The following is a 71,384-nucleotide window of genomic DNA, read 5'->3' as shown; positions in this document are numbered from 1 at the left end:
AAGATTTTACTTCTTTCAAATATAATTTATTGTCAAATTGGCTAACATACAGCGTGTAAAGTGTGCTCTTGGTCTCCGGGGTAGATTCCCGTGGTTCATCACTTACATACAACACCCAGTGCTCATCCCAACAAGTGCCCTCCTCAATGCCCATCACCCACTTCCCCCTCTTCCCCACCCCCACCCCCATCAACCCTCAGAATGTTCTTTGCATTTAGGGTCCCTTTTGGTTTGCCTGCCTCCCTTTCTGTTTGTAACTATTTTTCCCCCTTTCCTTCCCCCATGGTTTTCTGTTAAGTTTCTCAAGATCGACATATGAGTGAAAACATGATATCTGTCCTTCTCTGACTGACTTATTTCACTCAACATAATACCTTCCAGTTTCATCCATGTTGCTGCAAATGACATGACTTCATTCTTTCTCATTGTCAAGTAGTATTCCATCATATATATATATATATATACACCACATTTTCTTTATCCATTCATCAGCTGATGGACATTTAGGCTTTTCTCATAATTTGGCTTTTTTTAAAAAATTTTTTTTTAACGTTTATTTATTTTTGGGACAGAGAGAGACAGAGCATGAACGGGGGAGGGGCAGAGAGAGAGGGAGACACAGATCGGAAACAGGCTCCAGGCTCCGAGCCATCAGCCCAGAGCCTGACGCGGGGCTCGAACTCACGGACCGCGAGATTATGACCTGGCTGAAGTCGGACGCTTAACCGACTGCGCCACCCAGGCGCCCCTAATTTGGCTTTTTAAGTAATATCTACACCTCCAATTTATAAACCGGAAATCAAGAATTGCACGCTCTACAGACTAAGCCAGCCAGGCGCCCCTTTCATTTTTTAAAAAGTGAGGTCCATGCCCAACGTGGGGCTTGAGCTCACAACCCTGAGATCAAGAGTTGCAGTTCTACTGACTGAGCCATCCAGGTACCCCAGGTGACCTCTAGTTCCTTGACCACAATTACACATTTGTCATTTAGATACTCCCGTTTTGACATATACTCTGAATGGAATGAATGAGTAAATAAATTTTACTATCTGTTCCTCAATATCATTTACAATGATGTGGATTTTGATTTTAGAACAAACATTCGAGAAGTTCTCTTTGATAAGTATGTAACATATAAAGCAAAATGCAAATTTAATAACACGGAAAGGTAAATATGTTTTGTAAATTTTAATGCAATTTAAAGAACATTTCACTGTATATAATCTCTGAATTCTATAAATACGATAGATGCAAGAAGGAATACATATAAATAAATAAATAAATAAATAACTTTTTTAAAAAAGGGAAACCAAGCATCAGAGAAGTCATCTCTTAGAGGCTAACAATCCTGAAGCTGAATTTTTTTTAAACATCTTCTTCATACTATTCACAAAGTATTTGTTGAGTTAAATTCAATGAATTCTTTACTAAAGCAGGAATGAGTCTCTTGAAGTGAGCAGTCATAGTGCAGGGTGATGTGGCACGTGAATCATTGAGAATCACTTCAAGGTGACCCCAGGTCTCCATCCTTGATGGCCAAGCTGTCTTGCAAGGTCGCCGAGGAGGACAAGGCTCTCATGATTTCCAGCCTGACAATTTCCCAGGCGCAGTCACTGTATCCCTCGTCCTCCAGGTAGACGCGGATGTCCTGGAAGTACCTCTTGATGGCCAGGACAGGGCCGTGCATCCCCGGGGCGCGCTCTCCCTCGCCCGCGGCCTGCACCAAGCAGGCGTCCAGGGCTTCCAGCTGCCGGTGGAGGCCAGAGCGGAGTCCGTGCAGCGGCGCGGGGCTCCAGGCCGCCGAGGAGCGCTCCGTGTGCAACAGGTTGAAGGTCTGCTGGAGCAGCTCCCGCAGGACGGCGGCGGCGGCCTGGGCCTCCCGGAGCTGGCCGCCCTCCAGCATCTCCCGGGGGAAGCGGAAGTCTTTTCTGGCCCGCAGGCACAAGAAAGGGGACAGTCTCCGCATCTGGCCCAGGAGCACCAAGTTGTCCCTGCTAACCTGCGCGTGGCTCCCAGGCAGGGCACAGCCCAGAGAGCCTCCAGGGCGGCAGGTGAGCAGCGCCAGGGCGGTCAGCAGAGGGCGCAGGAGAGCCATGGGGAAGCCGAGGGGACTGCTGGCCGGGCTGAGTTGGGCGGCTGGGGGACCTCGGGGCCGAGGTTCTCTGAGGACCAACTCGAAGCATGGCTCTTAAATAGGGAACGCGGACAATTTCATTTTCTGAACATCCTCTCCACTTCTACTTCCTTTTTTTTGTTTTCATTTATGCATTCTCCTTATTGTGTAGGAAGATGTCATCAATCTAAAATACTACGTTGGCAATGGAAGCTTTATTTCCCAATAAGCTTCCGATATGTCCATCCCAATGGACACTTATCAACCAAACGAGAAACGTCTTTGTCCTAAAGACTGGAGTGATGTAGGCATGTAGGCACTCATACACACACCTGCTCACATATATGTTTTCATATATGAACATTGCTCTTTGTGTTAGAAAGAAACTGGCCTTGATCGTGGACTAGGTTTTTACCCTCTTTACTTCATACAGAGACAGGATCCTTCAATCCTATGGGTTTTTGTATCTTGCTAGGTTCTGACCAGACCACGTATGGTAAATAAGCTCTTTAGAACCAGGACTGGGTTTTAATTACTGTTGTATTCACATTAGAGGCTTGTGGTGGTAAGTGAATGAGTTTCTTGCATGTTTCTCTTCATTCTAGAAATAATTGATGCAGGTCCATGCAGTTATGCTTCACTGGAGCCTCAGGGTCAAGACTAATAATACAGACACTATCCTCCTGCCATTTTGTAACCCGTCTTCAGTGCTTCTCAGGCTGTGCCAGTGTCCCCAGAAGGAAGCCCGGTTCTGGTCTGGGACATGTAGCTGTGAAGATTCTAATCCCAGATCATTTTATTTTCTCAGCAACCCCTCACGCGCAAGGTTGTTATCACCTCTACTAACATGTTCCTCTGGAGTGACTGAGTGTCCTCAACCCAGCCTCTCCTGGACTCACTCCCTGAGGGCAGGCTCACCTTGTCCTGAGGACATTAGAATTCCCCTGCTGTGGAGGCACTGGTTTCTTTGTTAGCAAAAGAGTTAATGCCCCTCATTCCTTCCCTCCACCCCTGGACTGTTTTTGTGAGGGACCCTAGCTCTCAGTGCTGACCTCCTCCTCTCCTGAGCAGGTGTCAAAGTGTCAACAGCTCTCAGATGTCAAGGGCAAAAGTTTGTTTCCTCTAAGGAGGGGAGTGACCCAACTGTAATCATTTCACCTTTGGTAAGCAAATACTTTTATTTTGCCACCATAGCTTTTATTGTTCAATCTTTTACTTCAATCATTGAACACTAGTTACACTCAAAACTTCTGAGCCGGGCTCAGGGGACTCACTGATGATGTCTCTCAGTGGAATCTTTCAGCACAGAAACTAGCGATTCTCAGGTGTTCATTCAGTCTAGGTATTTCTGTTTAGTTTCTTAGTCTGTTCCTCCCTCTCATGCTCAGAATGAAGGGGGTGAGGCCGAGGCTGTTATGTCAGAGAGAAATGTCTTTTTTCCTTTATTTATTCGTGATCTTTCATTTTAAATTAAATGAAGATAACAACAAAAAGAATTCTAATAACTTAGTTTCTACACAGTGGTGACATAGTCTGTCTTCCTCCTGCGTCGTGTTCTACATCATCCTGAGGTTAATACAAAGGGAAGTTAAAGAAAGGCCAAGGGGCTGCCCCATTTTTCTCTATCATTTTCAAAACATCAGTTGTGTTGTTTCCCATTTCAACTTTCCTAGAAAGCAAAACATGACAGTTCTGCATGGGCAAAAACAAACAAACAAACAAACAAACAAAAACCTCACAAAGGTTAAGTCCAAATGTCACGAAAGTGAAAGAAGTGACCTTTCTGCTGACAAAATGTAAGTGAGCACGATTCGGTGCAGCAGAACCGGGGACTGGGAGCTCTGGCAGAGAGAACGAAGGCCACCCTGAGTTCCCCCAAGTCAGCAAAAGAGCTGTGTCAGCCAGAGGCTCAGAGAAGACCAACTCCTGGATCCATGGACGGCCCTCAGCTCTGCAAGACCAGCACCTGATTTTGCTTTCACTTAATCCACATATGATCAGCTCTGAGGAGAGACGACAGGGGTCGCATCAACCAGCTCACAAGAGACTGGCAAGCAGACCCCACCTGCTAACCCCGTGTGGAAGGATCAGGATCGCAGATATTTGCCTCGCCCGAGCACGCTACCCCGTTAAGAAAGCCACTCACTCAATGGTAGTATTGCCCCGAGAAAGGGAATTGGATGGTCCTAAAAGATTCTGCTCTTCATCTGCATAATAATAAGGATGATGATGTTTTATGATGATAACACCGGCGTCGATTGGATGCTAACTATTCTAAGATCTTTGAAATTATGAATTCAGTCTCCTCAATGGACCCATTGGGATCGCAGTCATTTATACAACGGTTTAGAGAGAATATAAATCTGGAGGAATAAATTATCCTGATGGGACGAAAGATCCAAGGTCAAAACCGTAAGGAGAATTGAGATAATGACTTGTCTGGAAGCACCTCTTAAGGGAATGAAGGATAGAAATGGACATTGGAATTCAGAACCAGGAAAGGCTAGGGCATGAAATCAGTATGGCAGGGAGGGTGAGGTGATCAAGGATTCCAAATTCCACTTCAGATGCCAAAGGGTTGTCATCTATGTTTTGGACGGCAACAGGGGCTGTGGTATGAGTCACCTAAATGGACTGACTTGACATTCTAAGGACAAGTTGACAAAATCCCTTTTAAATAGTCATAAGGCAGTAGATTTTTCTGCCAGTTGAGACAGAAGTTTGCATCTGGCACTGGAGTAGCCCCCGATCCCTTCCAATACCCTGCAGGCTGCTGTGATGTCATCGCCACCCCTGCTGGGGACACTGCTATTGGCCACGTCCACACAGGAGAAGTCTGTGCTCCCAATGTCCACTTGAATCTTCTCAGGGTCCGGAACTGAAGGATCTGGAGAGCCTGGACTCAATGCTGCCCTTTGGTGTTGTTCCACCCCCTGAGGACATGTCACCGATCCCACGGACCCTTTTACATTTCTCTTCTCCTTCCATGTTCCCCAGTGGCTGCGGACTTTCGACACCTTTACGTTTTCAGATGTGCAGCTGTGGTTTTTTGAAGAAACGAGCCTCTTGCACCTGTAATCAGAACGTAGTCATGCCCAAACACAGGCCCAGATGAGCACCTGGGTGTAGATGTGTGGGCAGGGTTCCCCGAGTTTTGTGTTTCTGTGCTGGACTGGGCATCTGGGGGCCTTGACCTCCGCAGCCCAGCAATCAGCCGGCAGAGGGTGGAGCTATGGCCCGATGCACACTCTGACTGCTGAAGCTGGAGAACGTTGGCTGCTTCCGCTGCTGCTGCAAGTGATCTTGCCAAGCCCATCAGTGGGCACCTGGCAACAGGCCCTGCCTCCTCCGTGTCCCCTGTCAGGTTGGCCAGAAGTGCCTGGGGATGGAAAGTTGGCAGGTGGGGACTCAATCCCCTGGCCAGCGCCTCTGGCCCTGCAGCTAAGTTCTCCAAAACTTTTGAATATTTAATATTTTGAATATTTGAGTCCTTTAAGTCCTTTAAGTCGTAGCTTAAAGGGACAATTTCAGGAAGAAGTCCAATTTCTGCATGCATCCCAAACCCTTCCCCCAGTTTTGGTCGCTGCCCCAGTAGCACATGGCCACCAGGGGGCGGCCTTCCCTGAAAGGAGCTTCATTCACCCACCCTTCAACGGGATCCCGCTTTCTGTTTCCTTTTAGCCTTAGTTGCTATTACATCACATTCAATGGAAATGAAAAGAAAGTCTCTCTTGCAGGTGTTTCTGCAAAACCTAGACGTTTCATTTGGTTTTTGCTTTCTACTTGTGATGTGCTGCTCTTAAGGGAAACTTTAAGCTGGGACCGCAACGGAACAGAAACAGGCTGGCAGGTCAAGGGAGTGAGCGACCACGGTGTGTGGGAACTTCCGTCTGGGACAGGGAGGAAACCCATAGGGCAGGGGAAAGTGTCCTGGAATGCTGGGGGAGGGGCAGGTGCCAGAATATTAAAGAAACATCATGTTCTTCTGAACTTCCAGCTAGATGTTTATTCTCGACGCTCAGATATTAACACAAGCCACCGTTTCATCACTGAATATAAATACGACACTTTTTCGAAATGAGGAATGAATCAGTCAGCCATCTCTAGAATTCACGATAGAATTCTGGTTTTTTAGGCTGCCTCCTTTGAAGGTCAGTTAGTGCAAGGTAGGACAGGAAAGCTTGCTAAGAATTGTGTAGAAAGAGACAAACACTATTCTCATATATAGCTGTCTGAAGAAAACTAGGAAAATACAGGCCATGTTTTTAGTCATTACTCTCAGGAAGATGCAATGCTCGGTGCCTTTCATGTGCATGACTTCATGCATAATATTCTACTATCATAAGGGTTTTTTTAATGTTTATTTATTTTTGAGAGAGAAAGAGAGACAGAGTGTGAACAGGGGAGGGGAAGAGAGAGAGAGGGAGACACAGAATCCGAAGCAGGTTCCAGGCTCTGATCTGTCAGCACAGAGCCCAACGTGAGGCTCGAACTCACACACCGCGAGATCATGACCTGAGCTGAAGTCAGACTCTTAACCAACTGAGCCACCCAGGCGCCCCCATAATATTCCACTATAATTACTCCTGAATTATATACGACGCTCTTGTGCTCTATGGATTTTCCTTCTTCGTGTTGTATTTTCAGCTGATTTTAACTAAATTTTTCTTTGCCTTAAGTATTAACAAAGAGAATGCCTGACCCAGCTTCCCACTTTCATTTTAAGAAAATCTGTCTGTCTTTATGTCCAAAATAATTTTGCTATTTTGGGATCCACCAATGATTGTAGTAGTTACAAAATTAGGGAAAATTACCGGTGAGTAACATAAGAGAATTCTTATCATATCAAACTCTCCTAGAAAATGAAACATGGGGGCGCCTGGGTGGCGCAGTCGGTTGAGCGTCCGACTTCAGCCAGGTCACGATCTCGCGGTCCGTGAGTTCGAGCCCCGCGTCAGGCTCTGGGCTGATGGCTCGGAGCCTGGAGCCTGTTTCCGATTCTGTGTCTCCCTCTCTCTCTGCCCCTCCCCCGTTCATGCTCTGTCTCTCTCTGTCCCAAAAATAAATAAATGTTGAAAAAAAAAGAAAATGAAACATGGCAGAAAACTGCTGCAGTAAACCAATGTCACAGTGATCAAAGTTAAGTAACTGAATTCATAAAGCCAATAATTCCAGGAAACATTATTGTGTCAGTGGTAACAGATGTTTTGATGAAGGGTTGAATTAGTTATCTATTCCTGCCTAGTGAATTCTTAAAGATGAATAGCTTGCTGATATACAAGGTAGTAATAACTAAGGATAAACCATTGAAAGTAATTAAGTAAATCATGAATCAAAATAAATGCAATATTAAACACATTAACATGCCAGTGCATCCATTTCATGAAATCACCCAGAGGAAACCATATGGCATAAAAGGCAGAACGACGCACAGAAAAACTACCTCACAACATTTTCCAGATCCCACGCTGTCTTCTCCACTTCAGAGGCACTAACTTCTCTTATTAAGGCTTTCATCCACTCCGGTGTGGTTTCTGCTTATTAATTCCACCAAACCAGCTCTCATGAAGGTCACCGATGGTATCTATTTTTCTGACATAGCAGGCAATTAAATCCACATCGTCCATGAATCCACTGACACTCTTCTAAGCACAATGAATTTCCTCAAATACGCTCCTCACCATTCTCTCTTGTTATCCTTCTACTGAATGGTCAGTATACTTGTGTATCCTTTGTGTCTCTTCTCTCTCCTCCCTTGAATGGTTGAGGATCCTTAGAATCCCGTTTATGTCTTTTTCTCACACTACACTGTCTCCCCCCATGTCCACCTCTGTTTCTGGCTTCCCATTGTCACATATGGACCACTAGGCATGGCGTTACTTGTAAAATGCAAGCTCACTTGTCCTCTAACAATGGTAATTTGCACTCCGATGTCTCCCAGTCAACTGTAGAGATGGACAGCTTTTATTTTTTATTTCTTGACATACTTCGTTCTAGCACCAGGTGAGAGAATTCACTTATTTGCCTTCTTCATTATAACATTAAGTATGATTATTGTTTTTATTATTTTTAATGTTTGTTTATTTATTTTGAGAGAGAGAGAAAGCATGAGCAGGGGAGGGGCACAGAGAGAGGGAGACAAAGGATCCCAAGCAGGCTCCATGCTTCCAGAGCCCGACACGGGGTTTCATCTCACAAACCGTGAGATCATGACCTGAGCCCAAATCGAGAGTCAGATGTTTAACTGACTGAGCGACCCAGGTGCTCCTGGTTATTGTTTTTAGATCTATCCCTAGAAAAATGAAAGATAAAGACATTAGAAACTGTATCTGTGGGACGCCTTGGTGGCTCAGTCCGTTAAGCGTCCGACTTTGGCTCAGGTCATGATCTCACAGTTTGCAAATTTGAGACCCACGTCGGGCTCTGTGCTGACAGCTCGGAGCCTGGAGCCTGCTTCGGATTCCGTATCTCCTCTCTCTGCCCCTCCCAGACTTGTGCTCTGTCTCTGTCTCTCCAAAATAAATAAATGTTAAAAAAATTAAAACAAACAAAAAAAAGAAACTGTATTTGTTAGGTCCTATATCCTCGGGGCAACGTACAACTTGTCTTACAGGAAGTCAGTTGTTACTTCGGATGTTAACGTAATATAATAAGTAAATGCATTTTGCCATCCATTTTTTTTAATGTTTATTTATTTTTTTTTTGAAGGAGAGAGAGACAGAGTGTGAGTGGAGGAGGGGAGAGAGAGAGAGAGACACAGATTCTGAAGCAGGCTCCAGGCTCCCAGCTATCAGCACAGAGCCCGACACGGGACTCAAACTCACAAACCGCGAGATCATGACCTGAGCCAAAGTTGGACGCTCAACTGACTGAGCCACCCAGGCACCCTTTGCCATCCATTTTTAAATCAAGTTACAAAATTAGGCCTGGATTTCTTTTTAAACACACTTCTTATAGTAAAATTGAATAAACAAAAAACAAACACTAAATTGACAAAATATAAACAATACATTTTATTATATTATCACAATGTAAATGTGCACATATTATATGAAAAAATTTGGTCTTACAAATAGTTAAATAAATATATAAATAGACAAATAGACATCAGCATGGTCATTGATAAGTGGCTAGTGCTTGTAGAGTTGACATGATGTCATTTAATACTCCTGAAAACATTGAACAAATTGATTCCATTCATGTCGCAGCAGAATGGAGAAATGAGAGTCTTTGACATGGCAGGACAGGTGGAAAGTGTGGTGTGATGAGTCATTGAGAATCATTTCCATGTTGAACAGGTCTCATTTCTCGCTCCTTAATCTTTTCTGCAAGGCTATTGATGAATAATACAAGGATCTCATGATTTCTGTTCTGACGATCTCCCAGGCACAAGGGCTGTATTTCTTCTCTTGCAGGTAGAGGGAGAGTCTTTGGAAGTAGTTCCTCAGGATGGAGTCCTCGTTCGTGAGGGGAGCCTCTCCCTCCCCCACCTCCTGCACGACACAGGCTTCCAGGCGGGTCAGCTGCCGATCAAGTCCCGTGCAGAATTCCTCCAGGAGGGTGGTGTTCCAAGCAGCAGACAAGGACGCCTCTGTGCAGAAGAAGTGGAAGATCTTCTGGTTCGTCGCATGCACCACAGAGAGGGCTTGGGCCTTGTGGGACTGGTCTCCACCAAACACGTCCTGGGGGAAGGCGAAGTCATTTCTGTCCTTCTGGCAGGAGCTGGCAGGGAGTCTCCTCATTTGTCCCAGGAGCGTCAAGGCCCTCCTGTTCAGCAGGCCGTGGGTCTGAGGCAGGTCACAGCCCAGAGAGCAGACGGAGTTGCAGCCCAGCGCCACCAGGGCCACCAAGAAGGAAGAGGGCAGCGCCATTGGGGATCTTGCAGATGCTGTTGGCCTGGCTGGGGTGGGCAACTCTGTGACCCGTGGCTCTAGGTTCTCTGAACATCTTCCCTTGTGCGTGTGGCTTAAGTAGGGAACATAGCAGTTTTCACTTTCTGAACGTTGTCCTTACTTTCTACTTCTGTTTTTGCTTTCCTTTATGCACCTTCTACTTGGGTTTAGAGCATGGGTTCCACAACCTTTTTTTTTTCATCATTACCTCTTGCCTCCAGAGTTTTTGTACATATTTATCTAACTGAACCTTCTAAGAAAATTTAATAACACAGATACACATTATGTGTAATTATGTACTGTATATTTAACTGTACTTTATACATAAAAAATCATAAAAAAGGAAATATAAAGTTTGCTCTATTTATCCAATGCAGGGTTAAGAATTACTAAAAATTTTTAAAAGTTAAAATTTAAAGCCATTGATGCTTAAGTATGGACCTAAATTTGATTTTTTTAATGTTTGCTTATTTATCTATTTACATTTTTAATATGAAATTTATTGTCAAATTGGTTTCCATACAACACCCAGTGCTCATCTCAATTGGTGCCCTCCTCGATACCCATCACCCACCCTTCCCTCCCTCCCACCCCCCATCAACCCACAGTTTATTCTCAGTTTTTAAGAGTCTCTTATGGTTTGCCTCCCTCCCTCTCTAACTTTTTTTTTCCCCTTCCCCTCCCCCATGGTCTTCTGTTAAGTTTCTCATGATCCACATAAGAGTGAAAACACATGATATCTGTCTTTCTCTGTATGACTTATTTCACTTAGCATAACACTCTCCAGTTCCATCCACGTTGCTACAAATGACCAGATTTCATTCTTTCTCATTGCCAAGTAGTATTCCATTGTGTATTTAAACCAAAATTTATCCATTCATCAGTTGATGGACATTTAGGCTCTTTCCATAATCTGGCTATTGTTGAAAGTGCTGCTATAAACATTGGGGTACAAGTGCCCCTATGCATCAGTACTCCTGTATCCCTTGGGTAAATTCCTGGCAGTGCTATTGCTGGGTCATAGGGTAGATCTATTTTTAATTTTTTGAGGAACCTCCACACTGTTTTCCAGAGTGGCTGCACCAGTTTGCATTCCCACCAACAGTGTAAGAGGGTTCCCGTTTCTCCACATCCTCGCCAGCATCTATAGGCTCCTGGTTTGTTCATTTTAGCCACTCTGCTGGCGTGAGGTGATATCTCAGTGTGGTTTTGATTTGTATTTCCCTGATGAGGAGCGACGCTGAGCATCTTTTCATGTGCCTGTTGGCCATCAGGATGTCTTCCTTAGAGAAGTGTCTATTCATGTTTCTGCCCATTTCTTCACTGGATTATTTGTTTTTTGGGTGTGGAGTTTGGTGAGTTCGTTATAGATTTTGGATACTAGCCCTTTGTCCAATATGTCATTTGCAAAAATCTTTTCCCATTCCGTTGGTTGCCTTTTAGTTTTGTTGATTGTTTCCTTTGCAGTGCTGAAGCTTTTTCTCTTCATGAGGTCCCAATAGTTCATTTTTGCTCTTAATTCCCTTTCCTCTGGGGATGTGTCAAGTAAGAAGTTGCTGTGGCTGAGGTCAGAGAGGTTTTTTCCCTACTTTCTCCTCTAGGGTTTTGATAGTTTCCTGTCTCACATTCAGGTCTTTCATCCATTTTGAGCTTATTTTTGTGAATGGTGTAAGAAAGTGGTCTAGTTTCAACCTTCTGCATGTTGCTGTCCAGTTCTCCCAGCACCATTTGTTAAAGAGACTGTCTTTTTTCCATTGGATATTCTTTCTTGCTTTGTCAAAGATTAGCTGGCCATACATTTGTGGGTCCAATTCTGGAGTCTCTATTCTATTCCAGACCTAAATTTAATTTGTGACTTATAACTTATTTACTTATATAGATTTTATATAAAGTACATAAGTAAATTAAAATTTCTATAAAGACATACCTATTTCAATGTACTTAAATATTTAAAATCATTCCAAATTGCTAAAAGCAACAAAAAATTTTAATTATTCACTTAAATTATTCCCTGACTTATTTTCAGTGTACTGAATTTTAATGTTGCCTCATGACAAAATAATTTTTTTCAGTTTATTTATTTATTTGGGAGAGCACAAGCAGAAGAGGGGCAGAGAGATGGAGAGACAGAATCCAAAGCAGGCTCCACGCCATCAGCACAGAGCCCGACATGGGACTCAAACTCATAAACCGTGAGATCATGACCTAAGCCGAGATGAAGAGTCAGACGCTTCACCGACTGAGCCACCCAGGTGCCCTAACAAAATAATTTTTAACTTAACCTGCTGCTACATACTCTTGAAGATATTGTCACAATATTTTTCTGTTTCCCACTAGATAATTGCTGATGTGTTGAATGAGTTTTGTAGAATTAAATCATAAAATATAATATATTTGTATTTAATTCCCAAAGCCCACATCACATCGAGGCTCAGACAAAAGCAACATGCACAAGACAGCCAATAGCAGCTCACAAGTGAGCAAAGGCCACCTCTCCCAGAATGACTTTGAGATCCAAGAAACAATGGAGAGAAACTCTTCCAATCACAGAGACGGGTTAGCCCCAGGCTGTCACACTGATCTTGCAGATGTTTTGTGTATATTCCACAAATCGAATGTCCGTGCTTCTCGTATGGTACCCAAAAAAATCCAATGAGAGAAAATAAATATTAAGGAATAATGTTTTGTTAGACTGGTCCAATGTTGAGCTTTGGAGTGCCACAGACCACTGCAATATTTCAGGCTGGTTCACAACCCTAGGAAATTACTGTTATACCCTTGGAAGCAATTGTAACAACTATTCCACCTGGTGTGGCAATGCTGATAATGGGGGAGACTATTCATATACAGAACCGGGGAGTATGTGAAGTCTCGATATCTTGCACTCAATTTTGCTGTGAAGCTAACGGCTCTTGGGGGCTCAGTTGGTTCAGCTCAGGTCATGATCTCACGATTCATGAGTTCAAGCCCCACATCAGACTCTCTGCTGTCAGCACAGAGCCTGCTTCAGATCCTCTGTCCCCAGTCTCTCTCTGCCCCTCCCCTATGTGCTCACTCTCTCTCTCTCAAAAAAAAAAAAAAAAAAAAAAAAAAACACTTGTGTTTTTTCAAAACTATATCCAAGGTAAGGAAATTGGCTTATTATGTTATTGGAGTCAGTTCTTTCCAGGAAAGAGCCATTTTTCTCTGTAGAAAAGACTCCTGCCTGGGAACAGACTTCTGTAGACCACAAGCCAGGCCTCCAGACTTGGTCATTGTGTTTGTCCATCTTGGCCAGTAGGTGGCACTCTTCCTTTGTAAATATTTTAACAGACCCCTGACTAAAATGATCCTGCTTTCTCTTTCCTTTTTCCCTACAGCTAGTTACATCATTGTAGGAGGAACATTCCCTCATGGCCAAAAATAGTCATGAGAAGAAAAAGAAGAGAACAAGAACTCTCCTATGAGAGTTTCCAAAAACCTAGAACTTTCACACAACTCTTGATTTCAGTTAGTGACTTTTGCACTTGGCCGGAAACCACAGCCGAAAAGGAAGCAGCTGTGTGAATGGGCAGGGCAGGTTCAGGAGGAGAGACTGAGGAGAGCAGAGCTCGCTGGGGGTTTCTACACTGGGGCAGAAGGAAACACTGTGAGATGCACGTGAAGAATGAGATCTGGGGAAGCGGGAGGAAAGGGGAACGTGCTAGTGTCAGAATACATAGTGCACGTGTATATACATAGTATCTATGTGTACATAGTATATTAGTATGTATATAATTACATTGATGAGCCACTTGTTCCCAATTCTGTTTTTTTAGACTCTCAGCATTTTGCAGTCAGTTACAGAGAGAGGGCTAGGAGAAGTTACTTATGCTCTTATAGACTCTATGAATAAATAAGAACATGATGGTAAGCCTTTATTCAGTGGAAAATACTCCGCTAAGTGCTTCTAAATGTTCTAACGTGACCACCCTGCTAAGGGACACAGGAAAGTTAGAGGGGCTTGCAGTTGTGTCTTTCCTGTCCCCCGAGTGGAAGAGGAGAGAGGGCTGGACTTCCCTTCCCCCGGTGGGGGCGGGGGGAGGCTCTAGGAAAATCATTTCCCTGGAGAGCAGGCCTTTGTTGAGGGGAACAGAAGACCGAGAGGATTCCCAGCCAGTGATTTCTCTTTCCTTTCCTCTGCTGGAAGCACCAGGAGTTTGTTTTCTCATCTTCACAGTGAGAACCTGGTGAAGGTTTCTCCCGAAGGTAACACTCACAAAAGCGTGTGGCCCCCAAAGACAGGATATCTTGCAGTTTTTCGATCTCAAGCTCATCCATATGGACCTGCCAGTAATTCTTCCATTTCAGCTTCAGTGTTTCTACCAATACGAGCTTCAGCTGTGCTTTAAACTCTTGCATTTCTGCTCCCAGTCATCCAGGGTCTCTGTCTGGATCTAGGAAGAGTTGTTGCTTTTCAGTTTGTTTGGCACTTGTGTTGTAGTTGATGGAAGGTCAAGGCTGACGACCAGCCCAGCTGATTACATGTTGGATGGGAACCAGAACGTCCGCCAATACATGAATACGTATGTCACATCGTTAGAGGTAAGTGTCTCCCAAGGAAAGAGGCCCCGAGAGATAATCACTGAAGAAGAACATTGGAGCACACTTTTGAACAATTTAACTCGATACATTCTAAGACAAAAGCAGAAATAAAGTCAGTGAAATGACTAAATACCTGGGAATGTGACTTCATGTATTAAAGAGAATCATTTTGGGGTCTCCTTCCTTCCTCCTTACTAATTGTTACGAATTTGAATATGCAGACAACGGTCACGTGATTTGCACTCAGGCATCTTTCTAGAGGCACAATCACTCCATTGCTTCTCTTGAGACTGAGATGAAGTCCCCGGATGGAACTTTTGTCCTCTAGTGAAAGGTTCTTGCTGGAGTGTCCGGGTGTGTGCGTTTAAGGCAGGTGTCCCGGGTTCCGGCTGTCCCTGGAGCCCCGTGCAGTTTGTCCAGCAGGATCGGGTTCCAGGCAGCAGATGGCAATTTGTGAGGAACTTTGAAGGTCTGCCGGAGCAGCTCCTGGGGACAGAGGTGGCCTGGGCCTCCTGCAACCGGCAGCCACCCACCCTCTCCCCAGGGGGGATGCCCCTCAGTCAGGAGAACTGGGACGTCCTCCTGATCTGTGTCAGAAGCAGTAGGTCTTCCTGTGAAGCCGCCCTTGGCCGGGAGGCAGGTCAGAGCCCAGAAAGGAGATGCGGCCACAGGGATCCAGCAGGAGGCCCTCAGAGGGTGTGCGCGCTGGGCACCTGAGGGGTCTGGTGGCCTGGGTGACGAGCAAGGGGGGCGTCTTGGGCCCTAGTTCCTCTCAAGTTCTTTCTCACATGTCTTTTAATACAAAACCGTTTTCATTTTCTGAATGTTCCTGTATACGTTTTATTCTTCTTAAGCTTTTTTTCCTTTCTTTATGTAAGCCTTAGATTAGAGTAGATTAGATTGGAAAACATTAACCCTATGAATTATTCATTTCACTATTTCATTGAAATTTAAGTTGCCCCAGTACTTCAAATGTTTCAGCGTAAAGGGATCCAAAGCTTTCAAATGACGGAAATCTTTTGTGTTACGATCAAAAGTAGGTAGGTGTTGTTCTTCTTGCTCAGGACATACTTTTACCTCCGAGCCTGAGCTCTGTTGTTGTGATTTTTATTTTTTGCGCATCAGTCAAGATGCCTGGTCCCTTTGGGTCAGCGTGCCCATAGCCCTGTGTGTGACACCTGGCTCCCCTTGCTCACTCTCTCTTTCTCTGTTAACTGGCCGCCAGGAGTCAGCTCATCATACTTCCAGCTTTGAGCAAAATTTTATTGGAGGGTGGCTGCTTTTGTCCCCCAGATAATCAACTGTCCGTGACCCAAGCTTGTTTCTGTGACCAATTCCTTCTCTTTCTGTCAGGTGCTCAAGAGTCAGATTTTTCCATAGCTTCCAGAGGACACAAACGTTATGCACTTCATGTGTGTAGGGGGCACTGATGTGGGTAAACTATCCTTTTTTTTTTTTTTTTTTTGTAACCTTAAATAGCAACAGGAATTGTATTTTGCTAAATATTGATTTCTATGTGGAGTTCAGTCTATTAACCTGTGGAGTCCTTCTCATGCTCTCAGTTTCTGAGGCCGCAAGGGACTCAGTGTTGATTTTCCTGCTGCTGGAGGCTTGCACTGAAGTAACTAATAAGGCTTCCTGGGTTAGTGAGTCCGTTCTTTTCTCCTGAGCTATTTGGTTCATCGTGATCCATCTCACAGAGAAGATGTGGGGCAGGGAGGCCACATACTAGAGAAACTAACCCCTTTCTTTACTAGCTTGGAGTTTTTTAAATTGTATATGTTCTTTTTAATTTAGTAATTTTATAGGCACGGGTGGACTTCTCTTCTGAATTCCTTTCTACTTCATCTTGAGGTCAGTACCAAAAGAGGGAAGCAAGAATGAAAACGGGAAGGGCCCCTACCATTATTTCCCATCAGTTTTGATACAGCATCTTTTTCTTTCTCCACTCAGCTTTCCTAGAAAGCTGTCACGGCGTTGGGATGCACCGAGGCACCAGGAAATCAAAGGCAAATCTGACCGTGACGGCCGTGGAAACACTAGGGTGGCTCCCAGGTGAGGGGAAGCCAGCGGGAGCCCTTGGCTTCTGCTACCACCTTCCACCTGCTCACTGTGGTGCCTGCTTGCGAATTCCACCCAGCCCTCGCTAAGGTCAGTTCCATCTGCTTCCCCACATACTGGATGGTTTCCGTCCACAGAACAGCTTCCTGACTTTCTGCATAGTACGCATCAAAATGATAATAGATTATCATGGTAAGGAATGAAAGGTGCCATGCTTTAAAATAAACACAACATTAAGCATATGAACATGATTTGCCAATACATCCAATCCATGTATCTATCCAGAGACACACATAGCGCAAAATGGAGAACTCTGCAGGAAAAAAAAACAAAACAAAACAAAACAAAACTTCACGTAATTCTCAATTCCCATTCTATTCTCCTGTTGCATTTCAGCAGGCACATCTCTCACAACTATTTGCTCCTTATACCTGAACTTCTCTTCTCTTATTCACTCATTCCCTCCCACCCTCCAATATGGTTTCTGTGAGTTCTTCCAAACCAGCTCTCAGCAAAGCTTCAATGCCCCCTTCATCCCAGTGCGGTGGGCATTTTACATCCACATTTTACAATGATGCAATTCTTTGAAGCCATTTCAGTCCTTGAAATAGACTTTTACTGATATTCTCTCTTACCCTATTACCTCATGGCCATTCCGTCTCTGTTTCTGTTGTGGCTCTTTTCTCCCTTTACCATCTGAAGTTTCGAGGAATCGATCTGAAGTTCTTTGCTCATGCTCTCCTCTTCCCGTGTGACCGCTTCTGTTTTAAGGCTTTCAGTTAATGGCGTTGCTTGTAAATTGCAGACTCAATATCCATTTTCCAAAGAATATTCATACTTGGAAGTCCACCAGTCAATTATAGGAGATATCTATGGCTTTTGTTTCTGTTTCCTGGCATGCTTTCCTGCAGATTCTGCTGAGAGAACTCCATTTTCCCCCTTATCCTCATTATACCGTTTAATATAACTGATATAAATTCAGTGTGATTATTGTCTTTAGGTTGCTTTCTCCACAAAACTCACTGGTGCAAAAGCAGAACTGGATTTGTTATGTCCACCCCTATCCTGACAGCCGCATACAGACTGGCTTAGAGAAAGTCTATTTTTAATGTATAACGTGAATAATGTAATGAGTAAGTGAATTGCACAATCCATTCTTTCATCAGAGTTGTTTCTTTTTTAAATGATAAACAAAGACAAGAATTTTTCTATAGAAAATATTTAATAAAGAAAATAAGTTGAATAAATATAAAGAATATATTTTTTCTCTTAACCACAAAGTGAAAGTACATCATTATTATTCAAATATGATTTAAATCTTATAAATAGTTAAGTAAATAAATAAATTGTGAAATAGATCAGCAAGGTCATCGGAAAGTGACTAGTGCTTGTAGAGTTGACATGATGTACTTAATACTCCTGAAAATATTGACAGATTGATGCCATTCATGTCACAGCAGAATGGAGAAATGAGAGTCTTTGACATGGCAGAACACGTGGATAGTGTGATATGATTAGTCAGCGAGAATCATTTCCATGTTGAACAGGTCTCATTTCTCGCTCCTTAATCTTTTCTGCAAGGCTATTGATGAATAATACAAGGATCTCATGATTTCTGCTCTGACGATCTCCCAGGCACAAGGGCTGTATTTCTTCTCTTGCAGGTAGAGGGAGAGTCTTTGGAAGTAGTTCCTCAGGATGGAGTCCTCGTTCGTGAGGGGAGCCTCTCCCTCCCCCACCTCCTGCACGACACAGGCTTCCAGGCGGGTCAGCTGCCGATCAAGTCCCGTGCAGAATTCCTCCAGGAGGGTGGTGTTCCAAGCAGCAGACAAGGATGCCTCTGTGCAGAAGAAGTGGAAGATCTTCTGGTTCGTCGCATGCACCACAGAGAGGGCTTGGGCCTTGTGGGACTGGTCTCCACCAAACACGTCCTGGGGGAAGGCGAAGTCATTTCTGTCCTTCTGGCAGGAGCTGGCAGGGAGTCTCCTCATTTGTCCCAGGAGCGTCAAGGCCCTCCTGTTCAGCAGGCCGTGGGTCTGAGGCAGGTCACAGCCCAGAGAGCAGACGGAGTTGCAGCCCAGCGCCACCAGGGCCACCAAGAAGGAAGAGGGCAGCGCCATTGGGGATCTTGCAGATGCTGTTGGCCTGGCTGGGGTGGGCGACTCTGTGACCCGTGGCTCTAGGTTCTCTGAATATCTTCCCTTGTGCGCACCTCCTAAATGGGAACACATGAGTACCATTTTCTGAATCTCCTCTTACTTCCTACTTTTGTTTTCTGGTTTTCATTTTACATTCTCCAAATGGGTTTAGAGCAGTGCTTCTCAACCGTTTTATTTAATTATTGCCCCCTTTCCCCTGACCCCTGAGCCCTTTTAGATTTTTTTTGCTAATTGAACCCCTCATGAAATTTTAATGACACAGTTATACTCTATATCTATTTATGTACTCTCTCTCTATCCTTTATACATAGAAAAAGAGAGTGCCAAACTTCTTTTTTTATCCAAGGCAGGGTTAAAATTGATAAAAATTTTAAGCTAAAAGTAAATTTAAAGTTATTAACATTTTATTTATGTCTATAGCTAAGTTTGCAGAGCAAATTTTAACATATTTACGTGTATAAGTAGTAATGTATTAAGTTACATATTCAAATTAAAAATTATACAAAGACATAATAATAATATACATGTAATGATATACTTAAAACGATTTTAAGAACTTCAAAAACAATTGAAAAATTACAGTATTGTCTTAACATGTATTTTTAGGTCTTAACTTTTAATTTTGCTTCATATCAAAAAACAATTTTTAATTTCACTAGCAGCTAGATATTCATCAAGATATTCTCCACATCGATTTCTTTTCAGCAATTGACATAATTATAAATGAGTTGAATAACTTTAGTAGAATTAAATGATCAAATAGAAACTACTCGCATTTAGTTTTAGAGCCCAGTTCACGCTAAGGCTCCAACGTAAGCACCGTGGCGTCTTCTAACTAAGGGAAGCCCACCTCTCACAACACAGCTTTGAAATCTAGCAAATGATGGAGGGAGAGTCCTCTGGTGATCCATCTACTGGACGTAAGTTTTATTGCTCTTAACATGCATACATTTTGTATAACGTCCATGAACTCAACATCAATACTTCACATAAGATACCCAAGAAACACCGAGAAGATACAAGGTGATGAGATTATAAATCCTAAGGAATAAGATTTGGTTGAATAGGGTTGATTTGAAGAGCAACGAACCATTGTAATACGTAAGATTTGTTCACTCCCCAAGAGCTAATTTTTGCACCGTTGGTAATGATATGGCCTACGAAAATAGGCAAGTAAGAAAAGGTATTCGCAGGCGCCTGGGTGGCTCAGTTGGTTAAGCGTCTGACTCTTGGTTTCAGCGCAGGTCATGATCTCACATTTTGTGAGTTTGAGCCCCTCGTCGGGCTCTGCGCTGACAGTGCAGAGCCTGCTTGGGACTCTCTCTTTCTCCCTGTCTCTCTATTCCTCCCTACTTGTGCTCCCTCTCTCTCTCAAAAGAGATAATCTTAAAAAACATATATATTCAATTTGAATTTTCTTTTATATTTGCATTTAATTTCAAATTTCCCGGAGGACTTTCAGAAGTCCCAAACCAGATCTATTCTAAAAAAAAAAAGAAAAGAAAAGAAAGTTGTTTGTCCTAAATTCAGAAGTGTGTAAATATTGATTATTATCATGTGAAGAACTTTCTCTGAGCTCCCATCCTTAACTCTTTGGATTTTGCATAGGAAGTTACCCGGCCTAAGCCCTCCATAGACCAACTCTTTAAATGGAAGCTGTGTACCCATCTTGGACACACCAGCTCTTAGTCACGGACTCTGTTACATTCACTCTGTTGTCCTCAGCACCGGGCCCTGAATACTGGCTCAGTAAGTCACTTTTACTGCAGGCGTCTCACTGATTTTCTCCCCCTACCAGAAGGCATTCGTGAATGACCATGCTAGTTTGCTTCATCAGGGCCATAGGTGCTGAGCAAGATTGTAGAGACAATGGCTGAAATTTCTGCTCTAGTCTCCTGCTACCCACGTGGCCTACTGAGACTATTGCTGAAGCCACTGGGATTTTATTTGCTTTCCTGCACACAGGGCTCTGGGACTCAGGCTGCTAAAACAGCACTATTTGCAGCCTTTGCCCAGCACGAGGAAGAACCCCCAGGTGTGGCCTCATCTCAAATCGCCCCTCAACGTGGTCATCACAGAAAACTAACCAGCCTGGCGTCCCGCACAGCACAACACATCGAAACTCCAACTCTCCCGGACCCCAGAGCTCACAGTCACCTGACCGTTGATCCCCGGACTTGGTGGTCCGAAGCGCCAACGATCAAGCCTTCACCCTGAGCTTCTCTGGAGACAACTCGGAAAGAACGTGAACCATTAGCTGCATGCTCCTATCTCCGTCTATTTCTGTGGGAGAGTAGGCTCCGTTTCAGTTTGATATGTAGAATTCGGGGAGGGCAGGGTGGGTAATAATCAGAGCTTCCCTTCCCGTCAGAAAGCAAGGCTTTGGCTTCCTAATTCTAGGCGCCCTGTCCTTGCCTGCCAACCTGCCTCCTCACTCTTGTCACTCGGCACGGCTGTGTTCTATCTTCTAAATGGCGGGCATGGAGCCTTTAAGGAGCCGCTATGGTCAGACTGTTTGGATGTTATCTGTTGAAGTGCTAACTCCAAAGCGATGGTATTAGGTGGTGGGGCCTTTGGAAGGTAGTGCGAGAACAAGAGTATAGCCCTCATGATGGAATTGGGGCCTTTATAAGAGACACCCCACTCTTGGATTTCCAGGCTGTAGAACTGTGACCAATAAATTACTGCTTTTTTAAAAATTTTTTTTAATATTTGTATTTTGAGAGAGAAAGAGACACAGACAGGGGTGAGTGGGAGAGAGACTGAGAGAGAGGGAGACACAGAATCTGAAGCAGGCTCCAGGCTCTGAGCTGTCAGCGCAGAGCCCGACGCGGGGCTCAAACTCACAAACCACGAGATCACGACCTGAGCCAAAGTCGGACGCCCAAGTGGCTCAGCCACCCAAGCGCCCCAATAAATTACTGCTTTTTACAAGCTACCCAGGGTATGCTATTTTTTTAAGGCAGCCCAAACAGATTGAGCCCTGACCTGCTCTGTTTTCTCCTTAGAATACCTCCCTCCAGGGGTCTGTAAAATACTTAAGGGGAGAGACATCATCTTAGCCGGCTGTTTTTCTAGGCACCCAGTCTGGCCCACATCATTTCCAGAGCACAATCAATATTCATGAGGAAAACAAGCATGGTAATTACAGGAGAAAGAATACTACCAACAGAGGCTACAGAGATATGAATCATGTGATTTGCAAGGACAATAGATCTGAAGATCCTATATGAATTCCTCACGGTCCTACAGGGAACTTATAATGGAATAGCCTGTGAGGCATTTAAAAACAAAACAATACAAGAAGAAGAAGAAGAAGAAGAAGAAGAAGAGAAGAATGAAAGAAATGAAAGAAAGAAAGAAAGAAAGAAAGAAAGAAAGAAAGAAAGAAAGAGAAATAAACATTATTTCTGTGTGTGGAAATTTCCTTCAGGTTTGTATTTTCAGTATTTAGAATATTAAGACGAGAATCACGGGCCTGGTCATCAATGGAAGACTCACTCTCCTCTTTTATTTCAGGGAGCCTCAAGTACCTGCAAGGAGCTACCTCATCATACCTTGCTCACCTCCCTCACATAATGATAACTGAATTTTACAAAGTGTTCCAAGACCTCATCTCCACCCTTATGGCCACTTTCCAACATCGGCCTCTGGCAATCGATTGCAATGCTTCTTTCAGTGGATCAATGACGCTGTCAAGTCTAAAGAGTGACATCCATTGGACTGAATCTCCCCCCGGTTTAAACTGTGGAGTCAGACTTTGGGTCAGTCGTTTTGAGCTTTTCAAGAAAAAGTGTGCTGCCAACATACTGGCTATTGTTCCCCTTGAGAAAAGCATCAGTACTGGGGCGCCTTAGTGGCTCAGTCGGTTAAGCGGCTGACTTCGGCTCAGGGCATGATCTCACAGTCCGTGAGTTCGAGCCCCGCATCAGGCTCTGTGCTGACAGCTCGGAGCCTGGAGCCTGTTTTAGATTCTGTGTCTCCTTGTCTCTGATCCTCCCCCATTCATGCTCTGTCTCTCTCTGTCTCAAAAATAAGTAAACGTAAAGAAAAAAAAGCATCAGTACAAATAATGTAACAGTGAAAACTCACTTTCACTGAACTCCTCTCTTCCACAGTCACCAGAGTAGAGTCTGTTTCTCAGTGGACGCACTTGATATTGACACTTAGGCAGCCCATGAGAATACATTTGGACCAGACAAATGGTGGTGGAAGTGATACTGTCCTGTGGGGTCTAGCCTTGACCCTTGAAAACCTCCCATGTGATCTTCCATATTGTTTCCCTTTACAACTAACTGGAATAGACTCAAGCATCTCACACCCATTTGGAGTCCTGTGCTGAGTATGGTCAAGTCACAGAATGGAAGGGCCTCGTGTCCTTGAGTCACTGTTTGAAGATGAGCCAACCAGAAGAGACATCTGAGCAGGAACTCCTGCACGGTTCTCTTCTAGTTTTCTATAGATCTGGTACAACAGCTGGCACTCACTTACTGACAAATGTCTTTCAGAAAATACTATCCCCAAACACCTCTCCACTTAAAATTTGGACTTTACATTTTGGAAATCGCAAATACGCCCCGAACCTTGATCAGATTTTAAAATTACATCACAAGATCATTTACTTACGGAAATAGATCATGTTCTTCTCCTAAACATGTCTTCTATACTTTTTTTTTTTTTTAAGTTCATGATTTTGGAGACCCTAGGTGGCTCAGTGGATGAAGCCTCCCACTCTTGGTCTCAGCTCAGGTCATGGTATCAGACTTGACTTCCAGGTCCCCCTCTGGCTCCGTGTGGGCAGGGCAGAGCTTACCTGAGATTCTCTCTCTCTCCTATTCTCTCTGCCCCTCCCCTGCTCCCGCTGTCTCTGTCTCTCTCAAAATAAATAAATAAACTTAATTTTTTTTTAAGTTCACGGTTTTGGTTTCAGATATTTCTCACCTGCTACCCAGGTAGAGCGACTGTGTGTCTTTTCCTTCATATACTGATGGATGCTTTAGAAGTACTTCTAGGCCACAATTCCCAAACACGGGCCGGGTTGTCTTCTTCCGGGGGCTCCAGGTGTTCCAGGCTGCGATCCAGGCTAGACAGGAGGGTAAGGAGGTGGGCGTCGCCCCTAGCAGCGTGGCTGTGGTCTGTGCTGAAGAGGCTGAGATCTGCTGGAGCATCTGATGGTGGAAACAGGTGGTTTGTGCCTTCTGCACTTGGGCGATACAGCCTCTTTCCCAAGGAAGTCTGAAACAGGAGGTTCTGTCATTCAGGCATGTGTGAGAGGGGCTCCTTTTCAACTGTCTCAAAAGTAGGAGGATGTCCCTGTTTCCTGGGCTCTGGAGCCAAGGCAGGTCTCCAGCAAGGGAGCAGGCAGGGATGCTGCAGAGCGCGGCTAACCACAGATCTGGGCCATTGACGATTTCGGTGGTTCTCCAGGCGGCCGGCAGGTGGCGCTCGGCCGTCCTTTTCGGAAGTGGCTTTAGGGCAAAGAAGCTGTGACTTTGAAACAGAAAGGGGAGCGTCGGGGCAGCTTCTGGGCAGCTTCGGGGGACTCCAGGCTGAGCCCTTCCAAGAGCGCCAGGGCAAAGCGAGGGCTGAGGCGCTCTGGGCGCCAACTGTGTGCTGCTTTTATAGTCCCCGCAAAGCCCTGCTTCTCCCCGCCCTTAGCGCCTGGCGGGCACCTCCTCCGTGCTTCCTCCGCCAGGAACATCCTCCACGGGGAGGGAGGCGTGGACCTTGAGTTTTCTGGGCTCCCTGTGTCCCGAACTCTCCTTTTGCGCCGAGAGTGCAGCCGGGCCATTTTTTCCAACAATCGTTTCCTAAACGACCTGGAGGCTCCGAACCCACGTGAGCGCGTTGAATCGCCCTGTCAGCCTAGGGTAGCGTGTGAGCCTGAGGCCGCGGCCGAGACCGGCTGGGACAGGATTGGGGGGTAAGAGGGAACGGAGGACAGGGCCCGAAGGCAGGAAGATGGGAGGGTGGGAGGAGGGGGCAATGGAGCGATGGGATGAGCGGACGGTGGGACGTTAGCGCGATGGGACGACGGGGTGATCAGGCGTCGGAATCAAGGGACGACGGGACTGTGGGACGATGGGACGATGGGACGATGGGACGATGGGACGATGGGGCGATGGGACGATGGGCGTTGGGACGATGGGACGATGGGCGATGGACCGAAGGAACGATGGGCGATGGGGCGATGGGGCGATGGGACGATGGGACGATGGGCGATGGCGATGGGGCTTTGGGACGATGGGGCGATGGGACGATGGGACGATGGCGATGGGGCTTTGGGACGATGGGGCGATGGGACGATGGGGCGATGGGACGATGGGACGATGGGCAATGGGCGATGGGGCTTTGGGACGATGGGGCGATGGGCGATGGACCGAAGGAACGATGGGCGATGGGGCGATGGGACGATGGGACGATGGGCGATGGCGATGGGGCTTTGGGACGATGGGGCAATGGGACGATGGGACGATGGGGCGATGGGGCGATGGGGCGATGGGACGATGGGGCGATGGGACGATGGGACGATGGGGCAATGGAAACTTGGGACGATGGGCAATGGGCGATGGGGCTTTGGGACGATGGGACGATGGGAGGATGGGACGATGGGAAGATGGATCGAAGGGATGATGGGGCGATGGGGCGATGGAGCGATGGGACGGTGGAGCGATGGGACTGTGCGGCGGTGGGACGATGGGAACATGGGACGATGGGGCGATGGGACGATCGGACAATCGGACGATGGGCGATGGCGATGGGGCTTTGGGACGATGGGGCGATGGGACGATGGAAAGTTGGGACGATGGGACGATGGGCAATGGGCGATGGGGCTTTGGGACGATGGGAAGATGGGACGAAGGGACGATGGGGCGATGGGGCGATGGAGCGATCGGACGATGGGACGGTGGAGCGATGGGGCGATGGGACGGTGCGGCGGTGGGGCGATGGGAACATGGGACGATGGGACGATGGGGCGATGGGACGGTGGGGCGATGGGGCGGTGGGGCGATGGGACGGTGGGACGATGGGACGATGGGCGATGGGATGGTGCGGCGGTGGGGCGATGGGACGATGGGACGGTGGAGCGATGGGGCGATGGGACGGTGCGGCGGTGGGGCGATGGGAACATGGGACGATGGGACGGTGGGACGTTGCGGCGGTGGGGCGACGGGAACATGGGACGATGGGGCGATGGGGCTTTGGGACGATGGGACGAAGGGACGATGGGACGATGGGGCGATGGAGCGATGGGACGATGGGACGGTGGAGCGATGGGACGGTGGGACGGTGAGGCGATGGGACGGTGCGGCGGTGGGGCGATGGGAACATGGGACGATGGGGCGGTGGGGCGATGGGAACATGGGACGATGGGACGGTGGGGTGGTGGGGCGATGGGACGGTGGGGCGATGGGACGATGGGCGATGGGACGGTGCAGCGGTGGGGCGATGGGAACATGGGACGATGGGGCGATGGAACGATGTGACGATGGGGCGATGGGACGATGGGTCGATGGAGAGTTGGGACGATGGGCAATGGGCGATGGGGCTTTGGGACGATGGGACGATGCGGCGATGGGACGGTGGAGCGGTGGGGCGATGGGACGGTGCGGCGGTGGGGCGATGGGAACATGGGACGATGGGGCGATGGAAAGTTGGGACGATGGGCAATGGGCGATGGGGCTTTGGGACAATGGAGCGATGGGACGATGGGACGGTGGAGCGATGGGGCGATGGGGCGATGGGACGGTGCGGCGGTGGGGCGATGGGAACATGGGACGGTGGAGCGGTGGGGCGGTGGGGCGATGGGAACATGGGACGATGGGACGGTGGGACGGTGCGGCGGTGGGGCGATGGGAACATGGGACGATGGGACGGTGGAGCGGTGGGGCGGTGGGGCGATGGGACGATGGGACGGTGCGGCGGTGGGGCGATGGGAACATGGGACGATCGGACGATGGGCGATGGCGATGGGGCTTTGGGACGATGGGGCGATGGGACGATGGGGCGATGGAAAGTTGGGACGATGGGCAATGGGCGACGGGGCTTTGGGACGATGGAGCGATGGGACGATGGGACGGTGGAGCGATGGGACGATGGGACGGTGGAGCGATGGGACGGTGCGGCGGTGGGGCGATGGGAACATGGGACGATGGGCGATGGGGCGATGGGACGGTGGAGCGATGGGGCGGTGGGGCGATGGGATGGTGGGGCAATGGGAACATGGAACGATGGGCGATGGGACGGTGGAGCGATGGGGCGGTGGGGCGATGGGACGGTGCGGCGGTGGAGCGATGGGAACATGGGACGGTGGGACGGTGCGGCGGTGGGGCGATGGGAACATGGGACGATGGGGCGATGGAAAGTTGGGACGATGGGACGATGGGCAATGGTCGATGGGGCTTTGGGACGATGGGACGATGGGACGGTGGAGCGATGGGGCGATGGGATGGTGGAGCGATGGGGCGATGGGACAGTGCGGCGGTGGGGCGATGGGAACATGGGACGATGGGACGGTGGGACGGTGCGGCGGAGGGGCGATGGGACGATGGGGCGATGGGCAATGGGCGATGGGAACATGGGACGATGGGACGAAGGGACGATGGGACGATGGGGCGATGGAGCGATGGGACGGTGGAGCGATGGGGCGATGGGAAGGTCCGGCGGTGGGGCGATGGGAACATGGGACGATGGGGCGATGGGACGGTGGAGCGATGGGGCGGTGGGGCGATGGGACGGTTGGACGATGGGGCGATGGGACGATGGGCGATGGGACGGTGCGGGCGGCGGTGGGGCGATGGGAACATGGGACGATGGGGCGATGGGACGATCGGACGATGGGCGATGGCGATGGGGCTTTGGGACGATGGGACGATGGGGCGATGGAACGATGGGACGATGGGGCGATGGAACGATGGGACGATGGGGCGATGGGACGGTGCGGCGGTGGGGCGATGGGAACATGGGACGATGGGACGGTGGGACGGTGCGGCGGTGGGGCGATGGGAACATGGGACGATGGGACGGTGGAGCGATGGGGCGGTGGGGCGATGGGACGGTGGGATGATGGGACGATGGGCGATGGGACGGTGCGGCGGTGGGGCGATGGGAACATGGGACGATGGGGCGATGGGACGATCGGACGATGGGCGATGGCGATGGGGCTTTGGGACGATGGGGCGATGGAACGATGGGACAATGGGGCGATGGGGCGATGGAAAGTTGGGACGATGGGCAATGGGCGATGGGGCTTTGGGACGAAGGGACGATGGGACGATGGAGCGATGGGACGATGGGACGGTGGAGCGATGGGGCGATGGGACGGTGGAGCGATGGGGCGATGGGATGGTGGGGCGATGGGACAGTGGGACGGTGCGGCGATGGGGCGATGGGACGAAGGGACGATGGGCGGTGGGGCAATGGGACGGTGGAGCGATCGGGCGGTGGGGCGATGGGACGGTGGGACGATGGGCGATGGCGATGGGGCTTTGGGACGATGGGGCAATGGGACGGTGGGGCGATGGGGCGATGGCGATGGGGCTTTGGGACGATGGGGCGATGGCGATGGGGCTTTGGGACGATGGGGCGATGGAGCGATGGGACGATGGGACGGTGGAGCGATGGGGTGATGGGACGGTGCGGCGGTGGGGCGATGGGAACATGGGACGATGGGGCGATGGGACGATCGGACGATCGGACGATGGGCGATGGCGATGGGGCTTTGGGACGATGGGGCTTTGGGACGATGGGACGATGGAAAGTTGGGACGATGGGCAATGGGCGATGGGGTTTTGGGAGGATGGGACGGTGCGAAGATGGGACGATGGGGCGATGGAGCCATGGGACGGTGGAGCGATGGGGCGGTGGGACGGTGCGGCGGTGGGGTGATGGGAACATGGGACGATGGGGCGATGGAAAGTTGGGACGATGGGGAGATGGGGCTTTGGGACGATGGGAGGATGGGACGATGGGACGATGGGACGGTGGAGCGATGGGACGATGGGGCAATGGGACGATGGGGTGATGGGGCGATGGGGCGATGGCGATGGGGCTTTGGGACGATGGGGCAATGGGAAGATGGGAAGATGGGACGATGGGACGATGGGGCAATGGAGAGATGGGACGATGGGACGGTGGAGCGATGGGGCGATGGGACGGTGCGGCGGTGGGGCGATGGGACCATGGGGCGATGGGACGATGGAAAGTTGGGACGATGGGCAATGGGCGATGGGGCTTTGGGACGATGGGAGGATAGGACGATGGGAAGATAGGACGAAGGGACGATGGGGATATGGGGCGATGGAGCGATGGGACGATGGGATGGTGGAGCGATGGGGCGATGGGACGGTGTGGCGGTGGGGCGATGGGAACATGGGGCGATGGGACGATGGGGCGGTGGGACGATGGGGCGATGCGGCGATGGGACGCGCCTGGACCAAAGCATGGATACAGTCGTGGGAGCCAGTCGTGAGCCGCCAGCATCTGGATGCTCTCTGTGAGGAAGTCGGGCGCCCAGTAGCATTCTGCTGACTTCCAGCAACAGTGGCCAGCGTCGGAATCAAGGGACGACGGGACTGTGGGACGATGGGACGATGGGACGATGAGAGGATGGGACGATGGGAGGATGGGCGATGGGGCGATGGGAAGATGGGACGATGGGGCGATTGGACGGTGGGGCGGTGGGACGATGGGCGATGGGGCGACGGGGCGATGGAATGATAGGACGATGGGCGATGGGGCTTTGGGACGATGGGGCGACGGGGCGATGGAATGATAGGACGATGGGCGATGGGGCGATGGGACGATGGGCGATGGGGCGATGGGACCATGGTACGATGGGCGATGGGGCGATGGGATGGTGGGGCGATGGGACAGTGGGGCGATGGGAAGATGGGGCGATGGGACTATGGGATGATGGGAGATGGGGCAGTGGGGCGATGGGAGGTGCCTGGACCAAAGCACGGATATAGTCGTGGGAGCCAGTCGCGCGCCGCCAGCATCTGGATGCTCTCTGTCAAGTCGGGCGCCCAGTAGCTTTCTGCAGACTTCTGGCAACATTGGCCAGCGTCGGAATCAAGGGACGACGGGACTGTGGGACGATTGGGTGATGGGGCGATGGGGCGATGGGACTATGGGGCGATGGGGCGATGGGCGATGGGACGCTCCTGGACCAAAGCGCTGATACAGTCGTGGGAGCCAGTCGCGTGCCGCCAGCATCTGGATGCTCTTTGTGAGGAAGTGTGGCGCCCACTAGCGTTCTGCTGACTTCTAGCAACATTGGCCACCCGGAAGTCGGTGCGCAGGCGTGAACAGATGGCACTTTGCAAAGGAGGAATTGAGAATCTCGCACAGCACTGTCGTCCACTGGGTCACCATGACGTATTTGATAGTAAATATTACATTAAAATATTAGACATAAGATATTAAACATTCTCATATTAAGATATTCAACCGCTATTTTCGTGAACTTTTTGCAGTGGGATTGAATGCATATTTACCGCAAAACCACAATTGAATATAACTTTACTCTTCCACCATTGATGGAAACAAACTCAATAATATAGTGGAGATTACTTCTTCTTTTCAGTTGTAGAACTGTACGTTTGACAATTTCTTGTGTCTCCCTGACAAACTTCATGTCATTTTTATTTAACTCCTGGTTAATGAAACATCTCTCCCAGTATTCCAACTTGACTCTATGGTTAAAGAGGAAGGGTGGTGTTGTGCACAAGCATTCAGCACATTTAGCAGGTGAGATCTTTGTATTTTCTTTGGCAAGAAATTCCTAGACTGAATGGAATTTGCCAAAATTTCATAGGCACTGTGGCTCCTTTGAAGACTCGGGAACTTGCACGTGCAAGGTCAGTTCTCCTCTGTATTGAACATGTTGATATTTTGTACCTCATGGATGTTCTGCATGAACTTACATTTTAAAGTATTGCATTAAGGTATTTATCTTGATTACTTAGATTTGGTGCCTCTTTAAATTTAGTACTTGAAGGAAGTACTCACCTACTTTACCCAAATACTGACCCAAGAAATAGCTTTTGAATTCGGGCTGTGAATTTCAATGGCTGAAAATCTAGGAATGTCCCATTTCTCATCACCCTCTCCTTCATAGTTTTTAAAACTGGTTTCCTCGTTTCTACAAATTGTGTCTTCTCCACTGTGCCTTCAAACTATCACCAGAAGTGGTCTGAAGGTGAGTGAGCCTGAGGGAAGGAGCTCTGACCGCTTTATACTATTCACAGAGCAGCCATTTCTGTCAGACAACTTTCAAGAGGCTGGTTCCCCGCAAAGACCTTCTTTGCGCTGTGAGAGCTCTCTCTTTTATGTTCCAGGTACTGACCCCAGAGGGGAAACTTGGGCTCTGCTCCTTCACAGTCCTGCAGACACTGCCCTCTCCAGGAGTGTCGGGGGGGGGGGGGGGAGGGGCCCCATGCACACCCCTGAGGGTGTTAAGGGAGCTGCAATGAAAGCTTGAGCTGGTTTGGCTGAGTGTGGACTCTACCCAGCGTTGGATGTCCTACTAGCCCTGCAGGCAGCGACCATTTACTGCGGTCAGGTGGACTCTCATCTGTGATCAGCCTAAAATTTGCAAACTTTATCTCATTTAGTCTTTACACTTTCCTGTGTGACCACTACCAATGTCTCCACTTCTTTTTGAGGAGGAGATGAAAATCCGGTGTCATTTATCCTTCGGAGCCACAGGTGTCTTCAAAAGTGGGGCTTTCTGCCGCCCTCCAGTCCCTCCTCTTCCTCAGCTCTTAGTACGTGCCCTTAGCTGCACTGACTGTGCTGGTGCCTCATTAATCTGAACCATGTCTTTTTTTTTTTTTTTAATTTTTTTTTTTCAACGTTTATTTTTCGGACAGAGAGAGACAGAGCATGAACGGGGGAGGGGCAGAGAGAGAGGGAGACACAGAATCGGAAACAGGCTCCAGGCTCCGAGCCATCAGCCCAGAGCCCGACGCGGGGCTCGAACTCACGGACCGCGAGATCGTGACCTGGCTGAAGTCGGATGCTTAACCGGCTGCGCCACCCAGGCTCCCTGAACCATGTCTTTAATGTCTGCCTTCCTTGTTCCCTGGAGGGCAGTCACCATTCCTGTCTTGCCCTCTGTGAGTCCACATGGCCACACACTGCCTTCCGCGTGTTGTGCAGGCGGCACCTTCTGGGGGACAGGATGCAGAGAACTCTGTGAGTTAACCCTTGAAGTTCACCTTTATGCCTCTATTATCTTCAGACTGTGTCAGAATATATGAGCCATGTCTCCTGCAAAGAAATAGGGGAGAATTCAAACTTAATGGAGAGCCCCTTACAAGGGAAATGCAGAGGGTTGGGGCAAGTTGTCTTCGAGTGCATTGGGAGAAGTGGAAGAATGGTACCTGGATCAAACCACTGAGCATTCTTTTTAGAATTGAAAAAGAGACATGGACGGAGAGTCGGGTTTTTACTTCAACCTGGGGTCTCATTTAGGTGAACGTATCCTGTTGGACTGAGACTTCTACGATTTCCATGAGTGTGTTTGATCTGCAGCGTCACAATACAAAGGAAGTGTTGAGGTCATGACGTTGTCTGAAACCCCGACAAAAAGTGGAAAGAAGATCGGGATAAGGACCGAGGCGGTAGTCCCGGCCTAATGAAGAACCTCATGTGCAAGGTGTTCAGGGCAGCTGGGTAAAGTCTCCCCGGGTGGACTTGTGCATCATCACGCCCGCCTGGGGCCTGCCAGCCTCTTCATGATGACACTGGGGACGATGCTCTCCAGCTCTGTCAGCACCCTCCGCGGCGACCTGGCCCAGAACCGTGGCCTGCCCACGCTGGAGACCGTCACAGTTCTGCAGTATGTGGGGAGGATCGTCCTTGCTGTCGTGCCTGAAGGACTGAGAACATTTTCAGGTTTCCCCAGAAGCAGGTGCGTGGCAGCCGGTTCCAAAGAGCGCAGGCCACCTCTGTCTTCAGGAGATGATGATCCAACTTCACGACGATCCAGCACGAACCGCTGAAAGTGCTCACTGGACTCGATGAGAAGGTGGACGACCCGGTGACCAGTTCGGTGCAGGAGATGGGGAAGGAAAAGACCCTCCCGAGCAACGAGGACGCCAGCCTGCCTGTGCGGAGCTGGTTGCAAAGAATCAGTCTTCTCTGGCAAGAAAGTACATAGCTGCCCTGCCCGGGACGTTGTCAGACTGGAAATTCAGAAGCGGAAATCAAGAAGTGCTTTCCCTGTATTAATAAGCTCATCAGAATACCCGGGAAGTTGGAGAGGAGACTCAGTTCACCCTTCTGCAATTGAGTCTCATCTATTTCTGTGTGGCTTCAATTTTATAAATATTCACTGAAATATTTTTTGTCTGGGTCAGTTTTAAAATGTGGTGAGTCGTTTGCAGCACATGATGTATTAATAATAAGAAACTATACTTTTGGGAAAAGGAATTGCATTTTAACCTGAGTAATGAGAATTTAATATCCTATAATAATTTCTATTTTTGTAAATGTTATCATTTATATTATAACATGGTAAGCTTTGCTTTCTGTTTATATTGCTTTGTGGGGGTAGTTAAATCTGTATTTTAATGTCTGGGTCTTACCCATACCTGTAAAGAGATACAAAATGTCCATACACCTTTAATCTGCCTTGAAATGCAAAAGGAGCATAAATAGTTTTATTAATTCCATTCACACCTTTGCCGACTTTGGTAAGAACTGGAAGGAATGGCCATTTGATCATGCCATTTCCTTGCCAGAAACTTGAACTTGCCGCCATGGGAAACCGTCACCTCAGCTAGAAAATGTGGAATTTCCACACAGAGCCTGAATCTTTTCACTTTTCACTTTAGGATTAACATGTCACACATTGCTTCTGATTGGCAGCTGTATTCAAGTGCCCATGTTCTATCTGCAAAGGAGACTGGAGATGTCAATTGCGTCTTCTACATTGTTAATTGAGTTTTCTGTTGATGCATAATTAGTTATTAAACAACAATAGTTTTTTACCAGTTTTTGTGAATCAGGAATTGGAAAGCAGATTCAGTGGTCTCAGGTCTCCCATGTGGTCGAGATATCAACTGGCCTGAAGTCACCTGACGGCCTCATTGAGACAGAGAATCTGCTTCTACCGTGGGTCACTTGTATGGACATTGGCAGGAAGGACGTGGAAGTTGCTCATCACAGCCACATGGGCCTCCCCATGGTGGTCTGGGCTGTCTGCTCAACATGGCAGCTGGCTTCAACTAGAGCGAGTGATAAAAGAAGAGAGGAGTGGAGGAGGCAGTAAATTGTTTTGTGGCATAGCCTTAGAAGTTTCCAGAATCATTTCAGCCATATGTTGTGTATGCATTACAGGAGAGTCACAACATCCAGTATATAGTCAAGGGAAGGGACAAGGAAGAATATGAGGCAGTTTGTGGATGTATTTTAAAACAACCACAACTGAGGGGCACCTGTCTGGTTCAGTTGGTGGAGCATGCGACTCTTGGTCTCAGGGTCCTGAGTTCAAGCCCCACACTGGGCATAGAGATTGCTTAAAAAAAATAAAAAACAAAACCCCACAACCTGAAGACACAGGATTCGTAAGGTAGACTATCCCCTAATGTGGAAGGTTGTTATATAGAAGATGGGTAGCCGTCAATATGATAGGTGATATTATAATGTTTATTTATTTTTGAGAAGGACAGAGAGAGAGAGAGAGACAGTGTGAGCAGGGGAGGGGCAGAGAGAGGCACAGAATCCAAAGCAGGCACCAGGCTCTGAACTGTCAGCACAGAGTCTGACACGGGGCTCGAACTTGCAAGTTGTGAGATCATGACCCAAGCTGAAGTCGGACGCTCAACCGACGGAGCCACCCAAGCACCCCTGTAATATTTATTCTCTATCCATTCTCTTTTACTGTGCCTCCATCATGTGCAACGGACATAATCGTGAGCAAGACCGTTTCCGCAGCCCTGCTCAGTGAGTGTCCTCACTGTGAAGACCTACAATCCAAACAGAGAGGTTATGTGCATCACCAACACTCCCCTTCAAAATGAGGGAGCGCAGAAAGTACACAGCAGTCCCTGGTCTGTTGTAAATCTGATATCCATTAGGGCAGGCCAGCTCCCTGGGCATTGCTCTCCGTGGCTCACCTTTCTCCTCTGCGCTTCTTAGTTCTGCCTCTTAAATTATCCTTCCTTTCCCACAAGAAGCGGTTCATGTAGCTGCCGCATAGTCTTCCCAACCTGCTTGCTTTCTGGAAAAGTTGGGGGCTCCAATGGCCTCTTTATTTCAGGCTATCTCTTACTTTCAGTCTAAACTGATCTATGACTTTGAACATTTAGTGGGTTGGCTGTGTTTCAATTGATAAAGAGTGTCATTGGACGATAGGTACACCCACAAATCTCTCCAAATCCATGCTTTTCCACTTTGGGCTTCCCACAGGGCTTCTGTGAGACAACAATTTGGTCTCTCGGAATCCTCTTGCTGAATGGCAAGAATCTGTGAGGCACTCCCTTGTGATCCTTAGGGGCCTTATGTCTGTTTGATAATCTGTAAGGTGCCTTGGATCTTCCTTAAGTGTTAAAAGATTTTACAGTCTCGGGGCGCCTGGGTGGCTCCGTCGGTTAAGTGTCCGACTTCAGCTCAGGTCATGATCTCACGGTCTGTGAGTTCGAGCCCCGCGTCGGGCTCTGTGCTGACAGATCAGAGCCTGGAGCCTGCTTTGGATTCTGCGTCTCCCTCTCTCTCTGCCCCTCCCCTGCTCATGCTCTCTCTCTGTTGAAAAATAAATAAACATTGAAAAAAAAAGATTTTACAGTCTCTTAGTCTGATCTGATAAACAGGGTTTGTTATTTATTTATAATTTGTATCACTCCACGCCCAATACAAAATATCCCCATTACTATAGCTTTGAAACAAATTACCTTAAAATGTATTATCCAAGGGGCGCCTGGGTGGCTCAGTCAGTTAAGCATCTGACTTCAGCTCAGGTCATGACCTCACAGTTCATGAGTTCAGCCCTGCGTTGGGCTCTGTGCTGACAGCTCAGAGCCCAGAGTCTGCTTCAGGTTCTGTGTCTCCCTCTCTCTCTGCCCCTCTCCCACTCGCGCTGTGTCTGTCTCAAAAATAAACATTAAAAAAGAAAGAAAAAGAAAAGGAAGAATGCTCTCTCTTATTAAAAGAAAGTATTATCCTAAATAACAATTGTCTTACTCTCACATGTGCTGTGAGTCAGGGATTTGTATAGGGTACAGAAGGAATGTCCCTCACAATGTCTGGGGCCTCAGCGTGGAACACACCCCACTGGATGGCTCGCCACCTCGCCAGAACGTCTCCTGGAGGCCTGTTTTGTTCTGACAGATCGGTGGAGTCACTACAGTTGCACCGTTTACATGGGGACCAAGGGCTCAAAAGTGAGTGACCCAGTGACAAAGCTGTATCACCTTTTATGACCTAGCCCAGTGATTCTCAGTGGGAATGATTCTGTCCCCCAGGGGACTTTTGGCAATGTCTGGAGACGTTTTTGGTTGTCACAACTGATGAGGACTGCTGCTGGCAGCTCGTGGGTATAGGCCAGGGATGGTGGTAAATATCCCCACAGGGCACAGGACAGTCCCCACAACAAAGACGTATCTGGCCACAAGCATTAGGAGTGTCAGGATTGACAAACTCTGATTTAATTCCAATCTTGAAGTCACACAACACTATTTCTAACGAATCTTTTTGTAAACAATTTCCAAACCTTCCCATATTTAAGGGGAGGTGAATTGGATTCAACTTTTCGAGAAATGGCAACGTTCTCAAGACACATGTGGGCTGGGAGATGCTGTGGTGGGTCATCTCTGGAAGACACACAGTCTGTCTCAGTCTCCCCGTGATTTCTCTTGCTCTGTAGCGATTTCGTCCTACTCACCTCGCAGGTCGTGTGTTTTCTGCTCTTGGAATCCGAGCCAATCAAATCTGCTTGTAATCTTCCAGGAGGTCTTCAAAAGCAATGTTTCCAATCGTGCTCTTCTCATTTCAAGGGATTGTGGTGCACGATGTGATCGCATCACTAAATTTTTTTAACATTCAAAATATCTACGCGATAGCTATGAGAATGTTATATGTATTATCTATAACATACATATAAAATACATAATGTTATAGCTTTCTCTGTTATGGGTTTCCCCCATCCTCATTTTTTTTTCTTTTCACATTAGAAGAAAGGTTTATTTTTCTTCTAAAATCTTTCAGATATTTTAACAATAGTTGAAAATGTTACTTATGTGTATAAAGTAAAGGGGACATCTGCCAGCTTCCTCCCCCCCCCCAAATGAGCCCTGAATTATCTTCTCTCTGACCACTAACAGCATAGATGGGGCTGAAGATTGTGCTGGTTCTCTCTTGGGTTACTCTCACACTCCTTCCTTTTCTGGAGTTGTAATGAGGCACAGCAGGTGTAGACCAACAGCAACAGATCTATAGTCAACCCAGGTCAGATTTCTTAACTTCTGCTGTGAGAGCATTCACCATGAAGAATCACAAGGTTCAGTAGGAAGGGACAGAAAGGGTATTCTTACAGGGTTTGAGCTTGGGCTACATGATTCTAAGGGAATCAGGGAAAAGAATATCAGTGCTGGACCTAAGTGCTTGAGCTAGTATGTACTGGTTTTATCCTGGATGTTCTAGGAACACAGTGGAGCTGGGGTGGTCACTGGTAGGAAAGTAAAACTCACTTAAAAACTGAGAGGGTTGTGTCTTATTGGCCACATTCCTTTGCCAACAGGTCTGGGAAGGATACCCAGGATTCCTCTTTCCTTAGAAACTATAATGCCAGGATAAATGTGGAATGTAGTGTATGAAAACCCACTATACGAAGCTTTGCAGGTGAGTTGGAAATTGGGTTGCCGGTCTGTTGGGTCAAAGTGGCCATGTGGCTCAGAAACTTCAAAAAGACGATAATCAAATATATGATATCAGACAAATAGATACTCGTCTATGATGTGAGAGGACATTGCTTCTCAGTACCATGTCCTCAATATTAATGAAAGCAGTTTTTACAGCTTGAATGCCCAATTCGGGTAGAATAGAATTATTGGGACTATGGTATAGGTTAGGTCTGGGGTGTGAAGTCATTCCGAGGGGGTGGACAAAGCTGTTACGGAGTTACGTTATTGCTGAGATTTTTCTCTGTGACTCTGGTCTCCTGAAAGCCAGCAGTGGGACAGTTATACAGAAATGTGGACTAGAGGGAAATCACTCTTTCTATGCAGGCATGGAGCTGAGCAGTCGCAGGTTGTACATGTTTCTTGTGCCTAATACCACCATCTGTGGTCATCTCCCCAACAGCATCCTCAACATTTCTATGATGAAGTTTTCAGAAACTGCCCATTTCTTCAAATAGAACAGCTTGGTCCTGCGACATCACAGAAGTGTAATAACTACTCCAGGGAAGTGCTATTGTGGCCCAGAATCATCAGTTGTCTTAGTGATTTTTTCTTTAAATAGAACATCCAGCCAGCGACTTGTTTGTCATTCAGGACCGGTCTTAGTAAGAAGTCACCGTTTTCAGTCATATCCCTCCCGAGGAAAAGAATGCTTAATGTATGAATGTAGGAGGATATTTTAATCTGAGACAATGTTTTGGAGAATTAGAAAATGGGGAGTTATGCCACTGTTACCATTCCCATAGCCAAGAAACACGCTTTCTCAAAGAAAGCCCATGGATGGTACTCTAAAGAATTTGGATATCTGTATTACACGTGTGTGTGCCTGTGTACATATGTTGCTGTTTAGGCTGAATGAAAGCTGTGTGGCTAGAGCAGTGACCTGATCCCTGGAATCCACATGGGCAAGCCCATATAAAAAGCTCTTAGAATAATATGTTTATCAGATTTACTTATACCTGGATTATTGCATATTATATCCTTTCTGCTGTTGAAAAGATTTACTGTGTAAGTGTCTTCATGATAAGGCTCTCTGCTAAAAAAATTTTAAGAAGAATGGGGAGTGTACTCCCCCGCCCACCCGAAAAAGGGCATGCGGTAGTGAATGTGGTTGCTTAGACAAAATGTTGCAAACCTTTGATAATAGTCATAATTATATGAATTTATCAATAAAATAATGATCAAAGCAATTTACATATATATTTTTATGTGATGTCAAAAAATACCTTCTCTTTGATAACTGTCCCACTGTATCCACCAAAAGTTACCATAGGTTTTGTATATTTAATTATGTAATGAGTATGATGTGAAGCCTTGAAGTTTCCCATATGCTACCAAAATTTCTCATGGCTTTTGTCATTACTGGGGTCTTGCTGTTGTCGTTTGTCTTTAAGGAGATACATTTTCTGCAATCTATCTAAAACGAGGACTTTTACTTTCAACCAGTAGATGGCAGAATAATATCAGTCCCTAGAAAGTGGGGCCTGTTAGCAAGCAAATAGAGGAACTAACCTATTCTTGGTTAAGGAACTCAACTTCAACAGTTCTGCACTGTGTGCACTTACATTTAATGAGCAAAATCAAGAATGTCTCTCTTTAACAAATAAATTATCAAACTATAAATACCCCTATTAAAATCACCTGCAAGACACAATGCCTTGTGTCACTACTATAATTGTGCTGGAAGCATAAACTAATGTTTTTAATTACGATACAGATAATATGAAACAAGGTTTTTTATACTCTGCAGATAGCATAATTATCTAAGGTGAAACCCAAAAATCAACCCAAAAAATCTGTTACAAATCAATGAGAGTAACATTTCATCCAAAAACTTAAGAATCAATGACAGTAATGATGACAGAAAACCAGCATGCTTCAACTATGTATTTCCCACTATAACTGCAATAAAGTCTGGAATACAAGATGAAAACAAAATCTCATTCAAAACAGCAATCTATATACCAAAGACAATTTGAATAAAAGGTCATTGGAACTGAAGAAAGAGACCCTAAAAGACCCATATAAGATTTTATTATACGATTTTAAAAAGCCTAAAAATTCAGGGGCGCCTGGGTGGCTCAGTCGGTTAAGCGTCCGACTTCAGCCAGGTCACGATCTCGCGGTCCGTGAGTTCGAGCCCCGCGTCAGGCTCTGGGCTGATGGCTCAGAGCCTGGAGCCTGTTTCCGATTCTGTGTCTCCCTCTCTCTCTCTGCCCCTCCCCCGTTCATGCTCTGTCTCTCTCTGTCCCAAAAGTAAATAAACGTTGAAAAAAAAAAAATTTTTAAAAAAAGCCTAAAAATTCAGTGAGAAAGTGAAAATTATTCAAAAAGTGGCGATGGGACAATTGGATAACAATTTGAAAACATACATTAGATTTCATGCCAGAAGTCTAATAAAAAATCATATTCACAACAATATAAAATACTGGGATAATTGTACCATATCATGGAGGGAAAAATATGCAAGAAAACATTTAAAAATGACAAAGGAAAAAGTAATTTCACCACATTACAAAAAAAACCCAAAAAACCTTGCATGTTAAAAGACATATACTCAAAGAAAAAAGATGGGGAAATACTGTAATTAGAGACTAATATTAACATAAAAGGATTTTTATAAATTTGTTTTAAAAATTCATCTTCATTTCAATCAGAAAGAAGAAAAGCTATCTGAACAGAAGATAAGCAGTAAATGCCACCTTAGCAAGTTAAGAATTAGCACTGATAAAGCAATAGGATAAAGGGCAAGAAATGTGACATCAGTACTATGTAAAACAAAACAAAACAAAAAAACAGCAAAATTATCACTGAGAGTTCAAAATGCAAAAAAGATGGACATATTTGGCTGTGTCAAATTGAATGGGTGAAGGTGGTCAGAGGGTTCAGATTTCTAGTTATAAGATAAATGAGCCCTGCAGATGTAATGCACAGCAAGTGACTACAGTTAATACTGCTGTGTACACGAAAGTTGCTAAGAAAGTAAATCTTCAAAAGTTCTCATTTCAGGAAAAAAAATCGGTAACTATGTGTGGTGATGAATGTTAATTACACCTATTGTGGTGACCATTTCACAGCATATACATATTATCAAATCATAATGTGAACGTGAACTAGCATATGTTGATTATATAGCTCACCTTAAAAAGTTGAGTAGACCTGCCCCCACCAATTAAGAAAAAAAAAAAAGTCTTTGTAGCAGATAGGACATTTAAAGCAAAAGACAGGAAAAAATGACTCACAAGAATGCACCTGCTCAATAAGCAAAAAATTCAGTGTTGTCAGTAATTGAAAACATATAAACCCAAACCAGGAAGGTAACTAGAACTGCAAAGATTTCCTTTGAAATAATCACTAAACACATTCTGCTGGAAAATGCACATGGGCGCATCCTTGGAAATATTTTTCAAGAACCTAAACTATTTGACTTAGATTTTACTTCTTTAGAATTTATCAGAATCAGACATGGACAAAATTTTATGTAGGAATATAAAATCTTGCTCAATTCATAATGGTGAAAACATAAGGTAGATATTTAAATATACACTTACTGGGAAATGGAAAATATATGAAGGTACATTCGTGAGTGGAAAATTGTACAGGCATTTAATACTTTCTAAGAAAATAACCTATAAAAATCAGTAAGATAAGGGGCACCTGGGTGGCTCAGTCGGTTAAGCGGCTGACTTTGGCTCAGGTCATGGTCTCATGGTCCGTGAGTTCGAGCCCCACGTCGGGCCCTGTGCTGACAGCTCAGAGCCTGGAGCCTGTTTCAGATTCTGTGTCTCCCTCTCTCTGCCCCTCCCCCATTCATGCCCTGTCTCTCTCTGTCTCAAAAATAAATAAACGTTAAAAAAATTTTTTTTAATCATTAAGATAAAACTGAAGTAAAAAATTGTGATGCAAAATGCCAATTTTATTATACCCACTATCGTTTACTAAATGCTTCTCTGTGCACATCTTATGCTAATCACTTTGTAACATTTTCTACTTATAATTTTGATAGAGATACAATTATTAACACCCACCCTAATTTCACATACTAAAGGGGAAACTCAAGCTTTGAGAGCTTACTTATCCCAGGGTCATTCAGTTACTTAAACGGGTGAGCTGGGGATAGGACATTGGTTTCACTGCTTCTGACAGATTTCTGTAGTTTTGAATGAAATGTTCTGCAGGAGAATAGTTGGGTCTTTATAATCAAAACCAGGTAATTTTAATTACAAACCAGAAAAATTTGAACATGACTGAATGTGTTTGGTTTGCAGGTAAACTACAGGAATTCTGTTGACAAGAAGGGAAAAATATAAGTATGGATTTGCCTGAGTAAAAATAGAATGTTTTTCTTAATGCACATGTATTTGATAATTAGGAAAAAAGCACATTATTTACTATTTTATACACATTTTGTAAAACCTGGAAAGTCATGATAGCAGCATGTGTCTTTGAAAGTTGAATTTATTTCCTCTTACCATCCAGATTTTAGGTTAGGGTCTGGCAGATTTGAAAAATATTTGATGTCTGTACATGTGTATATGCCCAATATACCCAATATTAACAGAAATTACCATTGACATATGGAATCATTGATAACTTATACTTTTCACTTTTATTTTCCTATACTTTCTATAATGCTTCTATAATACTTCTATAATCAGAAAAATATAATTTTTAAACTTAGAAAAATGAAAATAAGAAATGTTAAGAAATGTTTAATGTACTTGGAGTTTATCCTTTTTTCATCTTTTCTGTAAAAAAAAAAAAAATCAGCTCCAATCATTTCAAAGCTACTGAAGTTTTCTTTATAAGCAAGGAATTCCGGATGTAATTACTAGTATTTGAATAGCATCAGTCAGCTATTTTATGATTGCCAAGAGAGAGGTCAACTGCAGAAAATTATAAAGTGAAAGGATGAGAGGTGGAGTGTGTGAGGCTGCAGGCAGGGGATATAGGGGGAGCAGTTAGGCAACGTTTAGCTAATTACAAAGCAACAGAGTCAAATGTAACAGAAGGCAGAAACCTTTTTTCAACAAGGCAAAGAGAAAAGCTTGTGCTTTTAGAAGGCAAACAGGGCAATACCATCTCAGCCTGTCAGAATTGGTGCCAAAAGAGTCATACATCAATACTAGGTAAAAAATAAAGGAGGGATGCCTGGCTGGCTCAGTTGGTAGAGTACGCAACTCTTAATCTCTGGGTTGTGAGTTCAAGCCCCAGGCTGGGTGTGAAGCCTACTTAAAAAATAAACATAAATTAAAAAAAATAATAATAAAGGAACTATAGCAGAATTATCCCTAAAAGGTCAAAATGCAAAAGGATGGACAAATTTTACCTCAAAAATTAACTAAATGGCCCTGCCTTCGTAAAACTGTAATAGATTGAGAAAATGAAATCGATGCAAGCAAATGCCAGTTAAATTACATTTATTATATAGAGAGCCTATAACTTGGTATGAAAAAACAAAGCAACTCCAATAGGTATCATCAAAAGGGTAAAAGACATGAACATTCAAACACAGGAAACACAGCTACTCAAAAGAAACCACACAAATATTTAACCTTATTAATAAAGAAATGATTGGGATGCCATTTCTTGCTTATTCAATGCACAAAGTTTACATCAATTTCTACTTTTTCTATTTTCTAAATGTACTCAATGTGCTACTTTTAGTAATAAAAAATTAGTCATTTAAAAAAACATAGAAAGTATGAAATTTTCTGCCAATGCAGAAATCATAAAAAGCATTAAAATGAATCAACACTTGTATGGGCAGTAAGGTTCAGATCCCTGGAAGCCAATTCCTCTTGTCTTGGTTCCTGAGTTTTATTATGGGATTGTCAATAAAAAGATTGTTCCTGGTTTATACTATGACAACTTCCCAAGTGTAGGGATATACATATTCATATGTATGTCAAAGTACATATGTAAATTTTTTCTTCAGGTAGGCAATTATTCTAGGAAAGTACCTCTCCAGAATCACTCACTACATAAAGAGGACTCCTTTTGCTGAAAAAGTCTCACTAGGATCTCCCCATGTGATTCGCAACCAGGAGGGATGCCCTTGGTATTTTAAAGGCTGAACATCGACTTTAGTACTGCCTGAAAGACAGCAGAGTCCTAAGCTTTCTGTAGCTGGCTTCTTAGGGAATCTGAAGTTGGTCCTGTTCTTTAGACATAGCCAAAAGGACATTATTCTGATTCGACACAGAACTGACTGTATCTCTCCTGCTCAAATCACAGCCTTGAGGCATATCACGCAAAGCTGGAGCAACCACCCCAAATCAAATGATCATGTTAGAATGACTAAGTTGGGAAACCGAACTTAAAACCCTATAGTTTTGTTCAGCATATTCCTTTCTCAGCTGTCTTCGTGTAAGTTTTACCGAATAAAAAGGTAGAAAATAGCACAGCTTACATTTACTCAGCTAAACCAATTCTCAGAAACCTGAACTTTGCTAAATAACCTGTATAAAAGCAACTCCACAGAATTCACAAGCAGAAGTAAAAGAAGTTTCATCTGAAGTGACAATTTAGTCAAATGACAAATTTGGTGGTCAATTTAATCTGTTGTAGCCCTTATCTGTCTCAATTTAGTATGACTCTACAGACACTTATTCTCTGGTACTGAATTCCCATTTGAATATAAATAGCTGCTAGGTAGAACGAAAAATTAATTTAAAAGCAATTTCCCTACAGATGAAATATCAATTTAAAAATTAGATGTGCCTGTGTGTGGACATACGAATGTATATACACAGTATGTATGTGTGTGTGCACGCACACGACCTTATATTTTCTCTCTCCCTTTCCCTCTCCAGAGAGAAATACAAAACCCTGACTTAGGGCTTTACTGTTTATTTCTAAGAAACTTCACATATTCTGAATGCACTCACACGATCTGGTGAATTGGCAACGATGTCAAAAACTATATGAAAAAAGGGACGTAGGTAATAATATTTGGCGACCTTTTATTATTTTAGGTTAGAGCAGGCAGCCTCCCTTTGATGTTTTGAAGTCAAAGATGAAAACTCTCCACTTTGAAGCATAATGAACACAGTTACACATTTACTACGATCACCTATAATTTGACTTACACAACACCACAAACATCTAAAACAGTTCGCTACCTATCTTCTTACATCTGTTAAAACAGCTGGCTATGTTGAATACATTTTCACAATACATTTGTTAACCATATGATAAACACACTTAGCCAAACAATACAAATAACATCAGTTACCACTTATCTAATTAACTGTACCAATCGCTGTAAGAAGATAACAACTGAAGGGGAAGTGTGAGATCATCCATGATGCGCTGTAAAGGTATTACATTTTAGTCCTAAGAATGATCTGAAGGTGCTGAAAGAGGTGATTCTCTAGAAGGTGACCCAGGGTTTTCCTCAGGTGGAAAAACTGTGAGAGTACAAGCTCGAATGCCACCAAGAGACTCTGGAAGGTCAAAAACTTTATGCCACTCATCCTTCTCTGGGTCATATTTCTGGACAATTTCTACCATACAACGATTATTCCAAGAATATCCACCTACAACATAGATTTTATTTTCAAAGACGGCAACTCCAACATCACTTTGACCTCTTAACATAGCAGCAATTGGAGTCCACTGGTCCAGGGTTGGTGAATAGTATTCACAGCTTAGAACATCATCATAATCGCTTGTTCCTCTGAAGTGATTGCCACCAATGACATAGAGCTTGTCTCCAACTGTACACATGCAGTGCAGACCTCTGACTGTAGTCATTGGAGCCTTCTGTGCCCATTTGTCTGTATCTGGGTCAAAACACATAAGCTCATTTTGGAAAGTGTCATGAGTAATTCCTCCTGAAATATACATTAAGCCTCCATACACTGTTCCGGCATGGCCATAGTGCGGTTCGCTCATCTTTGCAACATAGCTCCACTCATTCATCCTTGGGTTGTAACATTCTACTGTGGCCAGCTCACCAGCTGCACTGCGCCCACCAACAGCATATAAATGTCCCTTGAGAGCACTCAAGTGGAAGAATGTGCGCTTTTCGTTTAAAGATGCAACCTGCATCCATTTGTTATACCGAGGATCAAATCTGAAAACTGTATCGACAGCAGTCTTTCCTTTCGTGTCATAATTACTTTGACCACCAACTACATAAAGAAAGTTTCCAATGACAGCAATACCATGCTGGTAACGAGGAGCATCCATGGGGGCTAAAGATCTCCATTCTTGTGCCCTTTCGTCATACATCCGCAGTTCTTTACTGACAACCAGCTGCTGCCTCAAAACTCCTCCTAACGTGACCAAGTGCGTCGAGTCAGATCGAATGGCAGTTCTATCTGACTGCATCACTGGCTGCATGTATGGCATCATTTGGTAATTGCTAGCTTCTAAAAGCAAATTCACACAGGTATTGTCTGTTCTCATGAAATCTACTGTCTGCACGTAATTGATGAGATCCTGTGGTGTCATCAATGGAAATCGAATATTCTTCATCAATTTTGCAGCATAATCCATCCGAGGGTCTTCCAACCTTAGCCAGCGACAGGCAGCCTTGAAGAGCTCAAGTTCAGTACAGTGCTTAAGACTATTACTGGAAAGCACAAAGGCAAGCCGTTCAAAAGGGAGTTTTAGAAACTCTCCAGTACTCAATAATGCAGGAAAATTCTTCAGGATGAAATTATTGACATACTTATCCACTTCTATGAGATTGTAGGTGTTAGCAATTCGTCCAACTTCAACGCAGTTATCTAAAGAGACTCCCGAAATAAGAAATACTTTACAGAAGTCCAAAACAGGTAAGATTTGTAAAAAGCTGGCAGCTTCAAGCGTGTCCTGAAGATTGTCCATATTAAGAGAAAGTTTTGCAGTATAAATAAAATCAATTATTTTCTTCAGACCAACCTTGTTCACCCCATGAAGCTTAATGCACATTAGATCTTGTTCTTTCATTCCACCCGTGAACATAGCCTTGAAATAATCGCTAGCAGACGCCATCATAGCTCTGTGAACCGGGAAGATTTCATCTCCATCACCCGGTACCAGTGTCACATCGCAAAGCAATCCTTCTATTCTAAGCTGATCAAAGCCTTGCAATACCACCGAACTGTGAGTATTGCTGGTAAAAAAACGTGTGGTTCCTGCCTTGCAAGGCTGCAAATGGGCGGAGACGCCCATTTCGCCGTTACCAAGAGACACTTTCATGTGTGAAAGCCTTCCTTTTGCACAGATCTGTGCCGGAGAAAGAAGTTATAATCTGAAAGCTTTCAAGGAAACGAGGCCGTCCAAAGAGCCGGGGAGCTCGCTTTCCTTATCAAGGGCAAGCAGTCCCTGCGGCACCCCTCAGATCACACCAGTCAGTCATCCACTGAAAACTGTCCGATAGCAGGACCACAAAGGGCTGTGGACCTCAAATCTGACTGTCATGCAGATGATTCATCACCAGAAAGCTGTTAAGTGACCCGGTTCACCTGGTCCGTCCGGCCTGCACTGCCACTCCTCCAGCAGTTCCGCTCCGGGCCAAGGGGGAGGCGCCGCCACGTACTGCGGCTCGCTTGGCGGCGAGACCGGCCACCTCAGCGAGCGGCCCGCGGCGCCCTCCGCTGTCACCAGAGCGTCGCGGCGGCTACGGAGAGCTGTGTTAGGACGAGGGCCTGGAACGAGGGCCTGGCTTGAGCCCGGGCCTGGAACAAGGGCCTAGCCCCGGACGCCGAGCCGCTCCTTCCGGAAAGGCCTCGTCCCAGGATCCCCAGGGCTAGGAGCGGCCGCGGCAGCTACTGCGGCTGCGCAGCCGTCCGACCTCGTCAGTGGGCGGACGTATGGGGGATGGGGAGGAAGGACGGGGGAGACGCAAAGGGCGGGGGTTGGGGAGGAGGAGGGGTGTGGTGTGGCCGCGAGCGGGGCCTCTCTGGGTCGCTGCGTGGGTGGGATTCAATGGGCCGGAACGGGTGACCGTATGTTACGCTGCGCGTGTGGTATAAACGTGTCGCGGCCTCCGAGCTCTCCTCCTCAATTCGTACTTTTTCTTTAAGATTTGTACTTCCTGGCTTCTGCCTTTGGAATAACAATGAAATGCGGCTTTTGTATGAATTGAAAAGAAATGGGGCAGTAGAGAGGGCGGAGGAGGAAGATGCTTAACACTGTGCCTCAATGAAGCACGTTAGCTGTGATTTCTATCCGGCACAACATAATAACACCTCAATTATAACTTGGGTTCATATTTTCAAATTACTAATCACTTGAAACATACATCGTGCGTCTCCCAGTAACCAAACTGTGACCCCGCTATGTGAATAACGTAGCCTAAATTTTGTCCTCAAAATGCAATTCGATCATCAGTAATTGTTTCCCGCTCACACATCTTTACATGGCTATACAACTTTCCAATGAATATACATACTATAGTTTCCTTTGCCCATTATTTGTTCCTGAATATATATAACTTCTTGTACTTCATTCTTTTATAGTCTCTAATAAACTTACAAAATCTAGGCACAAAACTTTCCCCCGTTTTTGGATAAATCCTAAGGATGGGACTCAAGACATATAAAAATGTTCCCAAAATGTGGCCACCAGCAATGTTTGTGCATTTCCCCTCTATTTTTCCCTTTATGAATATTTTTATTAGCTTGAATTTCTTTCGTGGTAAACTTAAATTTCGGCATATGAATAAATGTACATTGTGACACAATTTCTTCCAACACTTTCCACAGTATGAAGGGATTCATGTCTTTTAAATCTGTCTAGTTTCTTTATGCATATGCAAACTAGTAAGAATATAACATTTTATTATACTCTATTTTCATGTAAAAGATAGCAACCTATAGTCACTGTTCTGCACCTACTTTTTTTTCACTTGGAGATCTTCCCATATTTGTAAATAGAGAACTTTATATTGTTTCCCTATAAATGGCTGTATCATAAATGATTTAACCAATCCCCTACTGATGGACAGTTAGCTGGTTCCAATCGTTTTCTTTGGTTTCAGTAGATGGCAGCAAGTTCCAGAAGGTTCAGACTGCCAGTGGCCTCCACCAGATGCTCCAGCATATCTTAAACATGTTCAGCATAAGAGGTTGGTTGGATTGAGACTGACCTGAAAATATTCTTTACTGGACTTCATCAGCATTGGGAAGTCTTGGAAACCTGCTTGGTGCAGGAGTTGGCGATAGAAAGACTCCCCTGGGCAATGAAGACTCCGTACTGGCTGTGAAGAAGGACTTCCAAGGAATCAGTCTCTATCTGAAAAAGGAAGAATAGAGCTACTATTTTGACAGTTGTCAGAGCAAGAAATGATGAGATCTCTTATCAAGTTTGCAAGAATGATTAAGAGCTAAGGAAACAGACCTATGCTCTTTTGTTTGTTTATTTATTTATTTATTTAGAGAAAGAGGAGAGAGCTAGTAGGGTAGAGGGGCAGAGGGAGAGGGAAAGAATCTTTAAGCAGGCTCCACACACAGCGCAGAACCCAATGTGGGGCTCGATTCCATGACCCTGGGATCATGACCTGAGCTGAAATCAAGAGTGGGTCTCTTAACCAACTGTGCCACCCAGGTGCCCCAGACCTGTGCTCTTAATAAAAACAATTAGTATGAAGGTGCTTGGGTGGCTCAATTGGATAAGCGTCGAGACTCTTGATTTCAGCTTAGGTCATGATCTCAAGGTTCATGAGATCAATCCCTGTGTCCGGTTGTCTGCTGACAGCACAGAGCCTGCTTGGGATTCTCTCTTTCTCTCTGCCCCTCCCCAGATCTCACATGCACTCCCCCCACCTCAAAATACATAAATGAACATTTAGTAAAAACAATTACTATGGACAGATACACTTCATCATATCCCACATGTTTAGTCATTTTGAAAGATTTCATCATGAAATAAATCAAATGTGTCACATTTATTGATAGTATTAAGCAACTATAAAGTCAAAACACCCAGTTCATAGGAGGCACCAGCCCATCATAAATGACTTTATTCATGTACTTACGTATTTTATTATATTTATTGTTTTCAATATTTTTGCTTGTATGCTGTTATGCTCACCTGTACATTATACTAGTTATACAGTGGTCACCTTTATATTTTTAAATTATTCTCTTTGTTCTGTTTAAAGTTTTACTTTCAAATCTTTTTGTATTGGTTTATTTTTAATAAATAAACACCAAGACTGTTTTTGTAGCTTAATTAAAGGTACAGTTCATCCATTCATTTCATCCAAACTACATGTAATACTTAAGTCTCTAAATCATAGGCGCTATGCCTGCCTTCAAGATAAAAAGCTGAATAAAGAAAACCAAGTGCCATCCCTCTTGGAACTTTTCCTTTTTGTTGGAAGGAAACATGAAAGTCTTAAGCAATCAGTTAATTAATTTCAACTACATTATAGACTAACACAGAAAGCAAAAGAAAAGTAGCATCTATCACCAGAAACTGGAGGATGCAAAAATACTAAGCCCTGATATCTGTTGCACAGTTCTAGAATTTGCAGAGTGCTATGGCTAGAAATGTTAACTTGGGAGCTGAAGTATACCTGGTCCCTAAACGCTAAGGAATGAATGAGGTCTTTTAGACATAGAAAATAGAAAGCCTACCACAAATTGAACCATAGGGACCTTCACAATTTCATGGGGGAAGAGAATAAGGAGCCTGAGAACGACACTGGAATGGAGGCAGCACAATAGGAGGACAAGCAGGAGACAAGGGTGATGAGAGGTGTTTAAGGCAAGGGATATGTCAAAAGGTGATGTCTTGTCTTCAGGGAAAGTGAGGTTTGGCAGAATTCGTGCCCCAGAATCCAGATCAGAGTGTATTGACTGAGGGTAAATAAGATAAGAGGTATTGGAGACAGAGTGGATAGAAACTTTTCTTGAGAAGGTTTATCTGTGAAGGAAAGAAGAGAAATAGGGAAGGACCTGAAAGGAAAAAAATTGGGATAATAAAAAGATAAATTAAAATTTTTTCAAAATCAGGTGCAACCTTTTTACAAACATTTTGGGGGATAGAGTTCCAGGAATGGGTGTAGTGGCACCAAGTGTATAAAATCAATATTTTATTTCTTTTAAATAATTGCTTATTTAATAGGCTAAAATGTCAGGCATCCCTGTTCAATCATGTTTACGTACTCGTGGGCTAGAGTGTTCTTTCATTTGCTTTGTTTGCTAGTTTTATTTCTCTTTATTTGGGTTTCATTTTACGACATTAACTAGTTTTGTACTGTCCTGATGAATTTTGTTTTTATATATCCTTATTTCTGAAAAGTGGGTATAAACCTCATGCAGATTGTGGCTACAGTCCTATGATGTACCTCTTTGTCAGTTTCATATTTACAAATAACAGCCCATTTTCTTTATATTTTCTCTGAGTGCCGGTGTGTTGAATGTGTAGAACACCAGTACTCTCCGTCCTCATTCCTCCATGGATCTTATGAATTATCAGTTCCCATTTATGTTTTAAATACTTCACATTTCTTTCTTCTTCTTCTTTTTTTTTTTTTGAAGTCTATTTATTTTGGGAGAGACCACACGTGTGCACAAGTGGGGGAGGGTCAGAGAAGAGAGAGAGGCAGAGAGAGAGGGAAGAGAGAGAATCCCAAGCAGGCTCTGCCCCATCCTTGTGGAGCCCGATGCGAGGCGAGCTCAGGAACCTCGAGATCATGACCTGAGCTGAAATCAAGGGTCAGATGCTCAACCAACTGAGCCACCCAGGTGCCCCCCTTCACATTTTTTTCTATATTCTGTTAGAATTTTATTTTTATCTATGATTTGAGATGAGCATCTAAATCAATTTGTGTCTAGAGTGCCAGGCATTTATCCCATTACCATTTACTGGAAAGCTCTCTTCTTCTGTGTTAACATCTAATTCTAAACTTAATTACTACTGATAATATGACCATATCTGGGATTGTTTTCTTCATTGTTCTGGCCACCTGAGTTCCCTTACTGTCACCATGTTTACATGTGTTGTAACTGTATTATAATCCAGTTCCTTGTCTGGTAAAGCTAGATATGTAAAAATGTTTCCTGTTCTATTCTTCGATATTTTTGCTTGGTTATCTTTCCTGATTAACTTCTGAATTGTTCTACAGAGGTCAGCATGGGCCTCATAAAAATCACGAAATTTTATAATGTTACCATAACCATCCTGCAGTGAATATAAAATTCTGAGAAACTTCCTTCACCAGATGGGCAAATGAAGCTGTATTAGAGAATTTCTCTTTCACAAAAATCTAAGGTAGGGAACAAAGAATAGATTAAAGCATCAGAAAGTACAAACGTAACCACTAAAAAGAGAAGCCCAAGGAAAAAGAGAAAGAATAATTTTTCAAGTAAAAAAAATAGATTAAAAAACCAGAAATCCAACGTAAAGAATCACCCATAACTCACTAGGGGAGATTCAACTTGCAGATTTTATGCAGGGTTCTGCATGGAACACCCCCTCTGCTCAGAAACGACTCAGCTTCCCAAGTTGTGGTTTTCTCAAATGGAAAATGGAGTAAAAAATATTTGTAGAGCTGACATAAGTACATTTAAAGGCTCTTAGCCACCCCTTCCTTGGGGTTAGCACTTAACAAGTGGTAGCTATTTTCTTCATTTTCTCTATTACATGTCTTTTCCTATAAACTGGTTTGAAACTATGCCATCTCGCTCTTGATAGCTGACAAGTCAGCTGAGTTCTAGCAATAAACCTGAAGAAAATAAGCGGGCATCGCATCAAAGACGTGTTTGATTTCTGTGCAGTCAGCACAGTCAGCGTCTTACATCAGTATCTGAAATTGGGAGGAGGCTCCTAGCCCAGGATGGGGAAGATGTACCTGATTCTTTTGCTGATTCCAGCGCCTGATACCTCTCCCTCTTTTTCTGGATCTATTATTCCCTTACCTCCATTTTCACACAAGTTTCCTTCTTCATTCAGCTCGTCAATTACCAGGGAGCCCTCCTCCTGCGCTTCCTTTCCTCACACTGCCCTTTCAGTACAGCAGCTCCCTATTCTGTTGTGGTTTCTGGCTGAAACGTTTCCCAGATGAACACAAAGAAATAGTTGAATGATATTTCCAGATTTTGTAAAAAAACATATGTAAGAGATGTCTTCCTTTTTTATGTCGAATACATTTGAAGAATGAGGGCAGCCAGCCCATGTAGTTCAAAGGAAACAGAAAGCAGGATGCAGTCACTGTGTGGGCTAATAAAGCTCTGGCAGGAAGAGCCCGCGATGGCCTGGCCGAGTACGACAGGGCCAGACACCAAGTCTGTGGAGGGCAGGCTTTTCTGGTCTGTGTAGATGTGCCTCTTTGAGGGAATTTTCCTCTGGAACTGATAAGAGGCTCTTTCCTAGCAGAAATTGATCCTCATATTAGGAATAAGCCTCATGCCATAGCTTTCATTACAGAAGAGGAGTCTTCACCTTTAAGCAGGGCCTGGCACTTTTGGGCCTGAGGCAGCTATAGTGAGAGCAAGAGGGTGCAAAATGTTTCCTTTCTCCACCCTGGTGTGCAAACTCAGGGCCCCTGATTAATGACCCGCTCCTCGTACTGTCTGACGCTAGGAGGTGGGTACGGCCTGAAAATCTGAGGGTAAAAACTGCAAAGGTATTTTGAGGACAATCTCATATTTGATGGTGCATTAAATTTCTCAGTTAATACTAAATTCCCAGTTTCACAAATTCATTTTTTATACCAGATCTCTTGACTTTATAATTAGGAAAATCTATTCATCAAAACTTTGCATCAGGATTGCAACATCCCTTTCTAACTCTGACACAGTAGTAAAAGAGAGCAGTCCTGCTCCATGTTTGTCTGGAAACTTCCTAGTCACCCCTGGTGAAAAGCCCAGCTAATTATCACATCTTCACTGAACCCTGAAGACTAATCCCTTGGCAGAGTTCTTAACTCACAACGCTGAATGCCTACGGTTGCTGCATGGCTGTTTTTACGGCACTAATTACCCTATATTCCTCTTTTGTTGTGTCCTGTTCCTGGAAGATGAGAGCCCCTTGAAGGAGAGGACTTTACTTGATTCATCTCAGAGTGGGTATTGACGAATGACTCTCATGACTGTTACCTGCTGTTCACTCTGACAGCACCTAATTAAAACGCACTGAAACCTTCTGTTTGTCCTTGCGTTAAATCTGTTTCTTGGTAGATTCCCCAAGCGAAAAGTATGTTGCTATGAGTGAAACACAGAACCTTGTGATTAAGATAAAACACTTAGTAGGGTGCCTGGGTGGCTCAGTTGGTTGAGTGTCCAACTCTTGGTTTCGGCTCAGGTCGTGAACTCCTGCTTCATGAGTTCAAGCCCCGCCTCGGGCTCTGGGCTGGCAGCGCAGAGCCTGCTTGGGATTCTTTCTCTCCCTCTCTCTGCCCCTCCTCTGCTCACACTCTCCCTCTCAAAAAACAAAAAACAAAGATAAAACACCTAGAATGCATGCATTCAGTGACTGAAGAATATACCAAGACCAAATAACAGTTAAGGAAAATGGGTTTCAAATCACACTGGCTGCATCAGATGACTGGGTTATCTTTGTTGATGTGAATAAATAATATCTAAGCCCTCCCTGGAGGGAGTATGGATGACTGGTCAGAGAGCTCATTTATCACACTATTCTCACATCGAACATGTTAATCTGCGAAAGTAGAGAAACCGAGGAGAGTCTAGACAAGGATGGCCTTCTCAGTAAAGGGCTGTGTAGCACCCTGACCTGTCCCCATTCTGCTCCCGGATGCACTCTGAACCTCCCATCTCCTGCAGGGACCTGTACAAGTTCCTTTTTGAGGCTACTTTTCTGGAGCAGTTACAGCCACCAAGGAAGCAGGCATTCTTTCCCATGTGGGACCTGGGGAAGACTGTTCTGTTATCTTTGGGATCCACTGGGGCGTTACTCTGATCTCTTTATCTCTGACCCCTCCCTACCCACTGGACCATTTTACCTCTCACTTTCCATTTTATCACCACCACCAAGGGGTGCCTTTCTTCCACCAAATCCATTTATCACCGGATCCCATAATATTCAAGGATCATTCTGACCCCACCACTTGCCTTTTACTTTCGACACAGAGCGTGCAAAGCTACCAGAACCTACTCCCCACCATGTCTTTCAACACTACCCCCTCACTTGACCTACACTTCCCACGTCCATTTTCCCCTCTTCAGTTACCTGTGTTTCAAGGACAAACTCCACGCCAAGGTTGCAGAGTCCCTGGGAAGAACCCCCCAAGCAGGTCAGAGAGAAGAGATTATCACAAGAAATTCAGTCCCTAAACTGGATAGCTCTTTCCCTACACCTTCACCTATGGCAAAGGAAGGCCAGATGGCCATGTGAGGGGGCCCCTCTAAGACTTCTCATAAGTTTGTAGAATCAGGCCCCCAGCCTCCATCAGCCTTACCGGGACCTATGGAAAACATGGTAAACAGTATTCAGAAATGGTTGTCTGCATAGACCAGAACAGTCCACGAGAAGAGAAACTCCACATAGTCTTCTGCCCTATATATTACGTTACTATACACACACACACACACACACACACACACACACACACACATATGAAATCTCGCCATTTGCAACAACATAGATGGAACTAGAGTATATTATGCTAAGAAAAATAAGTCAGAGAAAGACAAATATATGATTTCACTCATATGTGAAATTTAAAAAACTTAACAGATGATCATAGGGGAAAGGAAGGAAAAATAAGATAAAAACAAGAGGGAGGCAAACCGTAAGAGACTCTTAAATACAGGGAACAAACAGAATTGATGCGAGTGGGGTAAATGGGTGATGGGCATTAAGGAGGGCACTTGTTGGGATGCGCACAAGGGGGGTAGCCTCCTGGGTTCTCTTCCTGAGGCCAAGACTACACCATATGTTAACTTGAGGGGAAAAAAAGCTGAATCTTGACATGTATGTATATGTATGTGTATGTGTATAGAATATGGATCTATAAAGATATATGTCAAATTATTTATAGTGTTTTATACAGGGAGTTTGGTGGCAGTCTTCCACTATTTACATACTGTTAAACATTTTTTATAATGAAAACATGTTTCATAATTAAAGAAAAGCTGAGCTGTTTAAATGCACTGGATGTGAGAGTGGGTCACCTAACACCATTAAAAGGAATCTTGTGATGAAAAAATATATATATATGACCACACAAACAAGGCCGACCGAGGAGTTGAATAAGTAAAAAGAATGTGACGGGAAGAAAAGAATATTCTACCATCCAATCACTGCCTCCTTACCACTTGCAGCAATTAGCTCTTCAGTCTCTAAAAGATATTTGTTCTTCTTGATTGTACAAAAAATGGAAAAACTACCCTTTTACTTTATTATTCCTTCTTATAAAAGTTTTTTTCTCTTCCTTTTGCTTCTTTTGGATGGTCATACTCAAATTTTCATCCTGGCCCACAAGTTGCAAAAAGGCACAACAGGACTGTGCTGGGCAAAGTACACTTGGGGAACAGTGGCCCTATGATGTTTATTAGAAGCAATTTATGGATGTGATAGTTGTCTCTGATTGAGGGCATTACAGTTACAGATGGGATCGCTGAATTGGGCATCATTGAAATAGAGGGAATGGGAAAGATGTGGGTATTGGGAAGCCAAGGGTGGGATGGAGTAGCCACATTATCTGTTTTCACAGCCCTTCTAGAACTGCCCTTCAGCTATGACGTCAGGATCTGGAAGCTATATTGCTGTTGCCAATCAGATAGCTATTCTTAAAAAATTTGACTCAATGGGTGTCTGGGTGGCTCATTTGATTGAGTGTCCAACTCCTGATTTTGGCTTAGGTCATGATCCCAGCATCATGGGATTAGGCTCCATGTTGAGTGTGGACCCTACTTAAGACTCTCTCTCTCTCTCTCTCTCTCTCTCTCTCTCTCTCTCTCTCCCCACACACACCTCTCTCCCCTGCTCACCTAATTAAAAAAAAAAACAAACAAACACTCTCTAATTAAAAAAAAATTGACTCAAGAAAGCCAGAACCTTAAACTTAGGAGCTAAGTCACATTAACGACAGTGTTCTGAGGTTGTTAGGGTTTATGTAGTTCTTACCTCTTCTCAAGTTTTACTGTTTAACCTTTACTTGGATTCTACGAAATATCATTATATTCCTGTAATTACCCTGCATATTGATGCAGATTGTCACATTGTCCTAGGGGCATATTATGTGTATTTTTTGAGGACAAATCATGATGTCCCTTTAATAATAAAAATATAATTTAAAAATGTTTTATCATAGGGACTCCTCGGTGGCTAAGTTGTTTAAGTATCTGACTTTGACTCAGGTCATGATCTCACAGTTTATGGGTTCAAGTCCCACATCGGGCTCTGTGTGGACAGTTCAGAGCCTGGAGACTGCTTCCGATTCTGTGTCTCCCTCTCTCTCTGCCCCTCCCCCGCTTGTGCTGTCAAAAATAAACATTAAAAAAATATTTTATCATAGATTCTTATCCATCTTAAAATCTCTATTACAGGGGCGCCTGGGTGGCTCAGTCGGTTAAGCGTCCGACTTCAGCTCAGGTCATGATCTCGCGGTCCGCGAGTTCGAGCCCCGCGTCGGGCCCTGGGCTGATGGCTCGGAGCCTGGAGCCTGTTTCAGATTCTGTGTCTCCCTCTCTTTGACCCTCCCCCATTCATGCTGTGTCTCTCTCTGTCTCAAAAATAAATAAACGTTAAAAAAAAAATTAAAAAATAAATAAAAAATAAATAAATAAAAATAAAAAATCTCTATTACAAACATACACTTTATAATATGCATAGTATCTTATAACTATAATATATATTATAAATAAAAATAAACATTGGAGGTGTGTGCTCAACATTTTTTCTGAGGGGTAGAAGGTGAAACATCGAATACCTGTATCTCCACAACCCTGTGTACCCCACCTTAAAGACATGGTGGACATTCTCTGGGATTCCACATATGTGTTCAAAGTTGACAGCTTTATTTTGGTCACAGGAATCGCACAAGATTTATATACACACTTTTCTGGACATGTTAAGCATACCCAGAAGAGCTAGATTGTGTGAGATTGTATGCCCACAGCACCGAGTAAATGTCACAATCCCTTCTCCCAAGGTGGTTGTGGGCTCTCAGGACAGATCAAGGGCCCATAAGTCACCCCCTCTAGAGCCTGGGTTCATAGAGAGTCCCTGCCCTGCATCCCTGGGCCTTGCTCTCCACCATCCACCAATTCTCATCTTCCTACATTATCTGCCTGGGTACCTGGCAAATCTCCTATCACTAACTAGCACAAGGGCAGTCAAGATCTAGCGCTCCCTCCAGGAAGCTGGGGTCAAGTATCATCCAAATATTCAGGACAGAGATGAGGCCAGTTTAGGACTGCACACAAGTTTAGCACGAACCCCTTGCAAAGGTGTTGAGCTGGCCCCAGTGGAGAGCAGGGACTGTAACTCCTACACCCCACCTGTGGAACTCAAAATTGCTGTAGTGAAGCCTTGAGTTCAGAGGGTGAGGGGGAAACATCTAGGACCATGAATCTATGGTGGGGCACAGTTTCCACCTGCGCCCAAGATCCCATTCCCTTCTGGATGACAGCTGCAGAAGTGGGCACTGCGACTCATTTCTCAGCCTCGGTGAAAGCATACTGCTGGCCCCCCACCCCCACGGGACATGCCCTGGGGCCAGTAGGGGACGCAGAACTTGGGGCTCTGTTCTGGTAAAGTGCTGCTGGTGGTGGTGGTCTGTCAGGAAGCGTGGACCACGGGCGTGCTGGGGTTGCTAAAGCAGGACGTGTTCTCCACTTTTCCCTCCTGATGGGGAAGTAGCTGCAGGCAGGGCAGCTGATAAAATTGGCTCAGCAAAGCCGGGAGGGAAAGGAGAAAACACTGTTTACAGGTTCGGGAAAGAAACGGACACATGTCTTCCAGTAACACGCATGTCACTCTCTAAGCCACTGGAAAGGAACTGGATGCAAAAGTAGGGACATGAACAGTGAGCCATGACACCAGTCACCCCCTCTCCTGCCCACCAGGCAGCCCAGCAACGAAGGGGGTCAGTACTGCAAACTAGGTGCTGAGATGGATGTGCTCAGGCCTGAGACAACAACAGGTGCTACTCAGAGGTGGGCATTGTCTGCAAGACCCATCTGTTTTGAAACAAACTTTGAACTCAGAAGTCAATTCTCCCTGCCATTTGGTCCCCCTGAGGCGTTGCCCGGCTCAACAACACCAAAGCAGGGCAAATGGGTCGCCCGGTCATCAGTGACAGGAACGTTCACACTGCAGACACACAGCACCTGTAGCGAAGTGAGGACAGTGTGAGGAAGGGTCAAGGGTTGAGTGGGTGAAAAGGAGGGACACAGACGGGTGGGAAGGAAGGAGGTCTCTATCACCACCAATCAGGCCACTCCCATTCCTTACTCTTCTCCCCCAGTACCTGACTCAGGCTCCACCTGCTGGTGGCTGCCTAGAACACCGACGAGGTGACCTGAACTTGGTGCCATCTCAGCAAGTGTGTGCACATGTTTTCTTGTGCGTGGAGCAGGTGGTGTAGAGGGGGAGGGTGTCTTTGAGCACAAAAGCAATGCCTGCCAGACCCCTTTATGGGTAAGTCCTTTCTTACAGCCATTCCTGATGACACTGTGCAGGATCGTGTGCTCAATGCGAATAATTGGTGATCGTTGCATGCTTGGTAGAGTCATGGGGTATCTTCTTCAGGACCTACACCGCACCTGAACCACAGGCAGGTTCTGCAATTTGTGACAAGGATGCGGGTGTTCTGGGCTCACCTGGGACCACAATTCAGCCCGCTGAAGCCAACGTGGCCAAACATTCCAAAGGTCTCTCCACAGCCATCCACATGGTTGGGGTCAATGCCGCTACAGGGCCGAGTGGAGTCACTGCTGAAAAAAGAAGAGCCACCAAAAAGTGGAGTCACCAAGGAGGAGGAGTCCCCATGAAATAATAGAAGAGCGACTGGAGCCACCCTTTGTGCCATTTCCACCTGGAGGAGAGAAGAGGGTGGGGTCAATGTAGCTCATCCCGGCTCTCCTCCAGTCTCTTCACCTGCCTTGGCTCCCTCATCCAGGCCTAGAGAAGCAGCCCTTATCTCCTCCAGGCAGGTGCACACTTACACGGCAACTGAAGCCTGGGAAGATTCACGTCTGCTTTTCGTTACATAATTAAAATGGTGAACATTAATTTTTAAAATTGCTTCTCCTAACGTGAATTTCAGACAGGATGAGTAACCACATCGGTAGAAAACCCAGGGCTAGAGAACTCAGGGAGGGGGTGACCCTCAGGAGTGACCCTCCTTATGCTCCCGAGGGCAAACACTACTCCCCCAAGGAGAGGTAGTGGCTTCATGTGCTGAAGGACTGGCCGTGGGTCCCATAACAAGCCGCTTCTGACTCACAGCTCTTTGCTTTTCACTGGGGGCTGCTCTACGTTGTGAAGTACTAGAATCATCCAGTCTAGAATCCCACTCTCTGACCTCTGCCTTCGCTTTTTCCAAATTGCCCTTCATAGGCCAATTAGTCAGGAAACGACAGTCTGCTGGCTCTTACAGGTGTCCATCAGCAACCTCTGGTCTTTGTTCTCTCTTCATCCATGGTAGATGTTATAGGCTGAGTTGTGTCCACCAGCGGCCCCGCAAAATTCACATATTTAGGTACCAACCCCCCAGTATCTCAGAATGGAACTGCGCTTGGAGAGAAGGTCTTTAAAGAGGTGATTAAGCTAAAATGAAGCCCTCAGGGTGGGCATTAACCCAAGATGACCGGTGTCCTTATAAGAAGGTGTAGAGACACAGAAAAGGTCAAGTGAGGACACGGCAAGAAGGGAGCTGTCTACAAGCCAAGGAGAGAGGCCTCAGAGGAAACCTAATCTGCCCACACCTTGATCTTGGACTTCTAGTCTCCAGAACTGCAAGATAACAAATTTCTGTTGTTTAAGCCCCCCAGTCCATGGTAGTACTTGCTATGGAGGCCCTGGCCAACGAATAGACTTCATGGACCATGACTGAAGCAACATTCTAAACACCCTCACCTCCTTCTTGTTTCATCATTCCTATCGGGCAAAAGACCAAACCCTCTGCATCTCCCCGCACCTGATCTGGCTGAGACTCGCTAGATACGATCACCCAGGCAAGTATATTGTGCCACCACAGTCCTACAGTCTCCAGCTAAGGGACATCTCCACTGCTACCTGGAGTTCAGACTTCCATTCATCCCACCTGTTTGGCTAAATTCCTTCTCAGTGCATTTAAGAGACACGAGTGAACAAGACTGACATTGCTCCCTGCTCCTGGGACCTGGTATCACTGTTCCATGGTCAAGTCTCCTGTCCTTAACTATTTCCAACGTTCTCCACTTTGACAAACTTCTATTCCCCCAACCTCAACACATGCATCACATGCCACTTCACACAGGAAGCAGAAGCCACCAGAAGAGAATTTCTCTTTGCCAAACTAAAAAAAAAAAAAAGAAAAACAAATGTGTACCCCACCCCTCCTCTCCTCCTTTCCTGTTATAGTGAAAAAGGTTTCTCAAGGTGAATCTGCTGAACTTTCCAGCTGGGAAAGTTGCCTTTCTTTCCCCAGGCATACTCCTTTAGTCTATGTTATGACTTTTGGCTCAGTTGTTTATTATCGCCTTGCACAACCAGGACTCGCTGCTCGATCAACAGCATTAAGTGCTTAGCATTTAGCTGGTACTCAAGAACCAATGTATTTTTTGGATCTGCTTGTATAAGCGTATACCAAAGGCATCACTGTATAGCTTCTATATAACATGGAGCTCTGCAGAACAATCACGGCAATCTTTCTATGGCGGTTCACACAGATGGACCTAATTTTGTATTTTGGGTGCGACATAGTTCGACTATTGGACAATTCCACGGTTGTTGTTAAGCTTAATGAACAGGGGAGTCCTGCTTCCCAAATGGGAACCTCTCGTGCCCAGGGCTGCCTGCAGGAGCCCTGGGCACGAGAGGTTCCCTAGTGAAGCAGCAAAGCCCAGCCTACGTTGTTACAGCAGAGCACATTTGAAGCTCTTTCTGGAGAACCCGAACCTCAGCAAGATGTCTGGCAAATTACAGCTACTCTGTGAAACGCGTAAGCAGCTGACATAAATAATCTCTTCCGGCATCTTCACTTAGTTTCAGGCCACCTGTGGTGATAATCTTTAAGGTACAGGTAAAACAATGGTAAAAAGACAAAGACAACTTGTAAGAAAAAAAATATATATATATATTTATATGTAAATATAAAATGAGGGAGTTGGGAAAGGGGATGTTCTCTGATTTTCAGACATAATTTTCAGCCAAGGAAAATCACAACGCTTCACATCAAAAACTCTTTCCAGTGTGGCCATTTGGTTTGGGTGAGTTAGGAACTTGCCTCACACACAACCTGAAAGGGGGTGTCAAATGACTTAGTAATGAAGAAATATTTCAAGGCAACATTCTTAACAACAAAAGTTAATGACAAAAAATCCTTGATGAACAAAATATCAAAATTTTAAATAAAGACAAGCTCTGGCCTTGAATTACAAAAGCCTGAGAGTTGTACAAGTTGGGTGAAGGGGGCAGCAAAATTCGATTTTGACAAATTCCATTTGGTCTACCCATTTTTTTGTCAAAGAAACTGAAGTTCATTTACTTGCTAAATATCCCGAACACTATTCACATGACACTGCCAGAAAGGAGTATGATTTGCTTACTTACCTCTGATAGTGAAGTGTATGTCTCAATACATAGAGAAGCACTTGATGAAAATTTTGATTTAGTCAAAATGGAGACCGAGCCTAAAAATGTGCCAACAAGACAGTTATCACTGTTTTCAGCCGAAGAAAAGATTATCAAAATAATGGCCTGCCATAAAATCATATTTTCAAACTGTGGGAAAAGAATATCACCTGGAACGTGGAAAGGAATTAGGGAAAGATGGAGAAAAGAATTAATGTAAACTAAACATGTGTATGCTATTTCTCCAATACCGTTTCAGAACTAACGTTAAATTCTCTCAGACGGCAACTCTCTCAAATGAAGATAAATTGAGCAAAATAGTTAGTTCTGAAAATGATTTATGAGTTTGCTTTTATCGAAGCCCAGGAAATGATAAATTCTGGGTTTGGTATACATAAAATATTTAACGTTAAAATAATCCGAGTTTTAATACACCTACTTTTCAATATTTTTCCAACAGTTTAACGTTGCAGGAAAAAGTAACCTTTACATTTCAATAAAATCATACATATTGATTCGTGTCCAGACTGTAGATGCGTACCGCCTTTCCCTGACCTCCCGTCCTTCTCCCCCAGAAACAATCCTGGATCTGCAAACATACCCCACGAAGTGCACTTTCAGTCCTGCCCCGCATCCCGAGGAAATGAGCCCTTTGTAAACCGCTCTGGCTGAAACACTGCTCGACAAAGGAGAGGATCCACGCAGGGGCCGACCATGAACATGAAAGGCTCGGTGCGAAGTGCGGCTCAGCTCCCCCTCGGCGGTCAGGCCCCACACGGGAGGGGTCTGCTCCCTGTCCTCGCGGCCCCACCCTGTCCCGGATTCCCGCGGCGCCTCTCCCGGGAGGGGCTCCCGCTGCCTGCGAAGCTGCGGTTTCCGCGGGACCTGGCGTTTGACGCCCTGGCAGGTTCCTCTGGTGGGAGATGCCGGTTGGGTCGTTAGGTTGAGTTCGAGCGCCCCCTTCTGGCCGTTGGGGCGTAGCGAGGGGGCCTGGCGCGCGCTGTTTAAGAGCTGGCAACCTGCAGTTTCACTGTGGTCCAGGTGAAGCTGAGAAATTCTCCACTCCTGGTCTCTGCAGACGGCAATGGTGATGGTCAGCGGTAGCTGAGTCTGTTCTTTTGGTTCGCTATGATTTTGGAGCCAAAGCCTGGAAAATAAGGACACCTGCATTCTTTTAAGGCATCTGAAAAGCAATGCCTATAAATTAGGCTGGAATGCCAGAATCCAATTCAAGTTTCCTGAGGAAAGTAGAGATATCATCAAAATCCAGAAGGCATAAGATCTCTGTTTCTGCTATCAGATTCTCCAGCATATCTTCAGTCGGCTCAGTATGGAGACACAGCTAGTTTAGAGGAAGATCCTCCTGGAGAAATCTACCCTTTAGCCTTAACCACCAAACCAGGAACTACTGGAGGAAAGGCTGAATATAGAAATCCTTCAGCCCTGTCCTATGGGGATATTGCTGTCCAGAGATTCTTCCAGGGCATCATTCCCCATATGAAGGAGTAGGAAGTTGTCAGAAAACTGAAGGGCACTCTTCCCTTAGTTAATAATCCCTGTAGGAAACAATCAGGACATGATGTTATACTCAACCGATTTTAATTGTGTCACTGTTTGCCAGGCTGGAAAAAGCAGTTGACAGTTCTTTCCAGGTGCTTACTGAAAAGGCAAAGAGAAAAATGGAGACTGAGTACTCCAATAATAACCAGAAATTTGTTTCTCAATCTGATATTCTACATCTTACAAATACAGAGAAAATATTTTTGTAATCCATTAAATGGTGGTGGTTGTTCTTTTTTAAAAAACTCTTGGGGCGCCTGGGTGGCGCAGTCGGTTAAGTGTCCGACTTCAGCCAGGTCACGATCTCGCGGTCCGTGAGTTCGAGCCCCGCGTCAGGCTCTGGGCTGATGGCTCGGAGCCTGGAGCCTGTTTCCGATTCTGTGTCTCCCTCTCTCTCTGCCCCTCCCCCGTTCATGCTCTGTCTCTCTCTGTCCCAAAAATAAATAAAAAATGCTGAAAAAAAAATTTAAAAAAAAAAAAAAACTCTTGGGGCGCCTGGGTGGCGCAGTCGGTTAAGTGTCCGACTTCAGCCAGGTCACGATCTCGCGGTCCGTGGGTTCGAGCCCCACGTCAGGCTCTGGGCTGATGGCTCAGAGCCTGGAGCCTGTTTCCGATTCTGTGTCTCCCTCTCTCTCTGCCCCTCCCCCGTTCATGCTCTGTCTCTCTCTGTCCCAAAAATAAATAAACGAAAAAAAAAAAACTCTTCAAAACTCTTTTATAACCTCCCTTGAACCATAATTCACATTGTGTCTTTTGATCATTTTTATATTATTCTCTCAAATCAACGATATATATTATGTGTTGGTATTATTCTTTCTGTTTTTACGATCAGCACGATTATTCTCTTCACGTATATTGTTTTGAGAGCCTCCAATGGTAGCCACTGGGCTAGATGCCAAGGGCTCATGACTTGATGAGGTATTTTCTTGCCCCACAGCTACCTTGCACACTCCCAAGGAGCTATTCTAGAGGAAAGGGATAGATCTTCAAAGGTGCTTCTATGAGTGGCGGCTAGGAGCCGGGATGTAGCCATGCTTACTTAGCCTGTAGACAGGGCACATTAACAGACAAAAAGAGTGGACCGGGTGCAATGCTGAAGTTATTAAACGCCATAATCATGAAACACCATAATTTTGGAAGTCCGTAATGGAATAGAGCTCACTATCCTGGGCTTGGAGGTGAATGAATGGAGATGAGAGGTACAAGGTCCATAGGCGAAAGTTAATTACATGCGTCCCCCAGTGGTGCAGACTTTCCGTCTACAGGGGCTTCTGGTCAACCTGAGAGGGGACTGGGGGATGGCAGGGCTCGGCGCCCAGGTGCTCACGGATGGGCTGTGAGAGATCACCATGCAGCAGCAGCTGGAAGCGGCCAAGGTTTTCCAGCGTCAGGAGCCAGAATGTGAACATGGCCACGCCTCCACCCTCCCTGCCAGCCGATTCCTGCCATGCATTGCTCAAGGCCCTCAGGCATCCGGACGCACAGAGCAACACACTAAATACAGGGAACCCTGCCCTCACATCTACACCCAAAGAATCCAAGAGTGGAGTTATCAACTAAGTAGAATGCTCAAGCAAGGCCAATAACCACTGTTCCTGCAGAGGGGGCTCCTTAGCACAACGCGGGTTCTGGATGGTAGTTTTCTTAGGAGCAGGTTGGCGACTCCTCCTCTCCTTAGAGCTCCTCACATGCCCATTAAGTGAAAGCAAAATCAGGCGGCTGGTCTCGCAAAGCTGAGTGCGGTCCTTTCACCCGGAAGAACAGCATACGAGTGGTTCTTGTTTGAGCCTTTGGCAGAAGCAGCCACCTTCAGGCCCTTGTATCCTTGAGTGCTGGTCTGCAGTCTTCCCTCTGCCATGGCCCCCAGCCCCCAGTTCTCTTGCATCGAATTTTCCCGACTTACACTTTGCTTTTCTGTCAGCGCAAAGGTCACTTCCCCTTTTCATTTTCATGACATTCAGACCTATGTTTGTTTTCTTTACGCCCGCACAACTGTCGAGTTTTGCTTTCTAGGAAGGTTGAAATGAGAAACAAAAACCTCTCGAGTCTTGAACATTAGAGAGAAAAACCGTGCGGCCCATTTCCTTGCTTTCACTTCCCTTTGTGTTAACCTCACGATGACGTAGAACATACATACTGGAGAAGCAGGAAGACAAACCTCGCCCATAGGCCAGTGCCTGAAAAGAAAGGTATAACATTTTTACATGAAAAATCACAAATGGGTAAGGAGAAGAAGGCTATTTCTCCCTGACTTACTAGTCTATCTCTCACCGCGCCCCTGCATTCTCAGCATGAGAGAGTTGAACAAAAAGGAAACGCCATAGAATCCTGCAGACTGAATGAACAACGGAAGTTCACTATTTCCTGTAATATTAGCTTCTACCAGGAGATGTCACCATTGAGCGCAACACGTTTTTGGTGATTTCAGTAAGAGACTGAACCATAAAAGCTGCAGCGGCAACGTCCAAAGCATGTGCTTACTGAAAGGTGAAATTGTTAGCAGAAAGAGTAAGGGAGCCCCAGATAAAGAAAGACAAGATACAGCTTTCAGGACACAAGAGAAATCGTTTCAGGCCCCAGCGATTTTTCCGATTTTCCGTGAACTCGGCCCCACTGGTTCTACTTCCCCAAGCACCCTTCCAGGGAGGTGTCAGAATGGCAAAGGAATGGGAAAACCTCAGTAGTTAACGCACTTTAAGGGAACAAAGGGAGTGCGAAATAGTCTCTACCCGGCGTGGAAATAAGGAAATAACCGTATCAGAAGACCTAAATCCGGGGTACAACTCCTAGCACTGTCTCAAAAGTAAGCAAGACCCTGTTTTCCTCGCCCGACATAAGGAGTCCAAGACCCCATCCAGTTTATACTGATTCTCTGAGCTTGCCTGTAGTCCCTTCCCCTAGTCTGACCTTCACCTCTGCTTCATTATAATGTTAAAGTCCCCGTCCCAGGAGGAGCACGAGCTTCATTAATGTAACACGGGATGCCTGCATAGGTAGGTTTTCTAAGTCACCCCCCCCCCTTTACACGTGATGACAAAGCTCCCCTAAACATTCATCATAAACCTTAAATAAAAAGCACCCGCTCACCCCTGCTGGGGAGTCACGGCTTTGGAAGTGTTTCTCCTTACTTGATGCAAATACAGTTTCCTGTGTGTGACATCCCCACCTGGTGTAGTCTAGCTGGAACTCACCAAGGAGCAGACTCACCTTAGTTGGGTTACAAAATGATTACAACTGGGTCACTCCCCTACTTACTTAGACAAAACAAACTTTTGCCTTCAGCCTCTGAGAGGGCTGTTGACCCTTTTGATACGTGGTCAGGAAAGGAAGGGGTCGCCCCTGAGAACTGGGTCCCTCACACAAACACTCCAGGAGCAAGGGCAAGGATCTACGGGCATTAACTGTTTTGCTAACAGAGAAACCAGCGCCCCCACAGCAGGGGAATTCTAATGTCCTCAGGACAAGGTGAGCCTGCCCTCAGGGAGTGAATCCAGGACAGGTTGGGTTGACGTCACTCAATCCCTCCAGAGGAAAACTGTTGCTAGAAGTGATAACTACCTCGTCCGTAAAGTGTTGCTGGGAAAATAAGATCGTCTTGGAATTACAATCATCATAGCACAAGCACCTTAAAAGAACCAGGCTTTCTGCTGGGGGTACTGGGACAGCCCTAGGAGAACTAGCGGCCCCTGGTAAAACAAACAAACAAACAAACTGTGGAGGAAAATATATATGTTAGTCCTGACTTTGTGGTCCCAGTGAAGCATAGCCTCAAACCTGACTGAGGTTCCGGAAGGAAGAGAAACATCAGAGAAGCTCATTCATTAATAACCATCAACCTCTGCTGTGATCCAAACGGGAAATAAAACATAGTCCTTGGTTCTAAGGAGCTTAATTGCCAAAGATGGTCTGGTGAATCCCTAAACAAATATAGAAACCCTAAGGACTGAAGGAGCTACAATTATTCACTCAGAATGATGACATCTTCTTAGACAACATGGCGAATGCACAAATGAAAACAAAAAAAGGAAATAGAATTGGAGAGAATGTTCAGAAAATGAAATTGTCCGCGTTCCCTATTTAAGAGCCATGCTTCGAGGCGGTCCTCAGAGAACCTGGGCCCCGAGGTCCCCCAGCCGCCCAGCTCAGCCCGGCCAGCAGCCCCCTCGGCTTCCCCATGGCTCTCCTGCGCCCTCTGCTGACCGCCCTGGCGCTGCTCACCTGCCGCCCTGGAGGCTCTCTGGGCTGTGCCCTGCCTGGGAGCCACGCGCAGGTTAGCAGGGACAACTTGGTGCTCCTGGGCCAGATGCGGAGACTGTCCCCTTTCTTGTGCCTGCGGGCCAGAAAAGACTTCCGCTTCCCCCGGGAGATGCTGGAGGGCGGCCAGCTCCGGGAGGCCCAGGCCGCCGCCGCCGTCCTGCGGGAGCTGCTCCAGCAGACCTTCAACCTGTTGCACACGGAGCGCTCCTCGGCGGCCTGGAGCCCCGCGCCGCTGCACGGACTCCGCTCTGGCCTCCACCGGCAGCTGGAAGCCCTGGACGCCTGCTTGGTGCAGGCCGCGGGCGAGGGAGAGCGCGCCCCGGGGATGCACGGCCCTGCCCTGGCCATCAAGAGGTACTTCCAGGACATCCGCGTCTACCTGGAGGACGAGGGATACAGTGACTGCGCCTGGGAAATTGTCAGGCTGGAAATCATGAGAGCCTTGTCCTCCTCGGCGACCTTGCAAGACAGCTTGGCCATCAAGGATGGAGACCTGGGGTCACCTTGAAGTGATTCTCAATGACTCACGTGCCACATCACCCTGCACTATGTCTGCTCACTTCAAGAGACTCTCATTCCTGCTTTAGTAGAGCATATTTAATTCATTGACTACTTTGTCAGTAGTATTAAGCAAGAATAGGTTAAAAATAATCATCTCCCAAGGCCTCAGTCCCTAAGCAATGACGGCACAGGTGTTATTTATTTGTTGTTTATTTGTTTGTTTATTTATGTATTTATTTATGTATTTATTCTTGCATTTGTCCTATCTCTATTTATATTTTTATATAACCAATATTTGCCTTCACATTGTATTAGCATTTAGAAAACATGTTCTCCTTTCCATTTTATTAAATTTGCTTGATATATTAAATTCTTATCAAAGGAAACTCCTTGAGATTTTTATTCTGAAAAACTTTGTAATCCTTACTCTTTAACGTAAATCTAATCAGAATATACTCGTCTATTGAGTCCTTTGGCACAGTCATACAACTTACCAGAAAATGCCTGTCAAAAGCTGGCATTTCCATTAAGTTGAGAGGTGTCCTAGAAAATATCAAAATTTTTGGTACCCACGTCAGGGGTGTTACAGATTTATAGTCAGTCGGCACACAGTGGCAGGTGAATGCCTGAGAGGAATCATCTCCCAGAGTGAAGTGGGGAAAACATGGAATTTATTGGCCGATCCTGACACCTGGCACTCTTCCCCCCTACCCCTCACCCTTTCCCCCACCCTACTTTACTGAATCCATTCACTCCTACACAATCTTTTCGCTCCCTCCACCTCCTGCCCATCCACAAGGGTGCTCTGGTTCTGTTGTGGTTTCTAGCTTCAAGATTTCTGTTAAGAGTAGAAAGCCACGGGCAGAGAGCAAAAGTTAAACGGGAATTCTATGTTTTTCAAAACCATGTAGGCTGCCTTGTTTCTGTGTCCTGATGAATAGCTGGGGGACCCGAGTGAATGCCCCCATGGCGATGATGAGCTAAGTGCTGAACGTGAAGGGAAACAGGGGAACCCAGTACACTGAGTAGGAGAACAAAACCCTCACAGGGAAGTTCGCCCCCTGCTGGCCATGATCCAGGGCCAAGATCAAACTTGGGATCAAACTTGGCTTTTCTTCCTTCCCCCACTCCTACCCTTTCCTGAGGATTCACCAAGCAGGCGTCCAGGGCTTCCAGCTGCCGGTGGAGGCCAGAGCGGAGTCCGTGCAGCGGCGCGGGGCTCCAGGCCGCCGAGGAGCGCTCCGTGTGCAACAGGTTGAAGGTCTGCTGGAGCAGCTCCCGCAGGACGGCGGCGGCGGCCTGGGCCTCCCGGAGCTGGCCGCCCTCCAGCATCTCCCGGGGGAAGCGGAAGTCTTTTCTGGCCCGCAGGCACAAGAAAGGGGACAGTCTCCGCATCTGGCCCAGGAGCACCAAGTTGTCCCTGCTAACCTGCGCGTGGCTCCCAGGCAGGGCACAGCCCAGAGAGCCTCCAGGGCGGCAGGTGAGCAGCGCCAGGGCGGTCAGCAGAGGGCGCAGGAGAGCCATGGGGAAGCCGAGGGGGCTGCTGGCCGGGCTGAGTTGGGCGGCTGGGGGACCTCGGGGCCCAGGTTCTCTGAGGATGGCCTCGAAGCATGGCTCTTAAATAGGGAATGCAGACATTTTCATTGTCTGAACATTTCCCTCCACTTTTACTTTCGCTTTTGTTTTCATTTGTGCATTCGCCATGTTGTCTAAGAAGATGTCATCATTCTAAATGATTACTTGTATGAAGGAAGTTTATTTTCCCAGGAGACTTCCCATGTGTCCATCCCAATGGATACTTATCAGTCAAATGGGAATCACTCACTTTTATTGTTTTAACTGTCTAGAAACAAAATTTTAGCTCCTTTTTATCTTCCTTACTCTCTACACAGGAAGGCTAGCTCCTTCAGTCCTTAGGGTTTCTATATTTGTTTAGGGATTCACCAGACCATCTTTGGCAATTAAGCTCCTTAGAACCAAGGACTATGTTTTATTTCCCGTTTGGATCACAGCAGAGGTTGATGGTTATTAATGAATGAGCTTCTCTGATGTTTCTCTTCCTTCCGGAACCTCAGTCAGGTTTGAGGCTATGCTTCACTGGGACCACAAAGTCAGGACTAACATATATATTTTCCTCCACAGTTTGTTTGTTTGTTTGTTTTACCAGGGGCCGCTAGTTCTCCTAGGGCTGTCCCAGTACCCCCAGCAGAAAGCCTGGTTCTTTTAAGGTGCTTGTGCTATGATGATTGTAATTCCAAGACGATCTTATTTTCCCAGCAACACTTTACGGACGAGGTAGTTATCACTTCTAGCAACAGTTTTCCTCTGGAGGGATTGAGTGACGTCAACCCAACCTGTCCTGGATTCACTCCCTGAGGGCAGGCTCACCTTGTCCTGAGGACATTAGAATTCCCCTGCTGTGGGGGCGCTGGTTTCTCTGTTAGCAAAACAGTTAATGCCCGTAGATCCTTGCCCTTGCTCCTGGAGTGTTTGTGTGAGGGACCCAGTTCTCAGGGGCGACCCCTTCCTTTCCTGACCACGTATCAAAAGGGTCAACAGCCCTCTCAGAGGCTGAAGGCAAAAGTTTGTTTTGTCTAAGTAAGTAGGGGAGTGACCCAGTTGTAATCATTTTGTAACCCAACTAAGGTGAGTCTGCTCCTTGGTGAGTTCCAGCTAGACTACACCA

The 71,384-nt window shown here is 45.7% G+C and overlaps 6 protein-coding genes across 6 annotated transcripts; 1 reads left to right on the top strand and 5 right to left on the bottom strand.

Annotated features, from left to right (window-relative positions):
• Positions 1-1,504: 1,504 nt before the first annotated feature.
• LOC115499835 (interferon omega-1-like) lies at positions 1,505-2,095 on the bottom strand. The gene has a single exon (XM_030294036.1). The coding sequence runs from the start codon at positions 2,093-2,095 to the stop codon at positions 1,505-1,507; it is 591 nt and encodes a 196-aa protein (XP_030149896.1).
• A 7,171-nt stretch (positions 2,096-9,266) lies between these two features.
• LOC115499570 (interferon alpha-like) lies at positions 9,267-9,986 on the bottom strand. Its single transcript, XM_030293662.1, has one exon. The coding sequence runs from the start codon at positions 9,982-9,984 to the stop codon at positions 9,415-9,417; it is 570 nt and encodes a 189-aa protein (XP_030149522.1). The 5' UTR covers positions 9,985-9,986; the 3' UTR covers positions 9,267-9,414.
• Positions 9,987-18,179: 8,193 nt separating this feature from the next.
• Positions 18,180-18,749, bottom strand: LOC115499504 (interferon alpha). Its single transcript, XM_030293517.1, has one exon. It carries the CDS (start codon positions 18,747-18,749, stop codon positions 18,180-18,182), a length of 570 nt encoding a protein of 189 aa, XP_030149377.1.
• Positions 18,750-43,096: 24,347 nt separating this feature from the next.
• Positions 43,097-47,437, bottom strand: KLHL9 (kelch like family member 9). Its single transcript, XM_030293297.1, has one exon. The coding sequence runs from the start codon at positions 46,883-46,885 to the stop codon at positions 45,032-45,034; it is 1,854 nt and encodes a 617-aa protein (XP_030149157.1). The 5' UTR covers positions 46,886-47,437; the 3' UTR covers positions 43,097-45,031.
• Positions 47,438-68,114: 20,677 nt separating this feature from the next.
• Positions 68,115-68,705, top strand: LOC115499087 (interferon omega-1-like). The gene has a single exon (XM_030292814.1). It carries the CDS (start codon positions 68,115-68,117, stop codon positions 68,703-68,705), a length of 591 nt encoding a protein of 196 aa, XP_030148674.1.
• Positions 68,706-69,595: 890 nt separating this feature from the next.
• On the bottom strand, positions 69,596-70,222 carry LOC115499086 (interferon omega-1-like). Its single transcript, XM_030292813.1, has one exon. The coding sequence runs from the start codon at positions 70,220-70,222 to the stop codon at positions 69,596-69,598; it is 627 nt and encodes a 208-aa protein (XP_030148673.1).
• Between the last annotated feature and the right edge of the window lie 1,162 nt (positions 70,223-71,384).

The sequence above is a fragment of the Lynx canadensis genome, chromosome D4 (assembly GCF_007474595.2).
Source record: "Lynx canadensis isolate LIC74 chromosome D4, mLynCan4.pri.v2, whole genome shotgun sequence".
NCBI lineage: Eukaryota > Metazoa > Chordata > Mammalia > Carnivora > Felidae > Lynx > Lynx canadensis.
This window is presented reverse-complemented; position numbering and strand designations above follow the sequence as displayed.

Coding starts and splice junctions, on each gene's coding strand:
- LOC115499504 (XM_030293517.1), bottom strand. CDS start 18,749: ATGGCGCTGCCCTCTTCCTTCTTGGTGGCCCTGGTGGCGCTGGGCTGC.
- LOC115499570 (XM_030293662.1), bottom strand. CDS start 9,984: ATGGCGCTGCCCTCTTCCTTCTTGGTGGCCCTGGTGGCGCTGGGCTGC.
- LOC115499086 (XM_030292813.1), bottom strand. CDS start 70,222: ATGGCTCTCCTGCGCCCTCTGCTGACCGCCCTGGCGCTGCTCACCTGC.
- LOC115499087 (XM_030292814.1), top strand. CDS start 68,115: ATGGCTCTCCTGCGCCCTCTGCTGACCGCCCTGGCGCTGCTCACCTGC.
- KLHL9 (XM_030293297.1), bottom strand. CDS start 46,885: ATGAAAGTGTCTCTTGGTAACGGCGAAATGGGCGTCTCCGCCCATTTG.
- LOC115499835 (XM_030294036.1), bottom strand. CDS start 2,095: ATGGCTCTCCTGCGCCCTCTGCTGACCGCCCTGGCGCTGCTCACCTGC.